The following is a 72,089-nucleotide window of genomic DNA, read 5'->3' on the forward strand; positions in this document are numbered from 1 at the left end:
CAAAAATCAATTGAATATTCATTTATTTATTTTTTGCTTTATTATTCAAATATTTGCTTTATTCAGATATTGTTGTTTTGCTTTAGTGTTTTTCCTAAACTGGGTTGCCTTCCCCAAATCATGTACAAAGTGAATCTTGCAACATAAAATATACGTGGAAAGTGGGGAACGAGAGTAGCAGCCCATTAAACAAACATTCAGGATAGCCCTATAGACCCACAAAAGAAAATGTAAATTCCAAATACATTTTAGGATTGTGTTGAAATTATGTTAGTTCTTGTTGAACAATAAGGTGTATGCAGGATTCCAAGCTTTTAAAGATAATTCCTGCCAGAGTTCCATGGCTGTAGAAACTGAAAGACAGGCAGAAATTCAGACGGTGAACTGTTCCCCTCACTGCATCGCTGTGGTGGTAGAAGTTTTGCCTATTTAGTTTTCTTCTCCATGCATTTCAGCTGTTGAAGGGTGTGGGACCTATGACTCTCCAGCTGCTTTTAGACTCTGGAGGCCAATGCTCAGGGATTATGGGAGTTGCAGGTTCCTCGCCCCTGTGTCAAAAGCACATAACCTCTGGCAGGAGAAAAAAACACCATCCCTAGTAAGTGAAAATAGCACTTCAAAGGGTGTTACTTTTGGAAATTATACAGTTTATATGATTCAGACCTAGGAAGCTGCCTTATACCAATTTAGACCATTGGTCTACCTAAAGCATTGACTGCTGACAGATCTCCCTGATTTCAGACAGGGGCCTTCCCCAGCCCAATCTGTTTGCACATATTTTATACAAGTAGATATTCTGGTCGCATTCTGCAAGTGCTATACTTTTCAAGAGATAAATCTCAGAATAGGGAATCTGGTAAACTCTCCACTTGAGAATTCTTATCAAGAGAGTAAGGTTGTATTCATTGGGTTTATGGAAATGTTGGTGTAGGAATATTGCCACTTACCTGGCGGGTACATTGGCTTGATGCATTGATGCCGTTTTTACCACCCAGCACAATGTAGCAACATCAGGAGGGTGGCTGAGCCCCGATACGTTGGCTGCTATTGCAATCCATGTACCACCCTTTTGTAAAATGATCTGGTGGTTGCCCATTTTGTTTTGTCTTTTAAATAGAATTTACCTAAAAGTAAAGCTGAATTAGTGGGACGCGGGTGGTGCTGTGGGTTAAACCACAGAGCCTAGGACTTGCTGATCAGAAGGTCGGCGGTTCGAATCCCCGTGACGGGGTGAGCTCCTGTTACTCGGTCCCTGCTCCTGCCAACCTAGCAGTTCGAAAGCATGTCAAAGTGCAAGTAGATAAATAGGTACCGCTCCGGCGAGAAGGTAGACGGCGTTTTCATGTGCTGCTCTGGTTCGCCAGAAGCGGCTTAGTGATGCTGGCTACATGACCCGGAAGCTGTATGCCGGCTCCCTCGGCCAGTGAAGCGAGATGAGTGCCACAACCCCAGAGTCTGTCACGACTGGACCTAATGGTCAGGGGTCCCTTTACCTTTACCTAAAGCTGAATTAAGGGACAAATCCCATACACTAGAAACTGGCATAGAGCAAGCCTGGCATAAATTAAGCTGGCATAAAGTTCACCAGATCCAAACTTCATTCAGGAGCAGGGCAACTGCTGGCTGAGTTGGTCTAAGCCTGGCAAGGGGGAAACAAGCCTTTGAAAAAGCTTTTGCCAGGTTTCCAGGTCATGTGGTCAAGCTGAATGGACTTGGGATCTGGCCTAAATCTCTCCCCCACCCCCGCTCTGGTCTTGCTCTCCACCATACTCCTAGAACACGCTTTTTTCAGGGCTTACATGGGTTTAAGATCCAGGATGGGGAAGATACATTGGCATATCTGGCTGAACTGCAGATAAAGCAGTTAAGCCATCTTAGCCTGACGGTGCCAGGAACCTCCCATCTCAGCCAGAGTTCCTCTGAATCCTAACCCCCCTAAATCCTGGAAGATCTTGCAGAAAGGATTGATCCCTAAATAAGGAGCGAAACTCAAGCAGTATAATGCCATGTTTTGCCTTTATGTTTTCTGCTCTCTGCATAAATGTAAATGATATATATATTTGCGAGTGTTCCAGAAGTGAGGCTTTGAAATGTCTTTCCATTCTTCCAACAGATAAATCTGCACCTGTCCCACCAGCTCCTGGGTACCCTGGTTCTGCTCCTGGGTACCCTGGAGCACAACCACCTTATGGATACCCTCAGTACCCCCCTGGGCCTGGTCAGTATGCCCCAGGGCCTGGCCAATATCCCCCTGGTTTTCCAGGTAAGCGGTTATTATGCACGTAAACTTGTATTTTACATTGTTGTGACACTTCCCAACATCACTTGCGCTGATGCGCTGTATGTAAATTCTATACATTAAAAAAGCATCTATATATTTATTCTAATGAATAAATTTCTATACCACCCTTCATATGAGGACCACAGGGCAGTTCACAGTCAAAAGTACATGACCTAACGGGCAAAACTATACCCTCCAGTTTAAAAGGCCATAGATTTGTTTAATAAGCCAAAGGCCTGGGAGAAGAGGGATGTTTTTGCTGTGCTCCTAAAGATATATCACAAAGGTGCGAGGCAAGCCTCCCAGGCAAGCACTCCACAAATGGAAAGACACCGCACAAAAGGCCTGTTCCTGTGTTTCTACCCTCCAGACCTCTCATGGAGGGGGGCACCTCAGATGTTGATCATAGGGTCCAGGTCAGGACGCAAGGGAGAAATGTTCTAAGAGGAAGGCACGCTTGGCAAATCCACACCGTGATCAACTCCCGCCCGGAAACCAATGTCCCCACTGTGGAAGGACGTGTGGATCCAGAATTGGCCTCCACAGTCACTTACGGACTCATTGTTAAAACCGTGTTTATGGAAGACAATCTTACTCGGCTACGAGTGATCGCCAAAGAAGAAGAAGATATGGGAAGAGGCGATCTTTGAAATATTGCAGTCCTGAGCTGGTTTTATAGGTCAAACCTAGCACCTTGAATTGGTCCCAGAAACTGTTTGGCAGTCAGGCCAGGGTTAGTGTTATGCGCTCAAACCGTCTTGCCCCAGAGAGCAATTGGCTATTGAATGCTGCACCAGCTGAAGTTTCTGAACCATCTTCAGAGGCAGCCCCTTGTATAATGTATTGCAGAAATCGAACCTAGAGGTGACCACAATATAGACAGCAGGTGTTAGGCTATCCCTGTCCAGATAAGGGCCAAAGCTGATGGGAAGCACTCTGCAACATCAAGGTCATCTGAGTGTCAGGCGACAGCAATGGACCCAGAAGTACATGCAAGCTATGGACCTGCTCTTTCAGAGGGAGTATAACCCTATCAAGAGCAGGCCACCTTCCATCCATTGATCAAGGGAACCACCCACGTAACAGTGCCTCATGAGCCTCGCCAATCAGAAGGTTGGCGGTTCAAATCCCCATGATGGGGTGAGCTCCCGTTGCTCTGTCCCAGCTCCTGCCAACCTAGCAGTTCAAAAGCACATCAAAGGGCAAGTAGATAAATAGGTACCACTGTGTCGGGAAGGTAAACGGTGTTTCCATGCATTCTGGCTTCCGTCCCATTGTCCCGTTGCTCCAGAAGCAGTTTAGTCATGCTAGCCTGATGTGGAAAGCTGTCTGTGAACAAACGCTGGATCTCTCGGCCTGACAGCGAGATGAGCGCCACAACCCCATAGTTGCCTTTGACTGGACTTAACCACCCAGGGCTCCTTTACCTTTTTACCTTTACCTCTTGGCAAGTCATTACTGAGGCAGAACAACGATCCAGCACATCCACTGCCTCATCTGCAGATGTAACGGAGAAGCAAAGCTTGACCATAGAAATGTAGACCATTTGAGGAAAGGTCCATATTCTGTTCAGCTTCATGTTTTGGTCTCAGTTCAGGATTCCTGTTCTGGGTCTCCATACAGTGTTACTACTTATGCATAAAATGAAACAGAAAGCATTTCTCCACCAGCAGAAAATATATCCTGCCCAAAGTCCTGTATTTGTAAGAAGCCTCCCCTCAGAAGCAAAATGTTCCTGTATTGAAATGAATCTAAATTATGCGCTCATTACGCTTTTGAATGGAAACTGGTGAGGGGTATGTTGGTTTATGTTTGCCATGCATACAAAGCAACAGCAGGTGCTTTTTTAAAAAAAGGAAAGAGATTGTTCATCTATTTTCCCAGTCTGCATGTGCCCTGCAAATGCTCTGTGCAGGCTCTAGTAGTAGATCATTAGCTTCCTTGTGTTCAAGCTAATCCTAAAATCTGTGGACACACTTGATAACTATTCCCATTGAATTTACCTCTCTGGGGTAACCGCAAGACATTTTGGTGGTTGAAGCTGAAAATACAAATTGCACTTATTAATATAGGACACCATCTGTATGGTTCTGTAGTTCTTTAACATCAGTCTCATCAAAGCAAGTGGGGTGGGCTGTTGCTGATTGTTCTAGATGTTCTGTATTGTCAGAAAAGAGAATTTTCTTTTTAATTTTGAAATTATGGTTGAATTAAAGGACATCTCTTTCAGTGCTGTAGCCTGTGTCCATTTCTTGCTTATGCAAATGAATGGTAGAACCTCATGGCTTCTCAGGTATTCTGCCAATACTTTACAGAGGGAGTGGAAAATCAGAAGCATATAAGAAAATCAGTTCTTGGGCATATAGAGTTGTAATGTTATCACCTGAAGTCTTTCAGTCTGTCCATACACCGTGGCTGGCTATTTTTTAATTTATCTTCAGACTAATTTCGTCGTCGTCGTCGTCTTCTTCTTCTTCTTCTTCTTCTTCTTCTTCTTCTTCTTCTTCCCCTCAACTACGTGGACTTTATGTTTGCTAACCTAATTTAATAAATCTAAAGCTGCTTTAATCCATTCAATGCTGTCTGAACATATTTCTTATTTGTTTGTTTGTGTGATTTGATTTACATACTACCCTCCATCAGAATATTTCAGGTGGGTTCACATGGCTAAGTTGCAAAGTTCAGGCCCTGTGCAGCAGTGCTATTTAAGTAAGAACAGCAATAATAGCAGTGGGAGATGTACTCTTTTGCCTCTAACATAGCTCTTCCGAATCCCATTAATTCCGCTGACACAGTGCGTAATGCAAGACGACGTTAATGTGAATGATGGTCCCTTCTGATGCAGGCCTTTAAATTAAAACAATGAAAGGGATGTGTTTATCCCTTGGAACATGCGTGCATCCAGCTTACGCACCCGTTAGATCATTTGAACTTGAGAAGCCATGCTGGGAAGGCAGGACACAATTGCTTCCCTGATTGCAGTTGCAGAAAGGTCACCTTGTGCAAACCGAAGGATGATGCTGGTGGGGCGCGGTGTGTTGGGCGTGGGGTGGGGCAAAGACTGCTGATCAGGCAGGGATGTAAGGGCCATAGTTCAGCCATCAATTGCATGTTTTGCTTGCACAAAGTCCATAGTCAAGTCACTTTTTGTTTTTAGATTGTTTTTCATTTAAAACTTTAAGAAAGGTTTTGTGCCAGGGTGGATTTGATTTAAATCAAATCGATTTAAATCTCTAGTCAGTAAGACTTGATTTAAATCTTTTCTTTTCTTTTCTTTTTTACAGAAAGACTCATTCTTGCTGGTATAATCTTAATATTTACAACCAGATGAAGGTTTCATTTTTGGAATAATAAATTTTCAAAGCAGTTTTTACAGTTATATCAAAAATTACTGATTTGGTTATACTATTAGAAATACATAGACAGATAATTATTAAATTATTGTGGGGTTTAATAAGTTAACTGTTTATATTAGGTCAACCTTTCTGCTGTACTTTATTGGAAGGAGAAAAATAGTCATTTCCTTAATAACAATGTAAACAATTTATTTAACTAAAGCAATAACATTATAGCATATCTATCCATGTTTGTTAACTGATGTGGTTAAATCTTTAAAAAAACAACAGACTTGAGTTTTAGCACACATGAAAAACTTAAAACAAATCCTTATTTCCTGATGAATAGCCTTTGGACTATAATGTAACCTAAATAGAAAACTATCTTTTCCTACAAAAGCATGTTATTTTTTTAAAAAATCCAATTTAAATCAAAACAATCTGATTTAAATAAAAGAAATCCAATTTAAATAAAAGAAATCCAATTTAAATAAAAGAAATCCACTTTTCAAAAAATCATTTATTTTTACCCACCCTGTTTTGTGCTTTTGTTATATGGTTCTTATCTTTTAAATGTTGTAAACCACGTTGATGTACTTTTAGTATTTAGTGGTACATTAATATTGTAATAATAAATATGCCTTGGTGTTTCCCATCCACACTAGTAGGAGGCCCTTTGTGGGATGTATTTGCTGCCTGTGTTGCTGCCCCTTCCCTTCTGTTAACACCTTCCTGCCCAGCATATGTTCCCGAAACCTGAGATCCATTGGGGGCATGCAGGAAGGCATCTGTTTACCCTCCCTCCCTCCCTCTGTGTGTGCATGAAATACAAGTTTCTTTTTATAGACCAGATTTGCAGAAAAGTGCAGGGCTTGGTTGTTTCTTAAAAAGCTGTATCACTCCAAGCCCAGCAAGGATTTGGAGCATGGGCAGGCAAACTAAGGCCTGGGGGCCAGATCCGGCCCAATAGCCTTCTCAATCCGGCCCGTGGACAGTCTGGGAATCAGCGTGTTTTTACATGTGTAGAATGTGTCCTTTTATTTAAAATGCATCTCTGGGTTATTTGTGGGGCATAGGAATTCGTTCCCCCCCCCAATATATATATATATATAGTCTGGCCCCCACAAGGTCTGAGGGACAGTGGACCAGCCCCCTGCTGAAAAAGTTTGCTGACCCCTGATTTGGAGTAACTTTAAAGAAAGACTGCTGCTTCCTTTCCTCTCTTTTGTTTTCCGTCCCACCTCCAGTACCAGCAAGGGCCAATTGTATTTAAATTTTTAAATAATAAAGCACAGCTGGCTTGTGTGAATGCGGTTCTGCGCAAAAGAGCTGTTGTAAAAATATAAGATACCACAAATGTGCCTTCAACAACAAATGGCGGGACCAGAGCATTGCACTCCCAAACTGCTTATGAGTCTTGCTTCTGAGTAGACACCTACTCACAGAACTGAGAGTCCAGTATGCCCCAATATGTGGCTCTTGCCAGGAAAAAACAGTGCATTGCATTCCCAATGGTGCAATCACATGCACACATTTTCTAATTTCTGTGTAGTGCTGCAGAGGGAAAGTATTTTCTTTCACTTGTTTGTTATATTCACACCCTACGTTTTCGTTGAAAAAATGTCATAGTTGGAATTCAATGTAAATTAATATACATTACAAATTAATGTACATTACAAATTAATGTACGTTACATTATTGGGACGCGGGTGGCGCTGTGGGTTAAACCACAGAGCCTAGGACTTGCCGATCAGAAGGTCGGCAGTTCGAATCCCCGCAACGGGGTGAGCTTCCTTTTCTCGGTCCCTGCTCCTGCCAACCTAGCAGTTCGAAAGGATGTCAAAGTGCAAGTAGATATATAGGGAAGGTAAACGCGTTTCCATGCGCTGCTCTGGTTCACCAGAAGTGGCTTAGTCATGCTGGCCACATGACCCTGAAGCTGTATGCCGGCTCCCTAGGCCAATAAAGCAAGATGAGCGCCGCAGCCCCAGAGTCGGCCACGACTGGACCCAATGGTCAGGGGTCCCTTCACCTTTACCTTTACCTTTACCTATTTAAATTATTGCACCAAATCTGTTAGTGTAGGGGTTTGTTTTTTTAAAAGATTTTTATAATACAAAAGGTAAAAATTTGTCATTTTGCATTCCCCTTCCAAGGTGCTCCTGGACAGCCACCCTATGGATTCCAGCCTGTTCAGCAAGCTTATGGAGTTCCCCCAGTTGCAGGCCAGCCCAATGGACCTCCTGGTGCTATGTGGATGCCAGCACCACCTTCAATTCCCAATTGCCCTCCTGGATTGGAATATTTAAGCCAGGTACTTCTCTTTATGTTCAGCTTCTTCAGGAAAGCATACGAGTAATACTTCAGGGACGCTACACAGTTTTTTCTCCCCCATAGATCCAATCGCATATAGGGAGATGCGAAAGCATTTGGGATCCATTTAATAACCATTGAAATTGCTCCTAAATGTTGAAATATATATTCGAAGAGGTACAAAGGGGCATTTTTTCCTAACTGGGGGTGGTATTTGCCACTGCCATCGCTCGTCACCCAAAGAATCAGCAGTTTGCAAAAATGAAACTTGAGACTCAAAAGGCACACGTACTTCACATGTGTGCAGCCATGTGTACATCTCTCCCCCTCACGTACACACCACATTTCTCTCTCACACAGACCACACACACACGTGCAAAACTCCCCACACTCTCGCTTGCACATGTACCCGGTTCTTCTCTTCCCAAGTGTATCTCTCCCTCTGTCCCTCCCTCCTTGCCCATATGCATTTTTCTCCATTGCACACGCATGGAGCGTGCTCGAGCAACTCCCACAGATTCAGAAAAAGCCCCTTGGAAAGGCTGAAGGAAGCCCTTTCCAAACAAACAACAACAAAACCCCACAAAAATCAGTTGTTAAGAAATTAAGTCCCCCAAAATACAAGGGGAGACTTTTCACCATATGGAGGGTTACCTGACCACATGAAGGGGCTTATGAATTCCATTTGCTGATTTGTGAAATTTCTTAGCAACATTATATTTGCTCTATAACTATAAGCAACTATAGTTACTTTCCAGATCTAAATTTTGACACATTTACCAGGAGGAAGCAAATTATATTGATTGGTTTTTGCTTTTCTTCATTAAAGAGGCTTCTAAATTTATGTGTTTCAAAATGCAAGGAATATCTAAAAGAGCAGTCCCTCGGGTTTTGTGAGTAATGTAAACAGGTTACAAGATAATTACTTGTGTAATTTTATTATTATTTGCCAGTTTTAACATGTTGGGTTTTTTTAATCCCTGTCATAGATTGATCAGATATTAATTCATCAGCAGATTGAGCTCCTGGAAGGTACGTATCTTATGCTACTTAATATTGTTCGTGCATTGAAAGATATTTCAGATAATTATGCCTCAACTGAAGTTGATGTTCAGTGTGTTTACTACAGGGTGAGGATTGGATGGTTGGACTTTATTTTACGGTGTTGCTGGAGAAACACCTGTTTTTAAAAATATGTGACTTATGAAATTCAATTTGTAATTAACCAAACATACATGTATATAAAAGAGAATGCAATTTATAGCCAATTAGGAGTCATAGAATTGTAGAGTTAAAAGGGATCCCAAGGGTCATCTAATCTAATGCAGGAATCACAGCTAAAGAATCCCTGATTGCTTTGGTGGTTATATGTATCAAGGTATAGTTCTGACAGGGAACAGTTTACTGCAGGGTTGGCTAACCTGTGCCCTTCCTGCAAGATATTGTTGGATTCCACTTCCCACCAAACCCAGCATGACCAGTAATAATAATAATTTATTTATACCCCGCCCATCTGGCTCAGTTTCCCCAGCCACTCTGGGTGGCTTCCAACCGAATATTAAAAACAATACAGTGTCAGGCATCAAAAACTTCCCTTAACAGGACTGCCTTCAGTTGTGATTTAAAAGTAAAATAGTTGTTTATTGCCTGGGCGTTCCACAGGGCAGGCACCACTACCAAGAAGGCCCTCTGCCTGGTTCCCTGTAACCTCACTTCTCACAGCGAGGGAACCACCAGAAGGCCCTCAGTGCTGGACCTCAGTGTCCGGGCTGGATGATAGGGGTGGAGACGCTCCTTCAGGTATACAGGACCGAGACAGTTTAGGGCTTTAAAGGCACTTTGAATTGTGCTCAGAAACGTCAGTAAGTTATGGGACTTGCAGTCCAGCAACATCTGCAGAGCCCTAAGTTCCCCATCCCTGGCTTATGCTACACAGAAATAGCCAACAGTGTGGTTTTTGAGGGGTGGGGGTGGGAATAACTATTGCTTTCATGTCAGTCCCTTTCTGTTAAAGACTTAAGTCGACACCAATACACGTTTCACACTTGATTTGTTCAAATGGACAAAAAATTCATTGTTTTAAGATCTCCTCAGGCATTACAAGAATGAGGAAGTTACCACATAGGAGATTGAGCAGTGGGGAGTGCCCAGGAAACCTCTGTGGCTCTGGGTGGCATCCTGCTGCACTTAGAGAAGCTGTTTACACAGGCCTGGCTGACCATACTGTTCAGCCAGGGCCAGTGGGTGCACCTCTGCTCCCTCTTCCCAGTACCGCATTCACTGAATCTGAATTAGTCTTGTAAACTGAGTTTTTGTGTCTTCAGGGGTGGGAAAATCACAGGATCTTCTTGAGGGCCAAAGTGGTGACATGCAGCTGTCATCACACAGGACTGCTTTGCATCCAGTAGAACTGGTATCTTTGTAATCCTGGTAGAACTTGCCTAATGTTGTGACATTATGAAGTTCTTCAGGTTTTTCCTGCCCCACAACATGGGGCTGGAATTGGGAAGGGGGCCGTAGCTCAGTGGGGAATGCATTCGGATCAAAAGAACTGGACTTCTCTTCCTTCTCTTTCAGTACTCACAGGCTTTGAAACAGCCAACAAATATGAAATAAAAAATGCAATGGGGCAAAGGGTGTACTTTGCAGCCGAGGAAAATGACTGCTGTACGCTGAACTGCTGTGGACCATCCCGGCCATTTACAATGAAAATCCTTGACAACGTGGGTCAGGAAGTCATTGAGCTCAGGCGACCTCTCAGGTGCTCCAGTTGTTGCTGTCCTTGCTGTTTGCAAGAGGTAAATGGCTTCTTGCTCCTTGAGTCCTTTGGCTTGTCTCATTTTAAAACCACCAAGATGTGGATATTTACTTGGGGTGCTTTCTCATTTCTCTGACCGTGTGAGATGCCCCCCCTTAAATTCTTACACTGGCTTCCTGTCCAGCTCTAGCTTCCTCAGGTGAGAAGAAGATCCCTGCTGGTTCAGGCCAGTAGCCCATCCTGCTCTCACAGTGGCCAGCCAGGTGACCATGGAAAGCCCCAAATCCAAGACCCGAGTGCAACATTTGAAATCCCCAGCAACTGGAATTCAGAGGCAGACGGCGTCTGACAGCCACTGCCACTAGTAGCCACTGATTGCCCTTCTCCTCCATGAATTTGTCCAATCCTCTTTTAATGTCTTCAAAGTTGGTAGTTAGTGATACACTGTGAGAAGGAAGTGCTTTCTTAAGTTCTCACCCTTATTATTAGTTGCATTTGTTAGTTGCTTTGTACAAAAAAACAACAACGTGTGGAAGTAACTCAACAAATATAAAATGAACAGATGAAATAAAACCCAGAAAATTTAGAAGTCATGTACCTTTGAGGCTAACTTAACCACTAAAAATTGGGGTTAATAAAAAATGTCTTTGCCTGGCACCAGGAAACTATGGGGCCAGACATATTGTCCTGGGGAGAGGATTCCACATATGGCAGGGTTTGGGGGTGGGAGGGAGGAGACACTACTGAAAAAGGCCATGCTCTTATAGTCACCCTTGGAAGAAGAAGAAGAGTTTGGATTTGATATCCTGCCTTTCATTCCCCTTCAGGAGTCTCAAAGCGGCTAACATTCTCCTTTCCCTTCCTCCCCCACAACAGCCCCAGCAGCTGCATGTGGAGGAGCAGAGACGCGAACCTGGTTCCCCAGATTACGAGACTACTGCTCTTAACCACTGCACCACACTGGCTCTCACCAGAGAGAAGGGCCTCTAATGAAGGCTGCAGGGTTTGGGGTGGTTTTTATGGGGAGAGGGGTTCCTTGAGGTACTGGGTTCCTGAGCAACATAAGCCTTTGTACGTTAAAACCGGCTCTTTGAACGGAGCCCAGACATTAATTGGTAGCCAGTGCAGTTGTTTTGCTTTAACATGTCTTTTTCACAGATTTTGCGACTTGGCTTAAAAAAACTGAAGCACCTCCTTCTGACTCAGCTCTGTTTGTCCTTTGTTTTTTTTAGCTGGAAGTTCATGCCCCACCAGGCACACCGGTTGGTTATATTAAACAGCTCTGGGATCCCTGTCTACCTAAATTTGCTATCCAGAATGAAGCCCAAGAAGAAATACTGAGAGTCGTTGGGCCCTGCATAGTATGCAGCTGCTGTGAAGATATTAACTTTGAGGCAAGTTAAGAATAGGACCGTGTCCTGTGAAATTTTATCACATTGGCCAGGGGCCTGCATCATGGCACAAGCCATCGTGTCTACTTGTTGTTTAGCATTGGGAGAAATCTAGTAATCTGTAATCTGGTGTTGCCAGTTCAGGGAGAAGCAAGTTAACCTGTAGTGTTAACTTGTTTTCTGTATTTTTTACCCTGAGGCTGTAGAGAAGTGGCTGCACACTCTGTCTCCCTTCAACAAGTTATATAAAATGTTGACATTAGCCTCGTGCCTTTTAAATACTTTGCAAATGTGAAGATTTAAAATGTCTTAAATTTCCAATTATAATGATCTCTTTTTTAAAAACAACAACTAGGTCAAGTCAAAAGATGAGAAAAACAGCGTTGGAAGAATTTCCAAGCAGTGGACCGGCTTTGTGAGGGAGGCCTTTACAGATGCAGACAACTTTGGAATCCAGTTCCCTCAAGACCTCGATGTTAAAATGAAAGCCGTCATGATTGGGGCTTGCTTCCTCATAGTGAGTCTGATAGTCTCAAATGTTGTGCCATTGGGAATTTTGGAGTCTAATGTAATGGACTTTATATACATATGTATGCTCCTTACATACAGCGTATGTATGCTCCTTACATACATACATACAGCGGGTGGCGCTGTGGGTTAAACCACAGTGCCTAGGACTTGCTGATCGAAAGGTCGGCGGTTCGAATCCCCGCGCGACGGGGTGAGCTCCCGTCGTTCGGTCCCAGCTCCTGCCTACCTAGCAGTTCGAAAGCACCCCAAAGTGCAAGTAGATAAATAGGGACCGCTCTCTAGCGGGAAGGTAAACGGCGTTTCCATGTGCTGCGCTGGTGCTGGCTCGCCGGCTGCAGCTTCGTCACGCTGGCCACGTGACCCAGAAGTGTCTTCGGATGGTGCCAGCTCCCGGCCTCTTGAGCGAGATGAGCACGCAACCCCAGAGTCGGTCACGACTGGACCTGTTGGTCAGGGGTAGCTTTACCTTTACCTTTTTATGCTCCTTACAGGGCACTTTGAGTCCTGTAGGACTTTCTGGTTCCTTTTGGCTGATAAGGACAGTCATGTAAACTTCCCAAGTGCCTTATGTTAATTAAAGAGCTGCAGAGATTTGCTGGCACTTCTTGGAATGATAATTGGCAATTTTAGCTTTGGCGCAAGTCATTGCTTTCATTGCTGCAGCACTGAGTGGCATGCATCCAGGAGGTAGATGGAGGAAGTAAAGCCATGCTGAATCAAATTAAATATTTAAGGTGATGGAATCTACCGGATTGTTCAATTTACTTAGGTCCCTTCCAGGTTGTTGTGTTTTTCAGGTGGGATTCAGTCACATACTGGCAGATTTGGGTTGTGCAATTAAAGTGGATTTGGAGTTATTACACAACAAACCTGCTCCCCCCCCCGCCCCCCCCAATTTTTATTTTTTTTTGTCTCCCTGTGAACAAATCAGGATGAATGCCAAACAGACAGGTTGTCTGGAAGCAACTTAAATTTCAGCTTAATGACACAGTGCCAGTTTTTACAAACATGGAAGCAGGAACATGATGAACATAAAAGAGCCCAACTGGATCAGACCAAAGGTCTAACTTGTCCAGATTTATGTTCTCACCTATGTGAAGCCCATAAGCAGCACAGGAGTGCAACAGCATTGTCTCTCACTTATATTCCCCAGTGGCTAGTATTTGGGATCTCTTTGATCTTGGAGCTAATAAAGGTCTATCTTGATTAGTAACCATTCCTTCTAATGACTTTCCTCATTAAAATGGCATTGGTTTTCAAAAACTTCTGTAAAATGGAATAAGTAGAAAAGTGTCTGAATATAGGTTTGCAGTTGCCTAACTTCTGTCTGTTTTGTTTGGTCTCTGTCCCCTCCCCCCTCTTCTTTGCAGGATTTCATGTTTTTCGAACACTCTGGACAAAATCGGCAGCAGCGAGCTGGGGTCTGGTAGCAGAGCAGATTTCTGGATTATAAATACTTCTGACAAAACCCTCATGTCACTTCTAGTCTTGCCTCGCTATCATTGTCAAGCCTGCTTTGAAAGATTCCCCCACCACACACACACAAACACATTAAAACTACTTATTTTTGTATTGTGATTGCAGCTTTCACAGCTATGTTGGAATAGTCCCATTTATTAGAGGCTGCTCAATTCTTGAAATATATACTGATTTTATTTTTTTAGGTTTTGATATATAAAAAATGTATACTTTTGGTGCAAGATCCTTCCTTGTGTATGTGCCAGTGCTCAGAGAGTAAACTGCATTTTGTGTGAGGAAAGGGGCAGTATCTGTAACTTGTGGCTATTAATTAAGGCAGGGATTCGTATCTGTTCTTTGTATGTAGGGCTAATATACTGCTAAACCTTTGTTTTGTTTTGAGCCAAGAATACTGGACTGCAACTCCCATCATCCCTGACCATTGGTCATGCTGACCGGTGCTGTTGGGAGTTGTGAATCCACAACATCTGGAGGGTTTCCATCCCCTCCCTAGTAACTAAGGAGCTGATGCCATACCTCCCAAGTGCCTGGGGTTTTCCCTGCTGTTGTTCGGTGTTTCCAGTGCAAATGCAAAAAATTTATGTATTGCTTCTACAATCTCCAGTCCAACGTTGGGACTCATGAACCTGTATCTGGAAATTTAGATGCAGCACCCACGAACCAGTGCCTGGAACTTAAACACATGCCTTGCTTCCACAACTTGTATATTTGCTGTAGAAAACACCAGAGCATTCACTCAGCAATCATAACATATAGTGCTGCTAACATGTGTTGCTGAGGGAAATGGGGACGTGAAGAAAAGATGCATTTACCAATCAGAGGGTGCTATTTAACCAAGTCACACTTGGAACAGACCCAGCAAAATCATTGACCTTACGTTATGACTGTTGTTGAATATCAATCAGAATGTGTGTAAGAAACTCTATTAAGTGGTCCAATGTTTTAGGGGTAGCAAATAGCTCCTTCCAAAAACTAAAACTTTTGATATGTTATGGTGCCTATATAGCCAAAGAGGGGCTACGAAAGGAGAAGAGAGGGAGATATTAAAGGTTTGCAGATATAGAAAAAATCATGAGGGGGGGGGGAAATACCCTAAGAGAACAACCCCCCCAATTTGATTTCTTTTTTAAAAAAGCACTATGCTCCTTAGTCAGAAAATGCCAAGGGCCTGTATTGGGGTAGGGAGGGGAGTGAAAGAATTATCCTGACAGAAGGCAAAGCTATATGGCTGGAGCACTCAATACTGCAACAATTGGTTGCAGATTGTACCTCACACAGAAGTAGATGATGCTGTTGTATTTTTGCCTGAATTTTGAAAAGAAAAGGGAGAAAAAATGTGTATGCCTTTATATGTATGTGTGAAAAATTAAATTATAAAGACACATAAAAAGGAATCTGGCTCTTTGTACTTCTTTTTTAAGTAATCACTGTACACATCAAGCATTTCAGCAGGTGTTTTCTAGGCTTGAGCAGATGGACCAGAACTTTACTGCTGATCACTTTGGGCAGCTTTACACATTAAGTGCAGACCTTTAAGGAAGCACCAATTGGCATCATCAAACCAACATTCCATCAAGTCTGGTACCCTGTTTCTGAGGAGTCGTGTCCTGTTTGTGGGCTTCCCATAGACATTTGGCTGGCCACTGCGAGAACAAGATGCTGGACTAGATGAGCCTTTGGCCGGATGCAGCAGGTCTTTCTTAAATTCTCAGGGGTTAACCATTGAGATCCTTCCAAGAAACCACCGAAAAAAATGTGCAAGAACTTCCCATAACTGTCATGGTCTGTGGTTGAAGTGTAAGCAAATAGTTGGGTGTGTGTGCATAAGGGATTAATTTCTGCAGATGCTCAGGCAAGCGCCTCTTGGCCATCAGCCCTGACAACATCGACGTGCCCTTGAGCAAGCAAGAGAGGTCGCTTCCCTCATCACTGAGCAACTGCCCACAGCCCACCCTGGGAAGAAGGGGCCTTAAAGCGGGCCCCAAATCCCCGGTGTCCTAATTTTAGACGCCTGACGACCGCTTTGAAAGATGCGTCTGGAAATGGATTAAACTGGACGAGAGGCAAGGGGAGAAATCGAGCCAGCAGAGGGCGCAGGGGCGGCCCTTCCTGGCTTCGTCCGTGCTGCCCCGGGCTTGGCCGTGTTTTATCTCTGGCTGTTGTTTTCCATCCGGCTATTGTCCTTCTGGCTGTCGTCCTTCACGATCCGCTCCTTTCCTCCCCTTCCCATGCCGTGCAGAGCAAGGGCGGCTCTCCACACAACTTCCCCCGATTGTCTTTCCAGCCTGCGAAACTCCAGCGGATTCCGCCCCCAAGAAGGGGAAACACAGAGAAGCGGGCAAGACGGTGAGAAGGAGCTCTTCGTGTCTTTTAACTCGCTGGCGGGCATCTTTTCTGACTGCCAGCTGCAAGTTCGCTCCTCCCAGAAAGTCGGGGAGAAGACGCTGCGTGCAAAGCAGAAACCTCTTAGTACTGTATTACCCCCTTCCCACCCCCTTGCATGACTGGCAAGCAAAACCAGGAGAGCCGACTGACGAAGTTCTCCTGTTTCCTTGCATGGTGGGGTGCTGTTTTATATATAGAGAGATAGATCTATCTATCTATCAGATGAAAGAAAGAAAAAAAGAAAGAAAGAAAGAAAGAAAGATGATAGATGATAGATAGATAGATAGATAGATAGATAGATAGATAGATGATAGATAGATATAAAATTAAATTTTCATTTTTATCCTTTGTCGCATTCATATCGAATCATATCCCCACATAATAATACTAATAATAATAATTTTTATACCCCACCCTCCCCAGCCAAGACTGGGCTCAGGGCAGCTGACACCAGGTAAAAACAATCGATTAAAATACAACTTAAAAACAAGATTAAGTAAAACATTAAAATGCAGCCTCATTTCAGTAGAAGCTCAAATCAAAAACTTTTTGGGGATGAAAACATCAAATCTTCACCAAGGCCAACTATCCAAACTGGTCCTACATGGGCCAGAAAAAAGCCAGGGAAGTCCCCAACTTTGCTCCTACCAAGCATCGACTCCCCGCCCTCCCTGGCTTTCTTAAGTAATCACAACCATCTTAGCATTTCTATATCACCCTGTTTACCGTCTTTCTATATTTTGTAAAATTTACTTTAGTATTTGTAAACCAGTTTCCAAAATGAACATTGCAAAATATTTAAGTCAAACCTACAAACATTTTCAAATGTTTACAATGTTCTTTCATGTATTGTATAAATTTACTCCAGTCCTTCTCAAAACAGTTCTTCACACTGGTTTCTGATTCTGCCTGTCAGCTTTGCCAGTTCTGCATATTCAATCATTTGTCTGCCATTCTTCCAAAGTTGGAAGTTCCTGCTGCTTCCATTTCTGGGCTAAAAGTGTCCTTGCAGCTGTAGTGGCATACATAAATATGTTTATATTTGCCTTTGGAATTTCCTCTCCTATAATACCCAATAAGAAAGCCTCCGTTTTTTTAAATAAATGTATTTTTGAAAATCCTTTTCAATTCATTGTATATCATATCCCAGTAGGCTTTGTTTTTACATTTCCAACATACCTTATCTTGAGTTCTATACATTTTAGCAAGTTTAGTCGGCGTCAAATACCACATATACATCATCTTCATTAAATTTTCCTTAAGTGCCATATATGCAGTAAATTTAATTATTTTTGTCCATAATCTTTCCACATATCAGATTCAATAGTATGACCAAGATCTTGAGCCCATTTAATCATATCCGACTTAACTTCTTCATCCTTTGTATGCCTTTCTAATAATAACTTATACACTTTTGACAAAACTTTACTGGATGCTATCGAGATGATTGCTGTAAAGCACGGCTCTCCCATCTCTAGGATGGGGTGGAAACGGCAGCTCAGAAGGACCACCATAGTTCTGGTTTCTTTCATAGTACAGGTAAAGGGACCCCTGACCATTAGGTCCAGTCATGGCCAACTCTGGGGTTGCAGCACTCATCTCACTTTGTTGGCCAAGGGAGCCGGCATACAGCTTCCGGGTCATGTAGCCAGCATCACTAAGCTGCTTCTGGCGAGCCAGAGCAGCACATGGAAACGCCGTCTACCTTCTCGCCGGAGCAGTACCTATTTATCTACTTGCACTTTGACATGCTTTCGAACTGCTAGGTTGGCAGGAGCAGGGACTGAGCAATGGGAGCTCACCCCGTCGCGGGGATTTGAACTGCCAACCTTCTGATCGGCAAGTCCTAGGCTCTGTGGTTTAACCCACAGCACCGCCCGCGTCCCGGTTTATTTCATAGGCAGATAATAATGGTTAAAAAAGGACAACATTGGCTTGGCTCCTGAGGTAAATTCACCTCAGGAAGCTCATGGAAGGAAAGTTCTCCTTTCCTCCTGCTGCCCTTCCTGGTTTTCATATTTAGTTTCACATGCTTTTTGGAAGGTCTTCCCCGCCCCCTTCTCATTACGCTTTGAGGCACTTTGATATAAAGCGTGACAAATAAATAGATATTAATAGTAATGAAATAACAATGACCCCCGCCCTGGTGTCCTATCCCAGTTGCTTAGGAGGTCCCTCAACCCACCCCAGAGACTTCTGGGAGGCCCGAAAGAGGCACTTCGGAGACCTGAGGGGAAGCTTCCCCTCCATGAACTTCCTTGAGGTGAGTTATATCAGGATCCAAGCCAGTTGCTTTTCTTCGAGAGAGAGATACTGTATAGCAGGGATGTCCAACAGGTAGATCATGATCTACTGGTAGATTGTGGGGGGTATGTGGTAGATCATGGTAGATCGTGGAACACCACCCCCCACCCCCCAAAATTTTGGAAAAAAAGAAAAGAAAAGCTCAACAACTTTGGCTTCCTAAAAAAAAAACCAACTTTGGTAGATCACTGCCAGTTATTTTATAGTGGGAGTAGATCTCAGTCTCTTGAAAGTTGGACATGCCTGCTGTATAGCAAAACAAAACAAGGCAGCCTGCTTTGTTTCCTCCGAGGGCATTGGCTTTGAACAGAAAAGCGAAGAAGGAAAGGATTAAACACACACAAATCCCTGAAATCTATGGCAGCTGTTGAGTCACAATAAAGCCTTTCCATGGGATGTGTGCAGACTGATCCTTCTTTCAGAGGAAGGGTAGGTAGAATGGAAATTATATGTGTATGTGTGTGGAGAGAGTGAGAGAGAGTGCTGGAAGCAGCTCAGATGGACGGGGTGTAAGTAATAAAAATATTAAAATTATATTTTTTAATGTTAACTCAGCTGTAGGGCTCATTTGGGTGGCTCAAACTGTGTGTATGTGTGTGTGTGTGTGTGTGTGTGTGTGTGTAAGATCCAACTTCTCTATATGCTGCTGGACTACAATTCCTAGGATTTTTCCTGGTACAAAATGGAAAAATGTATAGCTGGTTGTAGAGAAATACAGGAACAATATAGTACAGTTGTACCTTGGTTCACGAACAGAATGTGTTCCGGAAACAACTCCCAGAACTGTTCAAAAACCAAGGCGCGGATTCTGATTGGCTGCAGGAGCTTCCTGCAGCCAATCAGAAGCTGTGTAAGCCTCGCCAGATGTTTGGCTTCCGAAAATCGTTCGGAAACTGGAACGCTCACTTCCGGTTTTTGATTGTTCGGGAGCCAAAACATTTGGCAACTAAGCCGTTCGTCAACCAAGGTATGACTGTACTTAATATTGTTTTCTCAGAGGGCTGATAGCATTGTTGCGGGTAGGGGACCATTTTGGAATGGGAACATTTCTCTCCATGAGAGTTGGGATTGAACTGAACACAAAAGCTGCCTTGGTCCTTCCAGCTCAATAAGATCTGCATCGGGGATCCACATCCACCAAATGTTTCTGCACTACAGGACCCATCGTCCCTGCCCATTGGTCACGCTGGCTGGGGCTGACCAGAGCTGGAAGCAACAACACATGGAGAACCACAGGTTTTTCCACCTTTACTCAGGCCTTTGTCACCAGATACCCCCCCCCCCCAGACCTACCCTATTCCTGTGGCTTTAACAATATTGAGTTTTAAATTGCTGTAACCCACTCTGGGACACTAAGGTGACAGGTGAGTATGTAAAGAATTGAATTGATGATGATACGGTAAATCCTTGGTATATGGTTGCAGACTTTTTGATGAGGACTGGGTCCCTTATGTTTTTCCCGTGGCTCTGGATGAGGACTTCAGTACTGATGTCTCAGAGTAGACCTATTAGCTAGCAAAGATATTTAAACCATTGGTCAATGAAACCTCTTAACATGGAGCAAGGTGGTACAAGTGTTGCTGCCTTTATATTAAACAGTGTATTTTAGACAGAACAGTTTTCCATGCACTAATAAGAACTGCTGCACTGTCTGAATCTTACAAATGCATGGGTGCATTAGTGCTGTGGAGTGGGTTCACTTTTGGCATCCTTGAGCAGCTGCCATGGTAGGCAATGACTCACCTTATCCATCCTTTAGAAAAGCTTCCAGCCAAGGCACTACAAGCACCACCTGGAAGCTGGGTTTACCTGTCAATTAAGTTCCCCACCATGTCATATAGGAGACACTATTCCCTTTACAGAGCTACAATTCCTATAGTGATATAATAGTTTCCTGCTTGGCAGGGGATTGGACTCGATGGCCCTTGTGGTCTCTTCCAACTCTATGATTCTATAATGATCACTCCCTCTCTTTGGGAACCGTAGCTCTGTGCGGGGAATAGGGATTTCCCAACAACTCCCAGCACTCTAAAAACAAAACAAAAAACTACAGTTCCCAGGATTCTGAATGAAAAGCCACGACAGTTAGAAGTGGTACTATACTGCTTTAAACGTATAGTGCAGATGGAACCATAGTCCTGGTTTCCTTCCAGATTTTCTGCCTAGCTGCATAGAATGCAAGATAATTTGTCAGAAAAGCAAGGGTTGGTGAGAATCCCAAAGTAAGAAGAAAATGGACACTTGAAGCCTGAATGTAATCCATTGGTTTCTCCAAGAAGATCGTTTGCACTCACTTGCAGGTATGGAAATGGACTGCATGGAGCCACCGAGAGTAGTTTCATATGAAAGCAATTTGACCTGATTTTTGCTATTCTGTCTAAAATCCTTTTTCACTGAGAATATGACTTCATGCAGCAGCAGTGGCTGGCTTAGTATTGTAATGGATTTGTGGGTGCCCAGGTTTCAGGGTTCCCTGCCTCCTCTTCGATTCCTAGGTGTCGAGGTTCAAGCGGTGTTTAGACGACTAAGGTGAGCTTACTGACATTAAAATTAGCAGTGTAAAAATGCAATCTATGCTGGTTTATTATTATTATTCCTGTTCAGGAAAGTGGCTGATAGAGGTGCCATTGATTAAGAAACAAAGGGAGCAGTAGAGGACCAGGCCATTAAGAACAATTGGCAATGCAAATACTGTCGTCCCCCCACCCCGCCTTGCCCCGCTCTGAGCAATGGACAGAGACAGAATAATTGAGAAGGGGAGGTTGCCAGGGTTACAGCATGCATGCATGCATGCATGCATGATGATAATAAAATAATAATAAATAATAAATAACAATAATAGTTTGCCCCAGTCACTACAGGAAAAAGTGTCCTTTTCCAGGAGGTCCTCTGCTTATTTATTGAAGAACCAGCTAACACCTTTGTTTTCAGGATGTTTGCCCTTAAAGGCCTCTGCATAAACTATACACAGGTAAATGGGAAATGGTTCCATTTAGCAAACATTTGTTCATGGAGGTAACCTTTCTTCCATTTACTAAACAAACAGAACTTTGTCTCTTCAAAAAGGAAATGTACTCTGTATTTTCCTATACTGAGTGAAACAGCATAATTTTACTCCAAATAATGAACCTAATAACCACATTCCTCTGGAAACACATATTTTGGAAACAGAACCGTTTCTATTGGGTATCATGCAGTTCAGGGAAAGAGCCACTTTGGATGTAGGACATTTTGATCAAAGAAATCAGCGTGAATCCTCAAAATGCAAATCTCTTTAATGGCAGCCTATATATATAATTGCAAAAAGAAGTCATACAGAATCCATTTTATTTTGATACAAGTTTTCTGCAAATCCAGGTAAGGAGGAGTGAGGGAAGATCTACACCAGGAGCAGGGGAGGGCAGAAAGGTCAACATTGGGATCTGTTGTCCCATTGGATTCTGCCACTTGAGGTGGTGGTCTCACTTTGCCTCATGTGTGGGCCGACCCTGTCTCTGAACATGCTTAGTTTCTCATTAGTATGTGTCTCAGTGGGTCATTTCATGATTTGATGAGGTTCCTTTTGAACGCAAACAAGTATTTGCTGACTACATTCTTTTTACAAAAGCACTGTTCCAAGGTAACACTTTGGTTTTTGCCAGTGATTCCAGAGTGCCTCAATGCTCTTTCTTTGGCTGTTACTGCCAGTGTAAAATAGGAAGGCACTAAACTTTACCCTTTTCAAGAAAGAAGGAAACAACCCTCCAACAACATGCAGTGGGCTCAGCTAGCCTGAAGGACCAAGCCCAAGATGGGAGAACTGTGTTTCTCTGAAATGTGGATGACAACATGATGTAGATGGGAAATCTGGGCTTTGGTGCTTGGATATGCATCTGAGCACATCCAATATGAAATTAATCACAAATGCTCAACCATGCAAACAACCTTGTTTATTGTAGAAATATCTATTCCACAGTTCTAGCAAGCTCACAGCCTCCGGAACAAAAGAATATATAAATACAGCTGAAATGTAAAAACAACATACAGTCAAACCTTGGTTCCCAAACGCCTCTGTTTTGGAACGTTTCGGCTCCCGAACATCAAAAACTGGGAAGTAAATCCTCCGGTTTTCGATCATTTTTCAGAAACTGAATGTCTGACACAGCTTCCACCTGAGTGCAGGAAGATCCTGCAACCAATTGGAAACTGCGCCTCGGTATTGTTACCAGTAATTTATGAACCATCTTCAGAAGAAGTCCAACATATAACATATTAGCATAGCTAATAAGGACAACTCAGGCTACATCTCTGTCCAGGCAGGGTGGCAGCTACCACACTAACATAAACTGGTAGGAAACAAAGATGGATTAAGGAGCACCCTGAAGTGGTATGTCTGTTCCATCAAGGGGACTGTAACCCAGTCCAATATAGAGTAAACACCACTAATCCAGACAGATGAGCCACCCACCAACATTTCTGTCTTTTTCTGGATGTAGCTTCAGTTGATGGGCCCTCATCCAGTTCAGTAATTGCCATCAATTAATTGAGCTTTAATTGAGATTTAAGTACATACACTCTCATTGTGGTTTGGTAGTGGTAGAACAGGCATAGGCAAACTCGGCCCTCCAGATGTTTTGAGACTACAATTCCCATCATCCCTGACCACTGGTCCTGTTAGCTAGGGATGATGGGAGTTTTAGTCCCAAAACATCTGGAGGGCCGAGTTTGCCTATGCCTGTGGTAGAAGGTAGCATGGCTGTACTTAGATGCATCATAGCAAGCAAGCAAATTAGCTGCCTAATAACTCTTATGTCCTGGAGCTGTAAGTAGCTCTTTCCTAGAAGGAAATATGTAGTGTCTAGAGTTTGCGGGTCACTGTGCTTTGACCTCAGTTGCTAGCTGTATACTCAAGTTTGCCTAAAGGAGTTCTGGTCTACCTTGCAGTAGCTATTTCTAAACTGCCCTTATTCTGCTCTCTGTTGCTTCTTGCTTCCTTCCATAAAGCAGATTATTGAAATTCTTTATTTCTTTAACCATCTTTTCATCTGTTGCTAAATGGAACGATAAACCTTTTATTAGAGGCTTTTTAGATTGGCTTATTATTTCTCTTATGGAGCTTTTGAAAATCTGTGCACCATCTATTATTTAGGATATTGTGAAATTGAACCAATTTGCTTTCTTCCTAGCAAGCTGCAAGTATTTATGTGTTCTGTACCAATTTCATGTCATGTAAAATCACCATCTTCTTGATAAACTAGGCTGTCTATCCATGATCCTGGGCAGCTCACTCTAAACAAAACCTGTAACAGTATTACAATTAAAATGGTAAACAATGAATCCAACAAACAAACAAACAAACAAACATATTTGATACAAGTTCTTAAAGCTGTAATTTAAAAGATGCTGCCTCTTAAAATTCCATGATAAAGGAATTTATCTACATCAAAAAACTCTTACTGCTTTGATTGTTTCAAAATCAAAGTGGTAGTTTGTTCCACTGGACACTTTGTAAACATATAAAGACAAACCTAATTTAACTGTAATACAAAAAAGTTAACAATTAATTTCAGAATTCAGATGTAAAATTTCTCAGTACTGGATAACAATAAAGTTTTAATCCTAGTAAAATAATCTGTAAATTTTGCTGTTATGTTTGCAGTTTAATGTGGAAATCTCTGGCAATCCATGTGGAAATCCTTCAATCACTGTCACTGACAGTAAAAGGTAAAGGGACCCCTGACCATTAGGTCCAGTCGTGACCGACTCTGGGGTTGCAGCGCTCATCTGCAGTGCTCATCTCGCTTTATTGGCCGAGGGAGCCAGCGTACAGTTTCCGGGTCATGTGGCCAGCATGACTAAGCCGCTTCTGGCGAACCAGAGCAGTGCACGGAAATGCCGTTTACCTTCCCGCCGGAGCGGTACCTATTTATCTACTTGCACTTTGACGTGCTTTCGAACTGCTAGGTTGGCAGGAGCAGGGACCGAGCAACGGGAGCTCACCCCGTCGCGGGGATTTGAACCGCCGACCTTCTGATCGGCAAGCCCTAGGCTCTGTGGTTTAACCCAAAGCGCCACCCGCGTCCCTCATCACTGACAGTACCAGGCATTAATTTGTACATGCCTCTCATGGGAGCTTGGGAAAAGGATATGGGTAATACAAGAGTATCATATCTAAATATCTCTCCATCGTTCCGGCGAACCAGTCTGTGCCTGTACCACATCCTTCAGTGTATCATAGGCCAGGGTATCCAGTTTGTAAGATTTATTAATGTCTGTAATTCTTTACCTGCCCCAAACATACCTCCTTCCTTGGAGGTTTTTAAGCAGAGGTTTGATGACTGTCATGCCTGCTTCAACTGAGATTCCTGCATTGCAGAAGGTTGAACTAGATGACCCTTAGGGGTTTTTCCAATTCTACAATTCTGTGGTTCTATTAAAACTGAGGGTATTTGGGTAATGTAGCCTATGGTTACGTTGAGATGGCTATAGCCGGGAACCTATACTCTCCATACAGCATGCCAAAAACACTGTAGCCTTAGGCAGTGCTTTTTTCTGGGGGGATGCATACCCCTAAACATTGTGCGAATCTAAGTTTGGCTTCATTGAGGGGCAGTATTTCAATATGAGTAGGAAAACGAGAGCACCCCATAGCATCTTTTTTAGGAAAAAAGCACTGGCCTTAGGAGAGGAAAGAACTGCACTCTTTGAGTGAATGATGCTCATTATAAAAGTACAGCGGTACCTCGGGTTACAGGCGCTTCAGGTTACAGATGCTTCAGGTTACAGACTCCGCTAACCCATAAATACTACCTCGGGTTAAGAACTTTGTTTCAGAATGAGAACAGAAATTGGGCAGTGTCGGCGTGGCAGCAGCAAGAGGCCCCATTAGCTAAAGTGGTACCTCAAGTTAAGTACAGTTTCAGGTTAAGAACAGACCTCCAGAACGAATTAAGTTCTTAACCCGAGGTACCACTGTACATAAAAGGAAAAGGGTGCTAGTTGTGCATGGGAACAGCTGCTTCCCCGTCAATCTTTATTGCTGTTGTAGGCTTCAGCAGGGAGCATCTAGACGTCTTAGAAAGATAGCACAGAGAACAGGAAAACATTTGAGAATGATGGACAGCGGTCACAACTGCAACAGATAATAGAATCATAGATGTGCAGAGTTGGAAGTGACCCAGAGGGTCAACTAGTCCACCTCTTTCAATGCTGGGGCTCTTTTGCCCACTGTGGAACATGAGATTAAGAGACTCCTCCTCTACTGACTGAGCAGTCCCAGACGCCATATTGTAAAGACTCCTGTGAGTGGCAGAACAAGGAGTTCAGGAGAAAAATAAAATAAAGAGCAAGCAAGTAGGCTAGTGATCACTTTGGACATTATCACGCACTGTTTATACCATTATGTTGCAACATTAAGAAGAGTTTTTCAGGACCAGGCCATCTAATCCAACATCCAGTTTCTCCCCCCCCCCCTTTTTTAATTGACTTAAGAAAATTATACAGACAGCAAAACGAAGAAGCCAAAATTAGCATTGACTTCTACCAATAAGAAATAATAACTACTATTACAATAATGAAAATACTAAAAATACATTTACTTCCCCTTTTGAACTTCTACAATATATTACTATTCTAGAAGAATCTATTATATCCTTTGCTGTCCCATATATTATTTTATTTCCCAAATTCAACCTAACCCTCCCCCCCCACTGCTTCCCTTCACTTGTGTGAGATCTTCCCATCATCATATTTTTTTCTAGTTGCTTTAATAAAATAGAATAACATGAAAACTGCTAAATTATAATTACTTCTTTTGTCCTGTTTCTTTAGGCAAGCCTACGGGCATGAACCCAATATGCCTCTTCCACTTGGCTTTCTAGCAAATAATATTAATGCGCCGCTAGAGCTGGAGGTTCTGTCTAGCTGCCAGGATTTCAAACTCCGCATTCCAGCACCAGAATACACTGCGAAACCCAGTAAACTCAAGCGCCAAAATGCACTGGAGGTGACAACTGTTTTTTTTTTTTATATATATATAATATTTTTATTTTCCATATAAACACAATACAACGAACATAAACATACAAAAAACAGAAAACAAAACAAAAAAAAACATGTATCGTTTCATATCCTAATTTCATATCCCATCTTCCCCGACTTCCTCATGCCTCCCCTTTCTGTATTCCAAATTCTTATTAATTGTTCAGCAAATCTTCCCTTATTTTAATTTAAATTTAGACTATTCTTCCTTATTCTCCTTGTCTTAACCATTACTAATAGTAACCATTTACTTTCCAGTCCAACATCATTCTAACTTTCATTAACTTTGTAATATTTCTTTAAATAGTCCTTGAATTTTTTCCATTCTTCTTGCGCTGCTTCTCTTCCCTGGTTTCGGATTCTGCTCGTCATTTCTGCCAAGCCCATATAGTCTATCACCTTCATCTGCCATTCTTCCAGTGTGGGTAGTTCCTGCGTCTTCCAGTACTTCGCAATGAGTATTCTAGCTGCTGTTGTAGCATACATAAAGAAAGTTATATCCGTCTTTAACACCCCTTGGCCGACAATACCCAAGAGAAAGGCCTCTGGTTTCTTGGGGAAAGTATATTTAAATACCTTTTTAAGTTCATTATAGATCATTTCCCAGAATGCCTTAATCTTCGGGCAAGTCCACCAAAGATGAAAAAATGTACCTTCAGTTTCTTTACATTTCCAACATTTGTTATCAGGCACATGGTAAATCTTTGCAAGCTTGACTGGGGTTATGTACCACCTATATATCATTTTCATAATGTTTTCTCTTAAGGCATTACATGCCGTAAATTTTATCCCGGTGGTCCACAACTTTTCCCAATCAGCAAACAAGATATTATGACCAATGTCCTGAGCCCATTTAATCATGACCGATTTAACCGTTTCATCTTGTGTATTCCATTTCAGCAGCAAATTGTACATTTTGGACAAATTCTTAGTACTGGGTTCTAACAGTTCTGTCTCCAATTTTGATTTTTCCACCTGGAAGCCAATTTTACTGTCCAGTTTAAACGCTTCGTTTATTTGATGGTAGTGAAACCAGTCTCTCACCTTCCCTTTTAATTTCTCAAAACTCTGCAATCTCAATTTGTCCCCTGGAGGTGACAACTGTTGACGCCCGCACAAAAAGTAGCAGTAGTACTGAATTTCAAAGTTCTGCATTCTGGGTTGTAGGAAAAGGTATTTGCTTCGCTTATTAGTATAAACACATTCGCTGTTCTGGAAGAAGCACACCCGTTTTCCTCTGCCGCTTGGCAGCGTGGCTCTCTTCGCTTAGGAGCAAAGTTTGCAGGCGTACAGCTGCGAAACACTCTCTTCCGATGCCAAGGATCAGCCCTTGAACATGGTGAGGAGTAATAAAAATGGGCAGACTCCTGTGCACGCGCAAAGTTCCTTTCCCCCGACAGCCGCGACAGCCAGCTTTTGGACGTCCTGGCAACGCTTATTTCCTGATCCTCTAATATGGAGACGGACTGGACAGCTCCTACAACTGCATGTAAATGCGCTTTGTCGGGGGAGCGTTATCAAGAGGGCAGCCTCGGCCAGCGAGCGTCAGCCTTGGCTTCCGCTGGCTGCGTCCAGCTCCGCCTTCCGTTCACTCTTGTTTTGACTCTCCCTCTCCCCTCCCTCTGCGGCTCCATTTTCTCTCCTTCCCAGCCCCTCCTTCGTCGCCCTGCGCTGCATTGCAAGGGCGGGTCTCGTCTGTGGCTATTCTGAGCCTGCGGCGCGTGGAGAAGCAACGAATAGAGACCCACCGGCAAGGTATTGGCTTTCACCTCGGGGCAGAAAGCAAATATGGGCATCGGAGGAGAGCGCGAGTGAAGACTGTTGCAAAGCAACCCCTAAGGGTGTTTACTTCGAATTAGTAGCTGCCTAGTGAGTTTGTTTCGAGTTTGCAACCTTCCAGACTAGGCGCGTTAAAAAGAGGTCTCCCGCTCGGGGCCCCGGTTAGGCAGCGCAGGGAGCGGGGCTCTTTCCTTCGACGCCCCGTTAAGTAAGTTACAGGTAGGTAGCCTTGTTGGTCTGCCGTAGTCAAAACAAAATAAAAAAATTCCTTCCAGTAGCATCTTAGAGACCAACTAAGTTTGCTATTGATATGAGCTTTCGTGTGCATCTGAAGAAGTGTGCATGCACACGAAAGCTCATACCAATAACAAACTTAGTTGGTCTCTAAGTTGGTGCTACTGGAAGGAATTTTTTTATTTTGCCGTTAAGTAAGGGCAGGCTGAGGGGAATTAAACAGGAAACGCGAAATCAGGTTTCCATAGATGGCATTGCCCAACACCATCGGTGAAACTTGCCCTTTAGTACAGTGGTACCTCGCGTTAAGAACTTAATTCATTCTGGAGGTCAGTTCTTAACCTGAAACTGTTCTTAACCTGAGGTACCACTTTAGCTAACGTGGCCTCCCGCTGCCGCCGTGCGATTTCTGTTCTCATCTTGAAGCAAAGTTCTTCACCCGAGGTACTGTTTCTGGGTTAGCGGAGTCTGTAACCTGAAGCATCTGTAACCCGAAGCATCTGTAACCCGAGGTACCACTGTATTGTATATCCATGCCAAGAAAAGCGAAACTGTTGAATTTTAGATGTTGATTCCTGCATTGCAAGGGGTTGGACTAGATGACCCGCTGGGTCCCAACTCCACGATTCTGTGCTTATCCAGCCTTCCTAGATATCAATATTGGCTGTCTACAACAAGATGCCAAGTGGCGAATTCTGAATTATAACGCTGTGGTGGTGGTAGTGATGTTTTTGTTTTTTAAAAAATCATACATTTAATTAGAATGTTAAACCGTTACTAACTAATGTGAATTGGTGGATTACATAATCACAAACCGCAGTCATTTAACCCTTGACCCTCCTGATGTTGGACTACAACTCCCATCAGCCTCACCTACTTGGCTAATCATGATAGGAGTTGGATGTCAACAACCCCTTTCAGAGTCAAAGTTTCCAGACCCTGGAGTCCAGTTCCTGTTTTTCCATGGCATGCTGACAAGAGCAGCTCCTAAGTGGGAATCCAAGAATGCATCCAGATAATTGTTATTTCTGAATGGGATTCGATCCAGTTAGGGATTCCATTTGGGAGGGGCTGTTGCTCAGTTGCAGAACATCTGCACTGCATGCAGAAGGTCTCAGGTTCAATCTCCAGCATATCCAGGTATGGCTGGGAGAGAACCCTGCCTGAAACCTTGGAGAGCCATCAGCAGTCAGTGTAGACTAAGGTAAAGGTAAAGGGACCCCTGACCATTAGGTCTAGTCGTGACCGACTCTGGGGTTGCAGCGCTCATCTCGCTTTATTGGCCAAGGGAGCCGGCATACAGCTTCCGGGTCATGTGGCCAGCATGACTAAGTCGCTTCTGGCGAACCAGAGCAGTGCATGGAAACGCCGTTTACCTTCCCGCCAGAGCAGTACCTATTTATCTACTTGCACTTTGACATGCTTTCAAACTGCTAGGTTGGCAGGAGCAGGGACTGAGCAATGGGAGCTCACCCCGTCGCGGGGATTTGAACTGCCAACCTTCTGATCGGCAAGTCCTAGGCTCTGTGGTTTAACCCACAGCGCCACTAGTGGTGGTCAGACTCGGCCCTCCAGCTGTGTTGGGACTACAACTCCCATCACCCCTAGCTAACAGGACCAGTGGTCAGGGATGATGGGAAATGTAGTCCCAAAACAGCTGGAGGACCGACTTTGGCCACCACTGGTGTAGACAGTACTGTGCTATATAGACTGACTCATTTCAAAGCAGCTTCTATGTTCTTGTAGCCATGCTAGCAAATTAAGCTATGTAACCATTGCTGATTTGGAGCTCTTTTGTAAAAAAGCACAAACTCTCTTAAAAGAATGTTTCATTTTGTTTGTGGTAAGTGATAGGGAAACACTCTGAAAGTGGTGGGGTAACATTTGCTCAATCAAACGTCATCTCCCATCCCATCTCCCCCATATTAAAATACAGTATAATTAACTGGTGTCTCTATGAAAACAAGTCAAGAAGAAAGCTCCATGAACAAGTTGCCTGGAAGCAACGCATCAACCTGGGGGAAGGCAGAGATTTCCTGAAACCATGCCTATTGAAATTATACCCTGAAACTATACCCCTTTGATTCTCCCTGTGCTGCGATCGGATAAAGGCACTGGAAGCTATAGGGAGGAGAGGCTGTTTAACGTTTTCATTCCCAGCTCTTTGCTCCAAAAGCCCCAGCTATTGCTTTTCTCCCAGGCGGTGTACACATGGCAATTTGAAGTGGATTTGATACATCCCATGTCTACATGGGTTTTTTTTTTTTTTTTTTTTTTTTAAATAATATTTATTAAAATTTTTCAAAAATACAAAAAATATCACTTTACGGGACTCCCCCCTTCCCCAACCCCTACCATATTCCCCTTTCATATTGTTGGCCAAACAAGTTCCCCATTCAAATTGAAACTTAATTTGTTTTACCCTTAATAATAATAAAAAAAAAAGAAAAAAAACCCAGTGTTCTTTCCCCAAGACCCACCCCATGTCATTCCACAATTTCCATTTTTTAATAAAAGAAGCACCCCAGATAGTAGAAACAGAAAAGGTAGAAAATAAAAAAAAATATAATGAATAATAGACCAATTCAGCAAAAAATAACAAAGTTGGCAAGCCTTTGGAGTTTTAGTTCTCCCCCCCCTGTCTCCGGTTTAATTTCCCCCTGACCATCAACCCCTAGTGTCTGCCTGGAATTCTTAAGGCCATAAATCACAACTTTTCCCCAACTCCTTGCTGGCTATTTCTTTTTAAAATTAAAAATAAATTTTTTTGAAAATCAAAATTATTATTATTATCATTATTTTTCAAAACTTTAACTTCAGTCTTTAATAAAACTGTAATAGAACTCCCTCCATTGTTCTTTCCAGGTTGTAGTCTAATTTCCCTTTGTTCCGCTGCTAAAACGTTGTAATTCGAAAGTTTGGTAAGTCTGCAGGGATGGTTGTTATTCAGGGGCAAAACCTTACGTTCAGTCCCTTCCTTTCTTCAATAGAAAAATCTATTGTCTCCTTTAAAAAAACAAAAAAGAAAACACCCTGAAGACGAGATGTTATTTCCGTTTTGCAGCTTTCCCCCATGTCTACATGGGGTTTTGGCGTGTGTGCCAGCAATGTGACATTGTCCTCATCCAAATGTCAGCCTGCACCTTCCCCCACATTGAATCAAGATTTGCCCAATGCATGGTTAATGCATTAAGGGAGGAAAAAATGTATGTTACCCAGCTGTGGACATACTGGAGCGCATTGTGTGCCACTACCCCAACCCCCCTGTGTGGGCGATGACATTTCTCAGGGTGCCATCTGTTACCACACCCTCTGCTCTGCTTCCATTGGTGAGGTGCTCCTTAGTGGATGGCTGGTGGGCCTAGGTGCAGCACACACACATGGTTTTTGTTTTGTTTTGTATGCAGTTTTGTGGAAGCTGGTATATTGGAAAACTTGTATATCAACCTTTTAAAAAAAACTTGCAAAAAATCAAATGTTCCCAACCATTTTGATAATTTTTTAAGGCATGTGTGCCCATGCTCAGAATGAAACAAGCGGGGTGGATGGGACAGGAGGAAATATATACTGCCTGAAAAGCACTGCTGACTGGGGGGTGAATGGCAGGTGGTCTATATATATTCCATCTTACAAAGTTGCAAAACCAGGTTGCCTGGTGTACTTCTGCACCACACCCATGCCATAGACTTTACCATCCTTGGCTGTGTGGGATTTCCAGCTGCGTCTTGTTTAAGCAGCATTTTTGTGTTTTTTTTTGTCTGGCTGCAAATTGTCCAAGCTGGGTGGGATTTTTTTGCCCACTCCATACTGTATTCAGGGGATGTTGTGATTTAGGGGTGGAAATCACAGGTTGATTTGGTTGCATGCTTTATTTGGGTCACATTATCGGCGGGAAGGTGTGGGAAAGGTTATGGTTAGATAAGGGAACGGACAGTGTTAGAAACTCAAATATTTAAGCTAGGCATCAAATGGCTCCATAAACCAAGGTTGCAGGTTGAACAGTGGGAACACCCTTAGGCTCCTTTGAAGGTGACAGGTGTTTCTGGAGGCCAGCCAGTATAGGTTGTGGGGCCCTTAGCTTGGATCTGGAACATTCTTGAGCCTCACCTGCACACCTGCCTGGAATTGTGGGGCCCTGGGAGGGTGTGGGGCCCAAGGCCTCCCTACTTACTATAAGGCCTAGGCTTTGTCATGCCACTTGAAATGGGGAAGGTTGAGCTTGCTCAAAGTTTTGGTTAATAATAAAATGTGGCCCTATTTCAACCCATCACTTGTGCCTCACCTCTTTATTTCTGCGTCTGGTCACAATAGCAGATAAATATGGTTGGAAAACAAGGTGTGTAGATATTTGCATGCCCATTGCTCACAGCCAGGCATAGGCAAACCCAGCCCTCCAGATGTTTGGGGACTACAAATCCCATCATCCCTGACCACTGGTCCTGTTAGCTAGGGATGATGGGAGTTGTAGTCCCAAAAGATCTGGAGGGCCGAGTTTGCCTATGCCTGGCTCACACAGAAATATTGGATCTCAATGACTTGTTTGTGAGAGAATGCTCCTGCCTGGAGGCACCCTCAGTGCCAGGTGAATTCCAAAATCATGGCACCACCACTGAAGAGGGCCTCGCTTCAGTCCTCACCCACGTAACTTTTGAAGGCAAAGGGATGTGAAGAAGGTTTTCCAGTACATAGCTCCATAACTGCACAGGCCCATGTGGAAGATGGTGGCCCTTACGTTAATCTGGCTCATTGTTCTGCTAGCAAACCGCATCTTATTAAACAGAAGCTGCAGTGTCTATTGATGAGGAGAACATTTGCCCAGAGACTAGGTCCCAATCTGTAATTATAATTGTCACCACCCTGTCCAGGTCAAGAACAGCGGTGATGGCATTGTTAGGTAGCTCTGCCCCACCACACATGCCACTGCTGATATAGGACAAATGCTATCAGTTGTGTGATGGGATTCACCCGATGAACCCCATCAGAGGAAGACCTTCATAAGGGCTTCCACTTGTGCCATGCAGCTTCTCCCATCTCCTTCCCCCATGCACCCCCACCCCAAATTGGCTCAGGGGAACCCACAGAATAGCACCCAGGGAGAGGGGAAGGAGGTCATTCCACCTGGCAAGCTGATGGAACATTTGCTAATAACATGCCACAGAATTCAAACCATTGGAATCTACCCTCAATATACCCTGCCAACCCACCCCATCTTTCCACACCACCAAGTCTAGCAAATGATCCTTCAACACAAACAAGTAAGGAAATTCATGTCTCAAGGATCGTTTTTTTCTCATTTTAGCTCTTTTACCCCCTGAGGAATTGAATTTTGTTTCCATTGGCTGTTGGACTGAATAACTCATTTCAGACTATACAGAGTGGTGGTAAGTGAACTAGTTTATTATCAGAACCCTACATGCTGCACTAGCTGGGTTCTGTAGCACAGGCTTCCTGCAGGATTTCCCTAGGGCAGGCATAGGGAACTTGTAGTTCCAAACCCCATCCGCTGCAGCCAACATTGCCAATAGACAATTAGAGTTGGAGTCCAACAATATCCAGAGGCCACAGATTCTTCATTCCTGCTCCAGACATCTTGAGTATGTGTTAGAATAACCCTTCCGAGTGGCCTATTGCATAAAAGAACTTTAACATGGCAAACAGTGGTTGCACAGAAGAAATTTCTGTTGTGCTGTAGGATTTCCAAAACATTTTTTAACTCCCCCTCATTTTGAGAAATACTGTGTGTGCATTGGTAAGATTAGAAAGCCCCTGATGTATTGTGACTTCAACTGAAAGATTATGTTCATGCTCTTGAAGGAATTGCATAGTTGATAATATTGCAGAGGGGTATGGGGAATGGCAGTGCAAATACTACTGAACAAACCTTGGAACAGGCAGGGGGTTTTTCGGTGGAAATCTATGATTTCGAACCAAGAAACCTAGAACCAAAATGGAATTCTGTCTGCAGTTTTGTACAGTTCAGTCCTGTACATATATATTTAGAGAAGCAAGTTCAATGGGACTTACTTCATAGTGAGTGTGTTTAGGATTGTAGCATCCATAGCTGTATATTTCATGTTTCCACAAGGGTGCCTTGAAAACAAACATGGACTATGTTATCTTTTCATAACAGCTGGTCAGATGTAACATTTGTTTTTGTCAATCACCCCAAAGAGCAAACTGAAGTGGGGAGAACTTATCATATTGTAAAATAAATATATTATTTTTTTCAGACAGGATTGTATGCAAAATCATGGAAATGCCACGTGAGTAAAACAACAAAAAGCAGTTCGTGTGTGTGACTTATTTGCTTTTGAGCTTGGAATATGCACATTCCTTGGTTTTGCTTGCATGAATGCTTGCTTCTGCTTCTGCTCTTATTTCCAGTCTGATGTAGGAAGGTGCTCAAGTTTCCAATTTAAGAGCAAGACTTAAAATAATGCTACACAAGCAGGAATCTCTTCTGTTAGGTAGAGTTGGGAGAGAAATTTGATTCAGGTTACATTTGAAGGCAAAGTTACATAATTCTCACTTCCTGAAATAACATACAAAACCAAAATACAGCAGACATTTGAAATTCACACTTATCTGAATTTTGCAATGCAATTCTCCGGCCGAGTAATGTGTAAAATATGTATATTAACTAGAGTGAAGTGTGGGTTTAAATATGTATATTTAAGAGCAAAAACCATACAAAAATGCATTATATTAGGAAAATAGGAGGCTACAGCTGATTGAAAAAGCTGCAGATAGGCTGTTGGTGGGACAGTCTATGTACTGGCAGCATATAAATCTGGTGCTGAAAAGTCTGCACTGACTGATGAACCCGGTGGTGGTAATAATAATAATAATAATAATATTTAATAATCCGCCCATCTGCCTGCGTTTCCCCAGCCACTGGGCGGCTTCCAACAAAAGATTAAAAATACATTAAAACATCAGTCATTAAAAACTTCCCTGCCTTCGGATGTCTTCTAAAAGTCAGATAGTTGTTTATTTCTTTGACATCTGATGGGAGGGTGTTCCACAGGATGGGCGCCACTACCAAGAAGGCCCTCGGCCTGGTTCCCTGTAACTTCACTTCTCACAGTGGGGGAACTGCCAGAAGGCTCTCAGAGCTGGCCCTCAGTGTCCAGGCTGAACAATGGGTGTGGAGATGTTCTTTTCGGCATACTGGGCCAAGCCTGTTTAGGGCTTTAAAGGTCAGCACCAACACTTTGAATTGTGCTCAGAAACGTACTGGAAGCCAGTGTAGATCTTTATTTGTGGTCTTGTTGGCTGCTCCCATTCACCAGTCTAGCTGCCGCATTCTGGATTAGTTGTAGTTTCTGGGTCACCTTCAAAGGTAGCCCCACATAGAGGGCATTGCAGTAGTCCAAGCGGGAGATAACTAGAGCATGCACCACTCTGGCGAGACAGTCTGTGGGCAGGTAGGGTCTCAGTCTTTGTACCAGATGGAGCTGATAAACAGCTGCCCTGGACACAGAATTGACCTCCGCCTCCATGGACAGCTGTGAGTCCAGAATGACTCCCAGGCTGCGCACCTGGTCCTTCAGAGGCACAGTTACCCCATTCAGGATCAGGGAGTCCTCCACACCTGCCTGCCCCCTGTCCCCCAAGAACAGTACTTCTGTCTTGTCAGGATTCAACCTCAATCCGTTAGCTGCCATCCATCCTCCAACTGCCTCCAGGCACCCAATGGCATTGAGGTCAAAGGAAATGAAACTCAGAAGTTGCAGATTGACAACTTTTGGTGTTTTGCATCCCTCTTGACCTCACAGCCTACTTTTTTTCTCTCTACAACCAGCTGACTTCCAAATTAAAATGGCAATGTGTTTATTAATATTTTAAAGAAATAATTTTATAAAATGTTTATAAACATTTATAAATGTTTTTAGAAATGGTAAACCTAACACATTTTTATATAAATATTGCAACAAACTAGCATTTCTGAAAATGCTAAAATAGGCGTGTAAGGATCCTCAGCGATTGGCAATTGAATTTTGATCCATAATCTTTTGTCCTCACCTCTCTCATGTATTTATTTATTTTATTTTTATTTATGAAATTTGTATTCCTCCACAGATCTCAGGGCACTTCGCATAAAAAAAATACACAATACAAAACACAAAATGCATAATTAAAACAAAAACAAACCAATAACCCACCCCCAAAAGCATTAACAGGCTTCAAGATGTTTCACATGCACAGTGTGTAGGTATGGATAATGGAGATGCAAGGAACAAGTGTAACGCATCATACACCTGACTGTCTTTCTCTTCTTCCAGCAAAGGAATCTGAGCCTACCCCACCACCTCCACAATATCCAGGCCCAGGATATCCACCTGGCCAAGCCCAATATGGATATCCTCCAAATGCACCTGGACCTGCAGTCCCAGGTAAGCAGTTGGGTCTATGCAGGATTTCTTAGTTTGCTTACAAAATGATGTTTAGATAGGTGAAATATTCAGAATGTGGCTGTATGACTGTTCATTTAAATCTTCATTTATTACATTTATATCCTGCCTTTCCTCCAAGATCCACCTCCTGCCCATATTCCCGCCCCCCCAAATAAAACCAACAAGTTAGGCTAAGCTTACTGGCTTCCTGGGGATTTGAAAGTCTGTTTGCTATACGTAGTCACGACTCAGTTGCTGTTATCTGTTCAGAATTTTGTAGTACGATGTTAAGGCACACAGCATAAAACTTGAGTTGTTGCATCATCATATCGCACAGTAAGCAAAAAACCATGGTTTACTGTGTGAGAGTGAAATCACACCCACTGTGGATGATGGAAATGTCACTGCTGGGAGAAACAGACCATGAACCTTGGTTTAGTGCCGTGTCCAAGGCGGGGATTGTGGTTTGTTTTCCAACTAACAAAGCACAACTCGTAGCCAAAGTTTGTTCTTGACTTGCACATGATAGCTTGCTTCCTCCCAACGTGAGCAGGAAGAAGTGGGCGGCAAAGAAACAGGTGAGATTTTGCTTGAAGTTAAATTATGTTTTGAACTGGAATTCAGGTGAATTGAAACTGGAGAGCGCATTGTCCCCATATCCCTTACAGGCCTCCAACACATCTATCAACAATGAGGTGGTGGAAATCGTTTGTATAAAGTAGTGTACAGTGTTTTGATTTTTCATTTTACACCCCTGTGTGTATGGTGAATACTCTGTGCGCCCTCTAGTGGATTTTTCAGCCATTGATGACAAGTTTGTGAAACCTTGCATTTGTGAAAAACTTGCATTTGAAATGCATTTTCTTTCCTGTAACACAGCTGACTTAAAAAAGAAAAAGAAAAAAGAAAGTCTTGCAATGTTGACTGAGATTATTGCAGAATTTAATTGGAACATGATGAAGAATTAACACTGAATTTATTTTCAGTAGATATAAATCACATTTGTGAAATTATCCAAAATGATTTGCCACAGTGGAAGGAATCCATGATCAAATATAATACAGCAAGGCTGTAGTTCGGAGGTATAGAGTGTATGGAAACTGAAAGTGACCCTTCCACCTTATTGAATGCCCTTATGGGCTCTTCCTGATGGGTGAAAGTGAAGGTTTGTTGTTGAAACATACAGTACAACCACGAACCCTTCTGAAGCTGCTCAGTATGCTTTTAGTTGTTTCTGATTTGCAGTGCAACCCTAGCCATGTCGACTTGGAACCAAGTCCTATTGAATTCAGTGGATCTTCCTCCCAGGTAAATGGGAGTTAGGATTGCAGCTTTAGGGTCTTCAAGAATTCTAGAGGTTAAAATAATGTTTTAATTAAGTTTTGATCTTTCAAAACACTCCTGGATAACTTTCTTCAAATTTCCTAGGTCTGCCAGCAACTTACAGTGCTGTCCCGGTTCAGTATCAGCCTAATGCGCCTGTGATTTGGATGCCGCCACCTCCTGCAATTCCAAAATGCCCTCCAGGATTGGAATATTTAAGCCAGGTATCTCCCTCCATTTATCCCTATGTCTCATCATTTACCAAGCACAGCAGTCTCCACAAATATGGTCACCACAGTTGCCATGGTGAACCCTGCCTTGATCCTGGCAATCATAATTGGGAAGCCGTGCACAAGAACCAGCTGTGGTTTTTCCTTCTTTTCTTTTCTTTTCTTTTCTTTTCTTTTCTTTTCTTTTCACCACCCAAACTTTCAAAATCACATTCTCTTGATTTGAGTAGATGGATAGTTGCCTACCATCTCCCTCCCCCACTCCCCGCAGACACCCACCATGGCAATAAAAATAAAATAAATGATAAAAAGAATAATTAGCCGTTTTCTGCCCTTTCATACCGTTCAAAAGGAGCTGCATTGCTTTGCCTTCCTCATTGAGGAGGAGCTGGCTAATGCAGAAGTTTGGCTTCACCCCTGGAGGCACACTCCATTGTCTCTCGAGACAGATGAATATCAACAGTGGATATAAACACCTCTAAGCAAATGTGCAGAAAACGAAAATGGCGGCAGTGTAAATGACCATAAATATTACCAAAAATGTACAACGTTGCATTAAAATAATTGCACCTATATAATCGTTTTGTAATGCATTTCTGTTTTAACATGTATGCTCTTGTCTTTTGCCTTTTATCTTTGCAACAGCTTGATCACCTATCAATTCAACAGCAGATTGAGCTCATGGAAAGTATGATCTTGCTATCTTACTTAAACTCTAATTGAGCATTGAGAGTGACTTTCAAATTGATGGCTGTGCTTTTTTAAAATCCAGAATGTTCTCATGGGTGGCAAATTAATATATATCTATGACTAAAGCTATGCATTAGCCACCTTTCCCTATACTAGAGGTGGTGTGTGATAAACAACAACTCAGAATAAAACAAATTGGGAAAAACAGCAAAAATGGGATGGGGTGAAACAGCACGCTTGTAAAAGCAAATTAGCCAGCTGACCCATAGATCAAAAATAATAATAAATAGTAGTAGTAAAAAAAATGTGTTGTGCAAAAAAGACTAAGAATCTAAGTGAGAGCATTCTTTTCCTTTTCTTCCCTTATTTGTACAAACTGATTTTCACATCCTGAAACATGACTGCATGTAATGTTAATGACATGATGAGCAATCACAGTGTACCTTAAAAAATATTAAGGACCAGGTTGTTACCTAGACATGAGTGGAGCGGAGGCTTCATCCTTTCTCTAGGCCCATTTCATTTGAAATCATGCCCCACCCTGCAGCAGCCTAACATTAGGGGGGAAAGTTCTCATTGACACCAAGAAGAACTTTCCTCCAGTGCTAATTACTGTCCATGAAGGTGGTAGATTGGGTGGAAACAGCAGCTGGAGAAGCAGGTTTAAACTAATCATGTCCTTAACGTCACCGGTAGTGAGGTCCAGCAGTCTCACTGTGCTGCTTGCTCAACTGGTTCAGCGTTTGGACAGAGAATAAGGCAGCGTAACGCCTACATGTTGTCTTATTTTACTAGACAGGCAAGAAGCTGAATATTCTTCTAAGGCATGGGTAGGCAAACTAAGGCCCGGGGGCCAGATCCGGCCTAATCGCCTTCTAAATCTGGCCCGCCGACGGTCCGGGATCCAGCATGTTTTTACATGAGTAGAATGTGTCCTTTTATTTAAAATGCGTCTCTGAGTTATTTGTGGGGCATAGGAATTCGTTCATTCCCCCCCCAAAAAAATACCTGTATAGTCCGGCCCCCCACAAGGTCTGAGGGACAGTGGACTGGCCCCCTGCTGAAAAAGTTTGCTGACCCCTGTTCTAAGGCTTTAGTACTGCAGATTTGAGGCTAAAGTTGATGGCTCCAAGTTTTGTTCATAATGTTCGTTACAAGCATTTGGATCAACTACGTAAGCACTCAAACTGATGTTGCTTCCTTTTCAGTGATAAGTGGCCTTGAAACTTGCAACAGATATGAAGTCAAAAACTCTGTGGGGCAGATGGTGTATTTTGCAGCTGAGGAAAATGACGACTACACCCTGAATTGTTATGGGCCAATACGCCCCTTCACCATTAAGTTCTATGACAGTGCAAGCCAGCCAATCATGCAACTGACAAGAGATTTCCAGTGTTCCATTTGCTGCTGCCCTTGTATTTGCTGCTTGCAAGAGGTAAACTTGCACCTTTCCTAGGAGATATCTTCTGATTTTCTTCCTCAAATTAGTCTTTCCAACTTTCAAGATGATACTCTTTAGGGATAAAGGTAAAGGGACCCCTGACCATTAGGTCCAGTCGTGACCGACTCTGGGGTTGCGGCGCTCATCTCACTTTATTGGCCGAGGGAGCCGGCGTACAGCTTCCAGGTCATGTGGCCAGCATGACTAAGCCGCTTCTGGCGAACCAGAGCAGCACACGGAAACTCCGTTTACCTTCCCGCCAGAGCGGTACCTATTTATCTACTTGCACTTTGATGTGCTTTTGAACTGCTAGGTTGGCAGGAGCAGGGACCGAGCAATGGGAGCTCACCCTGTCACGGGGATTCGAACCGCTGACCTTCTGATCAGCAAGTCCTAGGCTCTGTGGTTTAACCCACAGTGCCACCCGCGTCTTTAGGGATAGCTACTTATTAATTCTCAAGATTTCTTTGTGGCTCTTTTCAGGTGGCTCCCATCATTTCAGTTCCTATTTTTAATTGCAGAGATTCAATTCATTAGAATTATGAAACTTTCAATTATAGTAGGGACAGGGACCTTTCTTTTTCTGAAGCCACAGTGACAATTTTAAGTGAATCTCTCTCTACCATTAGCAAGTGTGTGTGTGTTTATTTTAGACCTCTTCAGTCTTAGGTCTCTGCAAATACCCATTTATGCCAGCATGTACCTTCACATCTCTTTCCTCAAGAAAATACATACCATGTATGTGAGGACACACTATACCTTTGGTTAACCTATTTCCCCCATGTATTTTCATCCTGGGCATTCTTATTTGTGTATTTCTGCACTAGACAAAAGTGCAAGGTCCTGTTCTTACTGTGCTGTTTTTCCTTTGAAACTTGAAGTTCAGGCCCCACTAGGCACAGTCATTGGTTATGTTAAACAGAAGTGGCATCCCTTTCTCCCGAAATTTGTTCTCCAAAACGAGGCCAGAGAAAGCGTACTTAAAATGACTGGGCCATGTGTGCCATGCCGCTGTTGGCAGGATATTCATTTCGAGGTAAGTCAATCCTTAAAAAGCTAAATTCCTAGGTTCCCCTGCCAGATCATTGTTATTGAGGTATATTGTATCAGAACACTAATTGCATTCATTATTGGGGCATTGAATTTACTCATAGGAGCAGGTGTTAGCGTCTCAGGGCTAGGGGTGTTGGATAATTCTGTCCAAAGCGTTTTATTCAAGGTCAGGAATGGAAATCATAAAAGCAAATATGATGGGCATTTGCTGTCTGCAAACGTTGTGCACACAGCAGATATTTCCTATTTGTTTTTGATATTTCCCTTCCATTGAAATGCATTGACGCTGATCACATAATTAATTAATTATGTTAATTTTGCTCACCGTGGGATAGCAAGACAAACTGTGTAGGTTTTAGTGGAAGCCAAACTGTATTGGAATGGGGAAAGCGCTGATAGTGACATACACAGTACGGTGCAGAATTGGCTCCTTCCTTGCATCCCCATACTCTGCTTTGTTCCAGTCTGGCAAGTGTGTTGTGTTGGGGGGACCTTGCATCAGGTCCTGCACCAGGCCTGGGTTGTGGCAGAGCTGTGGATGGAAGGAACATGTGATTTTGGGGGCAATCATAAAGCAAGAACAATAAATGCTATAGCCACTTAGAAGCATCAGACTGCTGAACCCCTGCAAGCACAACATAAGGTTGAGCAAAAACCTCTACACAGGAACATAGGAAGCTGTCTTATATTGAGTGGGAACATGGGTCCATTTAGCTTAAGTAATGTCTGGACTGACTCCCCAGGGTTTCAGGCAGACTCTTCCAGCAGCAGCAACAGCAACAATTTTTTTGTACCCCGCCCATCTGACTGGGTTGCCCCAGCCACACTGGGCGGCTTCCAACAGAATATAAAAATACAATGAAACACCAGATATTACAAGCTTTCTGAGTGCCACTACCAAGAAGGTCCTCTGCCTGGTTCCCTGTAGCTTCAGTTCTCGCAATAAGGGAACTGCCAAAAGGCTCTCGGAGCTGGATCTCTGTCCTGGCTGAATGATGGGAGTAGAGATGCTCCTTCAGGTATACAAGGCCAAGTACATTAGGGCTTTAAATCTCAGCACCAACACTTTGAATAGTGCTCAGAAACATACTGGGAACCAGTGAAGATCCTTTAGGACCGGTGTTAAATGGTCCCGGCAGCTGCTCCCAGTCACCAGTCTAGCTGCCGCATTCTGGATTAGTTGTAGTTTCTGAGTCCCCTTCAAAGGTAGCCCCATGTAGAGTGCATTGCAGTAGTCCAAAAAAAGAGTTAACCAGAGTATGTACCACCTCAGTGAGACAGTGCTCAGGCAGGCAGGGTCTCAGCTTACATGCCAGTGGAGCTGGTAGACAGACGGCTTGGACACAGAATTGACGTGTGATCCCAAGGCTGCACACCTGGTTCTTTAGTGGGACAGTTACCCCATTCAGGACCAGGGAGTCTCCACACCTGCTCACCCCCTGTCACCCAGAAACAATACTTCTGCCTTGTTGAGATTCAGCCTCAATCCGCTGACCTACCTGGAAATGCTGGGGAGTGAATCTGCAAAGCAAAAGCTCTTCCACTAAACTACAGGCTTATGCCTGTGATTTGCTGGCAGAGAAACTGAAAGGGGACAGATGGGGGTGGGATTAATCCTAAGAATGGGAAGCTAATGTGAAGTATGCCAACTTAAATTAAGCCAGCGTAAGGTACACCGGTTCCAAACTCCATTTGGGAGCAGGGTTACTGCTGGCTAAACCAGCCTAATCCTGGCAGAGGGAAAACAATCCTTTAACAAAGGTTTGGAGTTATACCATTTTTTGCTGGCTTAACTTATGCCGAATTTACCAGGTCATGTGACTTGAGCTGAATAGGCTTAGGATCCAGCCCGAGGTTCCCCCCGCCCCGGTCTCACCCCTGGAATTCCCTGCTTTCAAGGCTTACACCACCTTAAGATCTGCCATGCTCAGCTCAAGCTGGCTAGGGGTGTTCCAGCTGAGGGAGTTTCACCAGTGTAGATCAGCTTGAACCAGGAACCTCATGGCTCAGGCAGAGATCCGCTGGACCCTTTTAAATGACTATAGCATTTATTGTTATTAAGATGTGTAATTTTTAATTGATGTTGAAGTTGATGTATATTTATTGATAGGTTATGTCTGATGATGAACTCTCTATACTTAGGGCCATTTCATAATTTTAATTATTAGTACTGTGCCTTATTTTTGTGCTTTATGTTATACTGTGTGCTTACCCATATTTTTCGCTCTATAAGACCACAAGACGCACCTAGTTTTTGGAGGAGGAAAACAAGAAAAAAAATATTCTGAATCTCAGAAGCCAGAACAGCAAGAGGGATCTCTGCGCAGTGAAAGCAGCAGTCCCTCTTGCTGTTCTGGCTTCTGGGATAGTTGCGCAGCCTGCATTCGCTCCATAAGATGCACACACATTTCCCCTTACTTTTTAGGAGGGGAAAAGTGAGTCTTATAGAGCAAAAAATATGGTATTTTATTGAATGCACTGTATAAATGTAGTTAAATGAAAACAAAAAACACCTTGCAAATAAAATATTTTTTTCTGTTCATATTAAAAACCAGGTGAAGACACTGGATGGGAACTCTACAGTCGGGACAATCAATAGGAAGTGGACAGGCATGGCAAGAGAGGCTGCCACAGATGCAAGCAACTTTGATGTCCAATTCCCCATGGACCTTGATATCAAAATGAAAGCAATCACCATGGGGGCCTGCATGCTCCTGGTAAGCCTTATACTGTACCTCAGACTCTACAGTATGATATTAAGGTCCATTGCACTGGAGCAGTGGTTCAAGGGAACTGGCACAAGGACCTTTATTTTAATGTTACATCGCTCTTCCTCACAATTGGATGCCCAGGGCCCATGTGCAACAGAATTAAACTGTCATCATAATGGAAATAGTTTACTAAATTCCTGATACCAAACAAGAATCCAATTTGTTTGGTGTTAGGAGTATAGTAAATTATTTCCTTTACACTGATGGTTTAATTCATTTAAAATGAAGAAGCTACCATCTAAGACTGCAGCCCCACTCAACCTTATAAGCAAACTTATAATGGAGAAGAGGGCTATTGATGGTTATTAGCCATGGTGGCTATTCTGCCGTTGGAGGCAGCAATGATTCTGAATACCAGTTGCTGAAAACCATGGGAGGGAAGAGTGCTTTTGTGCTTGAATCTTGATTGTGGGTTTCTCACAGGCATCTGGCTGGCCGCTGTGAGAACAGGATGCTGGACTAGATGGGTCATTGGCCTGATCCAGCAGTCTCTTCTTACAAACAGTACTGTACTTCACAGCAGAGAAGATAAGGAGATAATATTGGATGGATGGAGAATGCATCATAAGTGGGCAAAGTAGACAGTGTGCTGAAGAAGAAATATGTGCTGGTCCCGTGGGCTAAACGTGAGGCGAGATCCGAGTCCAGTCCGAGGTTGAGGTTGCAGTATGGAAGCAGTCCGTCAAAGCTGAAGCTGGGTCCAAGGCAGGGAGTCGGGTGAGGTCAGGAGATCCAGCAGGACAGGTGCAGGCAGGAACTGGCTACCAACAATGTTGCTCCCGCAACTTGGGACTGGGGCTGGCTGGCTTTTATCTGCCCCGAGGCATAGGGCGGCCCCAGTCCACAGGTGACTCGCCTCTCCTGGCCTGGAGGTGAGCACTCCTCCTGCGGGAACTTAGTTCCCTCCGCCTCTCTGCTCTGAGCCTCTGCAGCTCAGGAAAGGCTGGAGGGTTACCAGACCCAGAGGCCACCTCAGCTTCCCCTGACAGGGCTGAGAGTGAAGCACCTGCAGGCAATGGGTCCTCAGGGGCCAGAGCAGACTCAGCTGGTGCCTGCACCTGAGGATCCAGCACAGGTGAGGACCCTTCAGGCTCAAGATCCAGCCCCGGCTCAGCTGGTTCTGGAGGCGGGGTCTCCTGTGCAGGCTGGGATCCCTCAGGTTCAGCCTCCGAGTCCGAATCCCAGGCCATCACAAAGTAGTTGAGAAAATGGATAATATAGACATTCCATTTCCGCTTGGATGTTGCTGAGACAGTGGGCCTATTCAGCTACAACCTCTTCATTTTCATCAGATGATTTCGACAAGATCAAGTTTTTCATTCTTCTTACATTTGAGTCCAGGCCATATTTTCTTTAGCCAGCAACAATTCTTCAAGTGTACAGTGGTACCTCGGGTTACAGACGCTTCAGGTTACAGACTCCACTAACCCAGAAATAGTACCTCGGGTTAAGAACTTTGCTTCAGGATGTGAACAGAAATTGTGCAGCGGCGGCAGCGGGAGGCCCTATTAGCTAAAGTGGTACCTCAGGTTAAGAACAGTTTCAGGTTAAGAACCAACCTCCGGAACGAATTAAGTTCTTAACCCGAGGTACTACTGTATACTAAAAATTGAAATCTTAAGGAGAAAGTGACAAGGGCATTTATGAAGGGCCGGCAGGCAGACTATTATTGCAAAGTTTTGTGATTCTCAAGGGTAGAGAACCACCCACCATTATTTCTCCCAGCTACAGTGGTTTCAACTCCTAAAATTTCTGTCCAGAACATTTTCTTCTCCAACAATACAAATGGCAGAAAGGATTCTTTCAGTCATCAAAATTCAGTTGCTTTGGATGATTTGCTCTGACAAGTAAAAGAAAGCTTCTTTGCTCTAGAATTCGTTGCAATCCATACTTATTCATAAATGTGTTTCTTGGATCTCCATACCTGCCAGTTCCTTGGCTATTATACCAAGGGCATGAACTAAATGGTAATCTATTTCTGACAGAAGACAGAGAGGCTGGTACTAATAGGATAATGATGTGAGGAAGAAGGTGGCTTCTTGCAAGCATGCTTCATGTGGAAGGAATTGCAGCTCAGTCGTAGCAGCAAAATTCATTGCTTATTCTGAGGTAGCTTAAGCTGTACACGAGGTCACATTGCCAGCTGCTATTACTGGAAGATAACTGGTCAAAACATGCATTGAATCCAGAGCTGTAGATATATGTGGAAAGAAAGCAGAGTAGCATTACTATGATTGTTTTATTTATTTGTCCCTTAATACAGTTCCAGGCAATGCAAAAATATAGAGTTAAAAGCATACCAATTACCAAGACACTTCACAAAGCAGCAACAGCAACTTTGAAAACTCCAGCTGTATATTTTAGTTTAGTTTTTTACTTACTCCTAAAGAATTTATAAACTGCTTATTATTATACAAACCTCTATGGGTTATGGTAACCCATCAGAATTCACCAATTGCCTAAGTTAAGTATTAACCTGGTGTTGAAAATATGTTGAGGCCACCCTCGCCTTCCATAGCTGGAAAAGAGGCCTTGGGGGGATGAATGTAGGGTCCAGGTAGCTTCGTGCTGGGAGAGATGCTGTTTTCATGTATTTGGGCCTCAAGCCATATAGGGCTTTCTAGGTCAATATTTTAAACTGGGCTCAGCCACTACAGCTGTGGCAGAACCATAGTTATGTTGCTAGATTACTTTATTCTTTTTGCGTGATTAATGGATTTTATAACTGTGTTGAGAGCTTAAGAACAGCCCACCAATGACCCATCAGGTCCCATGCTGTCCCGACTGAGCTACTCCTCAGTAGCTGAGAGCCAGTGCAGTGTAGTGGTTAAGAGCGATAGACTCATAATCTGGTGAACCGGGTTTGATTCCCCGCTCCTCCACATACAGTTGCTGGGTGACCTTGGGCAAGTCACACTTCTCTGAAGTCTCTCAGCCCCACTCACCTCACAGAGTGTTTGTTGTGGGGGAAGGAAGGGAAAGGAGAATGTTAGCCGCTTTGAGACTCCCTAGGGTAGTTATAAAGTGGGATATCAAATCCAAACTCTTCTTCTTCTTCTTCCTGACTTAGCAGTGAAAAAGCACCCACCCACAAAGTACGAACTTCCAAGCATGGAAACATTACCTCAACCCTCAAATAATAAATTGCTTACAGCCTCATGGAGTTGCATTCAAGATACAAAGGAACCAGACCTAGGGACATGTGCTGCTACTGGATGCAAGTCCTTGAATTTAAAGCAAAATGAAAACAAGCTGGACATTTTGTTGCCTGTGCCCAAGTCTTGCACACACCTTCCACCGCAGTGGGTTCAGTGAGCCATACTTTAGTGGAGAGATCGAAAAGGTGTGACTTTCCAGATGTTGTTGAACTAGAACGCCCACCATCCTTGAGCATGAGATCTTCTGGCTGGGGCTCCTGGGAGTTGTAGCTCAGCCAAATCTAGAGGCTTACATGTTCCTTATTCTTGCTTGACATATTTTCTCCAGTAGTTCCATTTAAATAATTTTGGGATAGCTGTTGTAAAATATAAAATAAATTATGGATTTGATTCCAGAGTTCATGTAATTGATAGTTCTTTTTTCTACTACTTAGGATTTCATGTTTTTTGAACGTACGGGAAAGAGAAACCGTCATGACTGATACATCATCGTGCTGGGGTGCATCATGGGATACATCGACGTTAGTTCAGGCCAATTTTGCAATGAGAATATGAGTGTGAATATCCAAAATTGTGTTCTCCCATAACATTACTAAAACAAGTTACCAATCCAGCTTGTAAAAGGGATTTTAGTTTTTAATTTTGTTTTCCAGTTAAAGTAGTAGTAGTAATAATATTTTTAAAAATTATTTATACTCCGCCCATCTGGCTGGGTTTCCCCAGCCACTCTGGGCAGCTCCCAACAGAATATTAAAAACACGATAAAACATCAAACATTGAAAACTTCCCTAAACAGAGCTGCCTTCAGATGTCTTCTAAAACTCAGATAGTTGCATATTTCCTTGACATCTGATGGGAGGATGTTCTACAGGACGGGTGCCACTACCCAGAAGGCCCTCTGCCTGGTTCCGTGGCAACCTCATTTCTTGCAGCGAGGGAACCGCCAGAAGGCCCTCAAAGTTGAATGATGGAGGTGGAGATTTTATGACTGTGTTGAGAGCGTAAGAACAGCCTACTAATGACCCATCAAGTCCACAGTCCTGTTCTCACACTGGCCAACCCGGATGCCTGTGGGAAACCAGCAAGCAGGATTCAAGCCCTCTGCCACCCTGTGGTTTCCAGCAGCCATTGCAGCCGCATGATGTCACTCTGAGGCATTATGTCTGATGAGTACTGAATGGTCAATACTGTAACTGGAGTGCCAGAAAAAATGGGCAGTCATGCCTAGTGATGTGTGTTAAAAAAATAATCCAGAATTTTAAAAAGAAAAGGACCCAATGCAAATTTGCACATTATAATGTGCATTGTACAATTTTCAGTTTGCATTTGAATTTTTTTTTGATGCTCAGCCTAGTATCAAATCAAAATGTTTATTCGGCTTTACGCCCATCATGAAACACAACACAACAAAACAAATCAAAACAAATCAAATCAAATAAAACAGCGGACTCGTACAAGCCACAAGTAGTATAACACAGTTCACAACTCACAAGGACAGATATTAGCCATTCATAAGAAAAGTTTAAGATTAAGATTAAAAATTTTAGGCACTACACTAAAATCGGTATCTGATGTCATTATAGAAAATTCTTATAACTATCAATAATCAACTAACATTCCATTCCGTCTCTTGTACGAGAGGACGGCTGTTAGGAATTTAGCAACCTGTAGGGTAATATAAGGATCCACATCTTGAAGAACCCAGGCAAGCTGTAGGTCTACTGATTTGTCAGCCATAGGCTGGATTATGGAGTTTAGTATACTAGCACGGGCTGAACTGTACAAAGGGCAGATAAACATAACATGATGTAGAGATTCAGATGTTTTCATTTCACACACACACATTGAAGGGACTTGGCCCTTAGTGAATCTATGTCTCAGCACGTTTGTTGGAAAGACATTAAACCTAGCTCTAATGAAGGCATATCAGTGAGACGCGGCCATAAGCGATGTTAAGTAGGACGGAGCGCGGTAGATAGGGGTTATGCCGATATTTAACGGCGAGCAGACTCCACCACCAGCTACGAAATTTTGGTATAGCTCCGCATCATCCAGCCTTTGATTTATACACCTTTTTGCCACATTTAGATCTAGTTTGAGCAATTCAGTGGGCGAGATCTCATAGGACAGCAATTTGGCATGGATTTTTCCTGACCACAAATTTGTGAAGTCATCTCGCCACATGCATTGAATGAGATAGTGGTTCGGGAGTTTATGCCATAGGGATATCCAATAAATCAAAACTCTCCTCCATATAACTAACTCCACTGAGGGGATCTTCATTTCTAAGCGGATAGCCGCATTACTTACGAATGTTGGTAATTTTAGAAGTCGGCGTAAGAATTGGCTTTGAAGTGACTCTAAAGATGAGATATTTGCAAAGGCGACCCATAAAGGTGCAGCATAGGCCATTGTGGCCATCACTTTGATGCTATACACTTTCAAGGCTGCAGGGATGAATAAGGCCCCCTCAGAGTAGAAAACGGAGGAGGGAGTGTGATAGGGCTTTTGTCTTGTTTTGAAGATATTCAACGTGCGCTTTCCACCCTAAATTATATTGAAAATAAATTCCTAAATATTTAAATTTATGTACTTGTTCGATTTTCGTGCCCTCCACTTTCCATGAATAAAGTTTTCGACTCCTTGAAAATATCAGTACTTTGGACTTGGTGTGGTTGATAGACAGATGATTAGAATGGCAATATGTCACAAAAATCTTTAGTGCCCTCCTTAAACCCACTCTGGAGTAAGAGAGTAGTACCGCATCATCTGCGTAGAGAAGTAAAGGACAGCGGTAATCTGCTATACGAGCGGAGTGGATAAATTTTTGTGAGACGGCTAATGGGTTCCTCATATCACTGATAAATAAGTTAAAAAGAAGAGGCGCTAAAATACAACCCTGGCGTACACCCTTATTTACTGGCACTGGGTTAGTCAGGTCTCCAGCAGGGGATAATCTCACCCTGGCCACGGACCCGGCATGAAGTTGGGAGATAAGCCACAATAGCCTTCTATCTATTCCCCAACAGGCAAGTTTATCCCATAGTAATTTCCTCAGAATACTATCAAACACAGCTTTCAGATCTATGAAAGGTGTGCAAAGTTGGCTCCATCGAGGTGTCGAGTATTTCCGGGCTAAGTGATAAAGAATAATTGCCTGGTCTGTTGTGGATCGGTTTAATCTAAATCCAGCTTGCTCATGTCCAATCAGGTCAGCCTCAACTGACCACTTCATCAGCCTTGCCAGCAAAAAACGGGCATATATTTTCCCAATGGACGATAGCAGACTGATATTCTGATAATTCCCTGGGTCACCAGGAGGGCCTTTTTTGTAGATAGGAATTATAATGGCCTCCTTCCACATTCCTGGTATTAAGCCCGTGGCATTTATTGCGTCGAACGTTTTAGCTAAAATCCCTGCCCACCATGCAGAATGAAGCTTTATAGCCTCAACAGGGGCCTTACCAGTTTTCAACTCAGCTATCAATTCTAGGATTTCAGCAGGGTCGGTATTAGGCCAGACGGGAAGGGGATTAGTAGGTCTCCAATGAGTGGCCGGAGCTTCTGCCGCTGAGAAATATTTTCTCAGGAACTGCTCCCATGTAGGGGCCGGGATCATCGTTAAGGGATATTTCGTGTTTCTTCCCTTTATTAAGGACCAGAATTTCCGGGAGTTATGAGATTTTGAGGCAGAAATTATAGTCTGCCAACGATTTAAGTGCCACTCCCGTTTGGCCGATTTCTGGGCCTGTTTGTATGCTTTTTTAGCCAGGGAATAAGATGGAGGTAAGGCCGGAGCGCCGGAAAGTTTATAGTTATTATATATTGTATGTAGATTGAGTCTGGCTAGTTTGCAAGCAGAGTTGAACCAAGGGGCGCCAAATTTAAAATAATCGTTTTTAGCTCCATAGGTTGTAGAAGTAAAAAAGCGAGTTAAAACTTCTATCAGGCAAGAAAAACAAGTCATACAGGTAATAGGGTCACGCGGGACTATTCCTATGTCCATCTGATCACCAGAAAACTTTTCTCGGATAAAATCCGTATATCTATGAGCGAGGGCAGGGGACCATCTAGTCCCCTTTATTTTAGTGGACGACTCCACATTCACCGGGATTGGGTGGGAGCGGTCGAGCAACTGCCAGTCAACACATAACTTGGTTGTCAGGGGAAGATGGTCACTAAATTGGGCATTATCAATTTTAAAAGAGGTGTCATTCAAAAATAGATCCCGGGAAACCAATACATAGTCAAGAACACTGTTTGATTTTAACCCCAGGTGGGTGAACTCTCCTGGTATGTCTGGAGGACACCTGCCATTTAATATAATTAAGTTAAAGCGTAGAGTCATCTGATAAAGCATCACTCCCGCCTTATTGACTTTTACATCCTTTGATATTCTAGTGGGGGTGTATACTAGATCGTAAGTTTGAACGCCGGGGTCAACCCACCACTTAGACTTTTTAAGAGCCTCCCGATTTGATGCTATCCGAGCGTTAAAATCACCTCCAGTAATGGAGGGGACATTGGGATATTTAAGATAACAAGAAAGTAAAAAATCCTCTAGGGATTCCCATCTAGAAGTAAGATCAGCTGCTAACCCTCCTGGAGGGAAATAGACATTTGTAACCAATAAAGAGAAGTTTTCACCAGAGATCAGTCCGGTAATAGCATAAGGCGGAAATGCATGTACTAGTGAAAGTTTAGCCCGAAGTTTGAGGGAGATACCAATTGTAAGGCCACCTTTAGGGCGGCCACCATTCGTTGACGGGCTAGCAGGCAGACATATAAACTCAAAGCCATTTAACTCAATTTCCTCCACCACCCAAGTTTCTTGTAATAGTATGATAAGAAAGGAATTAATATATTTTTGGAATTCTGGATCTAATTTTTTACTTTTCCATCCAGCAATGTTCCAACTTAATATTGAAGGCTGGGGTTTCCCCGTTCCTCCAACTGACTGTCATTCAGAAAATTGGCTCAACTTTAATACGGGAAGAGGGGAGCCAATAAAGAAATCAGTTATCTTCCTCTGATGAAAAACCTCTCGTAAAGGCTGAGTGGGATTTACAAGGTCATCTGACTGTTGAGCTTGGCCCCTCAATCTACTAGGAGTAGGACTTTGAACAGGGGCGGACCCCTTTTCCAAAAGAGTTTGGTGGGCCACCCGGGATGGACCAGCTATCTCGTCAGAAGTTTGGTCTCTCTGTAGCCTGCTACTGGTCTTTTGGGCTACTTGATTTATGTGGCCTGTTGGGTCTTCAATCAGTTCCGTCACTGGTCTTGCTGTTGAAACCGTAATACTCCGCAAAGAGGGATAAGGCTGGGCGAGAGGGCTATTTGGGAGGGTTTGCAAAGGCACCTCTTCTCTTGATTGGTCAGTGCTATAAGAAGGTTCCAGGTCTGGCATCGATGAATGTGTAGAAGGGGATTTTTCCTGTTGTGTGCTGCTTTCTTCAGGTATGTTTTTCAATGGACGGTCATGTAAATCTATTAAGAGCACAGAGGATTGTTCTGCTTGGAGGGAAGGACTGGTAGTTGTTTCTTGGGGTTGTATCTTATCCTCCATTGCCGACATACATTTAGCATTAGATATTGAGAGGTCCATATGATCTGGTTCTTCTAGGGAGTCATGTTCGCTGTACGTGAGTATTCTGGTGCTGAGCTTCCTAATAAGTTGGGTTTTAAGCGATTCCAGTCTATTAATAATTTCTTTTTGTTCCACCACTGGTAAATCAGCAAAGGAGGCAATGAGTTCGATCTCTTCTGGTGGTGTCATGCCACTTTTCCGTTGGTCATTGTTCTTTGCTAGGGGAGTGGAGGCCACATAACTCTTCTCCTGGGGTAGAACACCCACTCCGGTGTCCACTGGTGGATCGGGTTTAGCAGATTTTGAGCCCTCTTTGGTTATTGCCTCCAACAGTAGGGGTTTAGGCGTAGGGTCTATAAAGGCTCTCGTTGGTGCTATCCCACAGCAAAACAAAAATGCTTTCTTTCGTAATATGATAGTGGGAATTTTTGTGGATTGAAACGCAAGCAGGACTCTCTGGGATTTATGATGATGGACAAGGGGGAGGACTGCACAGAGGTCAATTTGTGTTGCCTCCATATTTAAAAGCACCTTTAGGAGTTCCTTGGCACCACCCAGAGTTCTCCATCTTGGGTCCCCATTTTGTATAGTTAGGCTCACTTTCCTTGGAGTTAAGATCAAGGATTGATGACCTAATTGAAAGTTAAAGTTGTATTTAAATTTGTCAGTACGTTTGTTATTTAAGGGCAAACTCCTTGTCCCCTTCCTCTCTTCAAGGGACTTAACACTGGCTGACGCTGGGGAAGTAGTAACTAGCTTTTGTTGGAGGCTGTGCAGCTGGGACGAAAGATCATCAAGTCTTTTGAATATACAGTGCAAGGTTTTGATTATTAAATGGGACTGTTCAAATGTCATTTGATTGGCCGTGCCAAGGACCAGTTCCTCCTTCTGAGGAGAGACTACACTCTTACTGTTGGCCACATTGCTTGTTATTTGTGGAATTATTCGCTCTTCATCTTTAAGTGCTGACGCGCAATCAGTCAGTGGGTTGAAACGGTTCTGAGTTTCTACCATGTAGGAACAATCCAGTAGATTACTCCCTTCTTTAAAGTGACCTGTTTCAACCCTTGTTTGTTTTGATCTCGGAAAGGGAACGGGGACTATCTCCTCGGAATCTCTAAGACGTTTCCCATATCCCATAATTCAGATATCAGGAAGAGGGGGGATAGTATTTCAAAGTCGGCGTCTTCACCTTCACCCTCACCAGCCGGCAATTTAGGTCTATAAGGAGACTACCGGTAAGCAACACAGACCGTTCCTTTGAAGTCCTACTCCCACCAGGACTAAGACTAATATAAGTTTCTTCTTCGAAGCTTATCACAGGGCCCACCGCGGGTCAGTCTCAGATGAAAGAGAAACTCCCAAAGGCCTCACCTTAAACAGGGGAGTTTCTCTTCGTGCCGGAGGTGCAGGTCCGAAGCACACAAGTTTGGCACCACCCAGATCAATCCAAAGCAATCCTCCTTCGTCAAACTTAATTAAAATCTGGCATCACACCAGTGGAGAGTCCAGCAATTACTTGTCTAGCAAAATGCAAAACTAAAGTAAATAACTTACTCCAGCGGTTGTAAAATCCAAATCAGGAGAAGAGGTCGGAGAGAACTGGAAGGAGGAACCTTACACGGTGGCCATCTTGGAAAAAAACCCCTAAGTCAGGGGTAGGTCAGTGAGTACAGCATCAGACTCTTCATCTCAAGATTGTGGGTTCAAGCACCACTTTGGGCAAAAGGTTCCTGCATTGTAGCATGTTAGATAATCCTCTTGATCCCTTCCAACTCTGCAGTTCTATGATTCTATGATACTAGGCCGAGCATCAAAAAAAAATTCAAATGCAAACTGAAAATTGTACAATGCACATTATAATGTGCAAATTATGCTCGGCCTAGTATCATAGAATCACAGAACTGCAGAGTTGGAAGGGACCAAGAGGATTATCTAACATGCTACAATGCAGGAACCTTTTGCCCAAAGTGGTGCTTGAACCCACAATCTTGAGATGAAGAGTCTGATGCTGTACTCACTGACCTACCCCTGACTTAGCATTTTTGATATAAAAGGAACAGTGAAGAAGCATCCACCCCCAAAGTACGAACTTCCAAGCATGGAAACATTTCCTCAACCCTCAAATAATAAATTGCTTACAGCCTCATGGAGTTGCATTCAAGATACAAAGGAACCAGACCTAGGGACATATGCTGCTACTGGATGCAAGTCCTTGAATTTAAAGCAAAATAAAAACAAGCTGGACATATTGTTGCCTGTGCCCAAGTCTTGCACACACCTTCCACCGCAGTGGGTTCAGTGAGCCATACTTTAGTGCAGAGATGGAAAAGGTGTGACTTTCCAGATGTTGTTGAACTAGAACGCCCATCGTCCTCAAGCATGAGATCTTCTGGCTGGGGGTCCTGGGAGTTGTAGCTCAGCACATCTAGAGGCTTACATGTTCCTTATTCTTGCTTGATATATTTTCTCCAGTAGTTCCATTTAAATAATTTTGGGATAGCTATTGTAAAATATAAAGTAAATTATGGATTTGATTCCAGAGTTCATGTAATTGATAGTTCTTTTTTCTACTACTTAGGATTTCATGTTTTTCGAACGTGCAGGAAACAGAAACCGTCAACGTCATTCTGGGGTGCATCATGGAACACACCATGGTGCTGGGGTGCATCATGGGATACATCATCATGCAGGGATGCATCATGGGATGCATCATCATGGCGGGATGCATCATGGGCTACATCATCATTAGTTCAGGCCAATTTTGCAATGTGAAAATGGAAATTTGAGTGTGAATATCCAAAATTGTGTTCTCCCATAACTGTTTACTAAAACAAGTTACCAATCCAACTTGTAAAAGGGATTCTACTTTTTATTTTTGTTTTGCATTTAAAGTAGTAGTAGTAGTAGTAGTAATACTTTTAAAAATCATTTATACCCTGCCAATCTGACTGGGTTGCCATAGTAGCTTATTTTGGTAATTTGCAACTACCGCTGTATTCTTCATACCCTAGAAGCTATAATATTCCCTCTAGGTAACTCAAAATATTGCCAAAAAAATTGCACTGCTTTAAAATACTATTTTGATTCAGCTAATAAATCACTGTATAAATAGAAGTATTAATTATAAATAATAGTTAAAGTACTGCACATCCTTTCCAGATCACCAACAGGCTTAGTAGCAAAGTGGCAGAAATCCAACCCTTTATTCACTGCTGCAGTCGAAAAGCCTAGAAAGTGACCAAATTACTGCTCTCCAAGTGCCTTTTAAGGATTGTATTCTATATGATGGTCCTAATGTCTGCCTTTTTTATATTTTATACTGCAAGTGTAACAAAAAGAAAGATGTTTGCTATGATTTTGTACTGCATTATTTCATGCTGTATTGTTGTGCAACTGTTTTGTTCAGTTGTGTATTTTTGGGAAGCCACATTGAGAATGTCAATGGTAACACAGCTATCTAACCTACCAAATCACTAAATAACATAATTGACAATGAAGCTGAGTAGTGCTATGACTGTGCACTCAGTGTAGGACTGTGTGTGCAAAACTGGCTTAAAACACAACCAGCTTGTTCTTTTTCTCAATATGGATTAAACTGGCTCAAGGGGAAATGAATCAAGACACAGTATTTCCTAAGAAACGACAGGGCAAATACATATGGATTGTATACACTACCAAAACACAGTGTGGGACTGTTTGAGAGTCCCCTTGAAACAACTCTTTGGAATTCTCTTTTTATGTTGGCTGTTTGATAATTGTAATTTTTTAAAATCTGAAAAACTAAATAAATTTTTGTTTTAAAAAATAAACAGCTCCATGGTGCTCTTTGTCAAGGCTGCCTGCCTTTCTGCCTTCCCACCTCACACACCCCTCCCTGACAGCTCTGGATCACTCCAGGCAGCCCAACCTGGGGTGACCTGGGGCTGTTGTGACCCAACCTGGTAGAAGCCTGAATCTGCTTCAGTTTGTGATTCAAGCTTTGGCCAAATCTTGGGCATGGCCCTACTAGTTTCCTGTCAAATTTGGACCAATCATTTCAGTTTTGAAAGGTTTAGCGGCCCATCCTCTTGATTCAGTATAGTGTCTGATGGTATCCAAAACCATCACCTCAGGGATCATCCTGCCAAATTGAGTGACCATAATATTGAAAGCTGTCCAATTCAGGGCAGTGACAGTTCACCAACTTGATTCGAAATGGCATTTGATGATTTCCAAACAGAGAGCAAAAGCCACTTCTCTTGAGCAGTCATACCAACCATAGTGATGGTATCTATAGAAGTGTCCTAACTGGTGCAGTTTGGAATGTTTTGGTCCACCGTCTTGATTCAAAATGATGTCCAGTGGTATCCAAACCAGCTCCTCCATCTCAGGAACTGTCATGCCAAGTTTTGTGCCAATAGGCATTCAAATGCATAGAAAACAGATGGACAAATGCCACTTTCCAACATATATAGCAGAAGATTATGAAGAAAGCATACCTCATGAGTAACTTTGTGTTTCCCGTATTTTGAAGGACATATTGCTTCTTTTTTGTGGAGGTGGGGAGGACTTAAGCACACTGAGGTTTAAAAAATGTCAGAAACACAGGAGATTTTTCTCTTATCTGCCAGGCAACAACAACACAGCTCAGTCTATTTCCCTGTTCATAAATCCAGGCTTTTGAAAATATTACAAGATTTTCAGCTTAGAATGTGTTATTTAATTCCTTCTGATTTAGATAAAACTATTACATAAAACATTCATAGTACGAGATTCCCAGATGGTTCTCTCTCTCTCTCTCTCTCTCTCTCTCTCTGTCAGCTGTGCCATTGCTATAAATTCTTGCTGCATATAGGCCAACATTATATACTTATTTAAACCTTAATATCTCTCTATAGTACCTGAAAATAAACTTGACTGATTCCTGAAGTGTTTGCCAAAACCAAACAACCTAATACAACTACTGTAAATAAAGGTCCATTTGTTCAGACAGCTTAGAATGGGCTGACAGTAGCTGCTGTTTGTGAATTTGTTAATCATCTCCAATATGACAGAAGATAGTTTTAAACCCAATTAAAACATCCATACAGGTAGGATGTACACCAGACCTGCCTGCCTTGTGACCTATTAAAATATAGTCCTTCGATCATACATTGTGGCCTTAGTTACAGGTACCATAAAAGGTTTATGGTCTAAGAGGCAAATGCTTTGTATGTTTCAAGCAAACCTATTATTATTATTATTATTATTATTATTATTATTATTATTTTCATTCAATGTGCAGAGAAACTATCCATAGTATGCCTCTGCAGTGAGCCTTGCTCCCCGGCTAAACACAGTCTATGCCCATCTGTTAGATCAGGCATAGGCAAACTCGGCCCTCCAGATGTTTCGAGACTGCAATTCCCATCATCCCTGACCACTGGTCCTGTTACCTAGGGATGATGGGAGTTGTAGTCCCAAAACATCTGGAGGGCTGAGTTTGCCTATGCCTGATCTAGGGCCCATTAGTCATCCTCTTCATTAGGAGTGGCTATCTGCCTCAACCCACATTTACTGATAGCACAAAGGCTACATTCACATGACAGTTCATTCTACTTTCCCAATGTTTCCCTAACTGTGAATTTCCACATATTGAGCTTTCACATGATGTAAAAGCCGCTTCCAGAAATATAGAGGAATACAGCACAAGTTTAGCATTTATTTCTGCATGATGTTCAAACCGAATTATTTTCTGGAAGCAAATAACACAGATATAAGTGCTAAAGTTGTGTTATATTCCACTATATTTCTGGAGGTAGTTTTCATGTCATGTAAAAAATCAAGTGGAATGTAGAAAATTAACAGTTAGGGGAACATCAGGGACTGGAATAAACTGCTGTGTAGCCTTAATCTTTCCATATCAATCCTTATGTAGCCCAAATGCCACCATCCACACAAGACAGAAGTGATGACAAGCTTGGAATAGCCCCCAAATTTGTAGAAGTATAAAAAGGTGAATTTTTTTTTTACTATGTATTTTGTGGTTTTATATTGTAATTTTAGATTGTGTAGTGCCCTGAGGTCTGTGGGTGAGGCAGTGGCGTAGCGTGGGTTGTCAGCACCCGGGGCAAGTCAAGTAATTTGCGCCCCCTAACCCGTGGATTTGCGCCCCCTAACCCTAACCCCCAGATGTTGCGGCCGGTGCGGCCGGCCCCCCCTGCACCCCCCACGCTACGCCACTGGGGTGAGGAGCAGTATACAAACTTAATATAACAACAACAATTGTTATTATTTTCTTATTTATTAAATTTGTATTCTGCCCTATACCCACAAGTCCCAGGGCAGTTCACAGCACAAAATCACAATATAAAAACACAAAATACACAATCAAAATAGAAACAAGAGCAACCCAATAACGCCCCCCCCCCACTCCTGTAACATTTTAAAAGGGCATCATAAATAAAATCAGCCAAAGGATTGTGGTTAAACAGGAACGTTTCTGCCTGGTGCCTGTTAGCAAAATTAAATTTACAAATTAAATATACAGTACTGGTAAGGAAGCATAATGAAGTGACAACAACACCCCCCCCCCAAAAAAAACCCTTCAATACTACTGTAGAAAACTTAATTCAGACATGAATTAAATAAACTTAAAACTCAAATACTGTACTGCTTTACTATTCACCAAAGTGAACAACAGAGGGCAGTAACACCCTAGTTTATTTCCATATGCATATACCTTTCCAGCTTCTTTGAACCACTGGCCTGTCCTTCCCCTCTCCTCACTGAGAGAGTTACAGCATCCGTGTTCTTTAACAAACAGGCTGTATTTCTCGAGTGGCATGATACGAAGAAGCGTTCTTCCCACTGGAGCAACAAAGTTAACATCTCTAGGTGCTGGAGCTCTTCGGAAACATTTAGAAACCTGTGCCCCAAACACTCAACTAAACAAATAAAATAGAAACGGAGGCACAGTAGAGGCATTTTACAAATCAGACTGGCATAGTGGCAACAGTTGCCTCTGTTTACCTTTAAGGTACCTAAGAAAGCAGCGTGATAATTTTTTTTTGCTTTAACAAATAGCAAACACTATGACAAAATCAATGACAAACCTAGACAGTATCTTAAAAAGCACAGACATCACCTTGCCGACAAAGGTCCGTATTGTTAAAGCTATGGTTTTCCCAGTAGTGATGTATGGAAGTGAGAGCTGAACCATAAAGAAGGCTGATCGCTGAAGAATGGATGCTTTTGAATTATGGTGTTGGAGGAGACTCTTGAGAGTTCCATGGACTGCAAGAAGATCAAGCCTATCCATTCTGAAGGAAATCAGCCCTGAGTGCTCACTGGAAGGACAGATCCTGAAGCTGAGGCTCCAATACTTTGGCCACCTCATGAGAAGAGAAGACTCCCTGGAAAAGACCCTGATGTTGGGAAAGATGGAGGGCACAAGAAGGGGACGACAGAGGACAAGATGGTTGGACAGTGTTCTCAAAGCTACGAACATGAGTTTGACCAAACTGCGGGAGGCAGTGGAAGACAGGAGTGCCTGGCATGCTCTGGTCCATGGGGTCACAAAGAGTCGGACACGACTAAATGACTAAACAACAACAATGACAAAATAGTGCCAGCTTGCATCACAGCCACTGCGTATCACAACGATGTGATGAAACTGAAGCTTAGTAAACAGTGTTGTTCACCAGTCAAAAGAGAAAAAAATTAAAGGATTTCAACACTTCTTTTACATAATGCAGCAGCTTACAGAAATAGGTAGAACTTGCAAAAACCACAAACCCTTAGGCCAGGTTGTAGGTGAGGTTTCTATTAACCAGGACCATCTCTCCACTCAACAACCCTGGCTGAGCTAAACTGCTGCTGGTTGCCACCAAAATACTTATTCCAGCATCCCTTGAATGGTGCTGACCAGAGCCAGATCTACACATTTTGCCACAGGGGGCAAAAGTCTGCACTGCTGCTCCCCCATTTGTTTGTTTATTTCTGTGTGTGTATTTCTGTGCCTTGCAGAATCCCCAAGGATTTGCGTTACAGGGAGCTGGCTTCAGGCACCAGGCCTGTTGGCAAACCAACTCGCATCATAAAGATGTCTGCAAATGTGATGTGAAGGCCGGCAGCATTAAACCCACCGTGTGGGAATCCCTATCAGCCCAAATGGGGCGTTCCAAGGGTGGGCAGGGCTGAGGCAGCCTGGGGGCCACTGAATCCTGAGCCTGCCCCACAGTTATGGTCAGCCAGCATTGTGTCTAATCTTATATTTTTATTCACAAATGGGAAGAGTGCTTTTGAATTTCACTTAGGTTTCTTTCTGGCCACAGTGAGAACTAGACTAGATGGTTCATAAGTCTGATCCAGCAGGATACTTCATATGTTCTTATTTTTTGCTAAACTTCCAAAACATGGATAAAAGGGGGGGGGGGAGAACAGCATCAAAGTCTCAGAAGAAGGAATATAGCCCACAAGTCATGGGGGAAGAGAATCCTTCCATTTCCAGCTCAGTTTTCCTAAAAATTCTCTTCTGTTTACTCTATTAGTTTTAGTCTCAGCGGCTTTAATCAATTGACATATTCACTTTCTTCATATTTGCTGTCTTAAGGATTAATTGATGTAGTTTGTGGCACTCAGAGTGAGTTTTCCCTCCTTGTGGTGCTTGATAATGTGTGGTCCAAAACCAAATTTTGAAATAAATAAATAAACCAGCCAAACACAGAACTTACCAGCTATAGGCTCATGTGTGGTCTAAATTTTCATAAGAGGGTATCAGGGCATGGGAAAATGTTTACTGTTATTCCAGAAGCTGTCAGAGCTCTGTTAAGCTTTGTGAGTTTTAGGTATATGGTTGCTGAAGCTGCAATCCTATATTCAGCTGATCTAAATCCCATTGGAGTAGGTCTCCACAAATGACAAGGACCCATCAATCTGATGCCCGCAATCCATGTTTCATGGCCCACAGGTACTTGATCCTTGGTGGCTGTTGTTTCTTTTAAAAAAGCAAAACAAGAAAACACAGGAGATCAATTTCTAATGGGCTCTCATACAGAAATGGCTAGTAGGCTTTATGGGGTGGGGGTAAGATGGGTGTAATAACAATAACAATAACAATAACAATAACAATAACAATAACAATAACAATAACAATAGCAATAGCAATAGCAATAACAATAACAACAATAACAATAACAATAATTTATTTATACCCCACTCATCTGGCTGGGTTTCCCCAGCCACTCTGGGCAGCTTCCAACAAAAGATTAAAAATACATTAAAACATCAGTTATTAAAAACTTCCCTAAACAGGGCTGCCTTCAGATGTCTTCTAAATGTCAGATATTTATTTCTTTGACATCTGAAGGGAGGGCATTCCACAGGGTGGGTGCCACTACCGAGAAGGCCCCTCTACCTGGTTCCCTGTTGCTTCACTTCTCGCAGTGAGGGATCCACCAGAAGGGCCTTGGAGCTGGACTTCAGTGGGGCTGAACGATGGGGGTGGAGACTCTCCTTCAGGTATACTGTTTAGGGCTTTAAAGGTCAGCACCAACTCTTTGAATTGTGTTCGGAAATGTACTGGGAGCCAATGTAGGTCTTTTTAAGCTGTACAGGCTTGAGTCAGAGACTGTACTAACTCCTGATTAGTCGTGTGGGTGGTTGTCTTCTCAGTGGTGACTCCTACCCAATGGGATTCTCTTTCAAAAGTTCTGTCTGTTCCAGTTTTAAAGAAGGCTTTAACTTATCTGTTTTATTTGTCCTTTAATCGGAATGTTTATTGTAAAGGCTGCTGCTGCACATTTTTTAAAATGGTATTTAAAAATAGATTATGCTCAGCATTGTTAAATCTTATTGATTGTTTCATATTTAACTTACTGTTCTGCATTGTGGTTTCATACATGTCGCACACCACTGTGATATCTTTTGGATGAAGGGCTTTAAAATATTTTAAACAAATAAACAAAATGAGATTGGATTGGCTCCATCCTGCAACCTTCTTCCCACCATGCCCAAAATGATATGCCAACCAAAACAAAGTCATCCTTAAAAATAAAAATAAAAATCACACTTCTCTGAATTTTGCAATACAGTTCTTCAGCCAAGGAATGTGTACAAAAATACATATACTGTAGCAAAGTGTATATAAGAATGCATATACTAGTGAAAATAACATACACAAACGCATTCTATTGGAGAAATGTGCTTTGCAAAAATGTGTATGTTAGGCAAAAAATATACAAAAATGAGTTTATTAGGAGAAATCTGCACTAAACTACTGATGAGATTTTATGAGGCCTTTTAAAAAAAGCAAGGTGATGTGGAAATGTGGAGAGAACTGAATTTAAGACTGGAAAAATCAGAAATAGAGAGAAACTGAAATTGACAGATTTGTCCTTTTCTAGTCAACAGCACCTTGAATTGGACTCAGTAGCTGACTGGCAGTCAACACAGGTCTCTGAGGGCTTGTGCTATATGGTTCCTCAGCATCAGATTCAACAAGACTAATGCATCCAGAATGATAGTTATGGGCCAACTTGGAAATGGAAAGAAAGAATAAGTGAACATTCTGTGCAGTTCAAAACTCTGTATCAGATGTGTTAGACTAAATCAGGATGAGCTAAACTGAATCAGTTGAAATCAATCTGCTTTCTCACATAAGGAAAAGCAAACGTTGGAATGGAATATGCATTTCTTCACGTTTTATCAAATCTCCAAAATAAGACTGTTCCATCGTTTTTCTCCATGGGCAACGTTTCTCTATATACCATACTGTTTGAACATAATGCAGGGTGGAGCTTTGGGAAGTAGAGTAAGGGGAGGTTGAAATTCAGAGTCTTCAAAGCTCAGGCTACCAAAATCTACCTAAGTTTGCAGTATGCACTGGATACCACATTTCTCAAGGGCCTCAATAAATACGTTTCCAAGCCTAAAGCATACAAAATGCATGGCTTCATGAAACTGTTACACTAGGGCAACAACTTCAAGCCCTGCGTTAATATTATGCCTAGTCTACCTGTTGCCAACTTGGAAAAATAAATACAAGCTGGGCTGCTGAATGCAGACAAGAGCTCAGTGTGCCTTGTGTCTGCCTTTTCCACTGAACAAACTGTAGGGAGACAAGGGCAGCAGTGAGCAAATGTTCAAAAAACACGCAAAACAAAACACAAAACTCTAAAACAAACAAACCAGTAGTACACTGGAGGACTCCAACTGGAATAAACACATGTTCACCTTAAGATTCCTAAGTCAGAGTTCTATTAAGTTTAATGGGACTTACTCCAGGAATAGGATTGCAGGTTTAAAGATGTAAACCAGGGATGGAGAATCTGTGCTTCTACTGATGTTGTTGGACTCCAACTCCCATCAGCCTTTTCCAGCATGGTCAGTGGTCAGGGATGATGGGAGTGTATATAAGGGCCACAGTCTGGCCACCCCTGATTTAAAGAGAGCCAGAAAATTACTGAGGAATCTGAAGCTTAACCCCTGAAATCTAAATGTTAGAGAAATTCAGGGAACTCAGATAGTGTGAACATAGAAACTGTACACTGAAAGCACTTTAAAAAACACAGGCACTTCTATTTGAAAGGTGGAACAGAGAACAACATACTTGTATCTTACGAGACCTGTGTTCTCTGCTTTTTAACAAAATCAGGCCACAGATCTATCAAGTCCAGCATTCTGTTCTTCTAGTGGCCAATCAGATGCCAATGGGTAGCCCCAAAGCAGGACCCAAGTGCAATTTCAGTGAATTACTTGAGCCATTTTCAATATATTACTCTTCACCCAATTCCATCTCAGAACTTGGAGACTATGAAAATCCGAACCCTCATTAAACCCAACAAGAAGTCCATCAGGGCCTCCCACCTCACTTAGCAAGTTATGCAGTTGTCAGCCTAACCTTTTCTCCTTTAGTCTATTGTCATCCTTAAATAGTATGGTTAGGTGAGATAGGGAAAGAAGATAACAACAACACAATAGCTTGCCCCCCCCCCCAATGCTGAACTGCAGTTTAGTGCTCTGTGCCCAATCTGCAATGAACCTTAAGTGCAGGCTTTTCCCTCCCCTCCTGTCTTCCCATAACTACAGAGTAAGACTTCACTGGAGGTCAGTTTTACCTTCAAATAATGTCAGCTTGTGAGGTATGAACCAGGAATCTTGGCTTACAACTAACTTTGCTTAGCCAAACAAGCCAGCTTCCATTAACCTATTGCTGGAAGTCAGTTTGTTTTGAAACCTACCAACCCGTGTTATGCTAGGGAGCACCAAGTGCTTCTCATCATTGAGAATGGAAGGGGAGAGAGAAAGAGAAGGTTATTTGTACAATATCTACCATTGTATGGGTGCATTTTGTACTTCAGACTATCAAAATATTGGCCTTTTGTGTTGTGCCCCTCAAGTTGTGGCGCTCTCTTCCCAGGAGCCTCAGTTGTTTCCTTCTCCTTTAAGCTTCAGCTGAGCTGCTAAGACCTTTTTATTTCACCAAGTTTTTCAATGGAGTTGATATTTCTATCCTGCACTGTTATACCTTCCTCTTGGTTTCCATGTATAAGATGTTTGAAATGCTTACTAAAGCTTGACCTATTTTTACTGTTGCTTGGATTGTTTCATTGTGCTTTGTAATGATGCAGGTGCTGGTTGTAAGATTGTTCATGTTTATTTGATAAAGAAAAATATAAAGACCAAGAAAAGCTGGGTTTAAATATGTAAACAAACAAATTTATGACAGTGGAGACAGACAAAAAGACAAGACAAACTGAATGACAGATAATTTATCTGTCCCACTTACCTACCCACCCCCAAAAGCAAAGCCCCACACCTTTTGGGCTGCAATACCATGCAAACTTACCCGAAAGTAAGACTCATTGAACTCCATGGAATGCACTTCTGAGCAGACAGCTCAGTTGGTTAGAGCTTGGTGCTGATAACACCAAGGTCACATGTTCAATCCCCCTAAGGGACAGCTGCATATTCCTGCATTGCAGGGAGTTGAACTAAATAGTCCTTAGGGTCCCTTCCAGCTCTGATCTATGATTCTATGATATAGAAGATAACAATGCTGTCCGGAGAAGATTTCTGATGAACAGTAGAATCCTGTACATTCCTACTCAGAAATAAATGTCAATAAATTCATCGAGATTTCTTACCAGGTAAATGGATTACAGCCTTAACCATCTGAAAGCATAGCTAGCTGCCGTACAAGTAACTGAACAGATGAATTTTGTTCCTGTGTGATTTGTCCCCAAATTCAGGTAGCAATTCTATGCATACTTACTTAGGAGTAGGTCCCACTGAACAGATGTGTAAACAGAATCAGGATTTAACTGCAAATGAATCACTTCTGTTTTTCTGGATCTCTTCGGGAAAGGGCGGGGGACTAACTGGTTCCAAGATCCCCTGATCCCTTGGTCACACAGTTGCAGGAGCTTTAAATTCAGCAGTATATTTATTCAGTAGTGTGAAGGAGACTAACTTAATACAGATGTGCCAGTGAGCATAAGTGATGGGTAAAAAAGAAAGAAAGAAAAAGATTGAACTCAACCTGAGGCCTCTGGAAGTCTGACTGGAAATCACAGGCTTCCAGACCAGCAGGTTTCCCTCATGAAAGTATGAAGTAAGCTCAAGCTGCGTCAACTCCAAATACACAACCCAAACTGGCTGAAGGGAAAGCAGCCAGCATGGAAAATATGTGTGGATGGTGTACGTGCAAGAGGTCAACTGCTCAACATTTGTCTCAGGAAGACTGCATTCAGCTCTCAAGACTAACATTCTGATTGGGGTTTTGCAGCACAATTTTCAGCACTGCCTGATTAAGAAATAACCATCTTTAACTCCATGCTGCATAAAAAATATGCTTCCTTGTGTAAGCAATAATGATTAATTTATGTCTGTTAAGGTTCACCTCAGATTCCAATGATGGGATATTTTCCCCACCTCCAGATGCATTCCAGATGGCCAGATGTTCTATCTAGGGACCTGCGTGGTTTGCAGATTTATTCAATTCTCCTGAGAGACCCTCTTTCTAGGCATCTACTCCTACACCACACACAAGAAAAACAGTAGCTCTCTCGAACTGTTCTGGCACTAGAGAAACAAAACCATGGACTGGGCAAGACCACTTCATTATCTTACAAAGCAGTGCCTACTGAAATCCAGAAAGGAAAGATGTTGATTATCATCATATTTGTGAGTTGCTTAAAAAAAAAGTCTCAGAGTGACTTGATTTGATAAAACGCAACAGATAAAAATAATTAAAATAAAACAGTGAAGACAATTAATAATAAAATGCTCATCCAGTCCTACCTACTCCACAATAAACAGAAATGTCTTCACCAGGCACCCAAAAAAGGCTTATGGCTTATGCACTGAAACATTTGTGACACCACCAGCAGCTGTCATTGCACTGTGGGTGGGGTTGCATGGCTGACCTGGAGAGGGGCAAGGCAGCAGGGAGCTTGATGTGGTGAGGGCACAGCAAGAGCATCAGTTTGGCTCTGCTGCTGTGACTACAGTGGTACCTCAGGTTAAGAACTTAATTCATTCCGGAGGTCCGTTCTTAACTTGAAACTGTTCTTAACCTGAGGTACCACTTTAGGTAATGGGGCCTCCCGCTGCCGCCATGCCGCGGTTGCATGATTTCTGTTCTCATCCTGAAGCAAAGTTCTTAACCCGAGGTACTATTTCGGAGTTAGCGGAGTCTGTAACCTGAAGTGTATGTAACCTGAAGTGTCTGTAACCCAAGGTACCACTGTATACTGTTTTCCTGCCACCTTGCCCTTCTCTCTCTCTCTCTCTCTCTCTCTCTCTCTCTCTCTCTCACCAGGAACAATGCCTGGAATCAGGAAAACAGGTCCACACTGCAGCCCGACCCATACCCCCTACCACTAATGCACATCGTAAACTCTTTTCAGAAGATAATGAAGCTGGAACATATGCAAAGGTGGGTGATGCCCTCATGGTAAAGGATCTGGAAACAAAGCCTTATGAGGAATGGTTGAGGGAGTTAGGCATGTTTCGCTTGGAGAGGAGAAGACTGAGAGGTGATATGATAGCCATCTTCAAATATCTCGTGGAGGATGGAGCAAGCTTGTTTCCTCCAGCTGTGGAGAGTAGGACCCAAACCAACAGATTCAAATTACAAGAAAGGAGATTCTGACTAAACATTGGAAACATAGAATTGTAGAGTTGGAAGGGACCATGAGGGTCATCTAATCCAACCCCCTGGAATGCAGGAATCTTTTGCCCAGTGTGGGGCTCAAACCCATGATCCTGAGATTAAGAGTCTCATGCTCTACTGACTGAGCTATCCCAGAGTGAGCTATCCCACGAGGAAGAACTTTCTGATGGTAAGAGCTGGTCCACAGTGGAACGAACTACCTTTGAAAGTGGTGGACTGTCCTTCATTAGTAGTTTTTAAACAGAGATTGGACAGCTATCTGTCAGGCGTTCTTTAGCTGTGTTTCCTGCATTGCAAAGGGCTGGACAAAATAAATTCTATGATTCTATGTTGATTGAAATATGTAGGCAGTCCCATATCAGATCTGGAGAGATTTTCTATAAGGCTTTTAGGGAGAAGAGGCTAAACTCTATAATGATGTATTTCAAACAAAGGATTAGCAAGGGGTGAGGGAAGTATGCTGCCTTTTCTCAGCCTCAGCATCGTGTTACACTGGCTCCAGAATAGAGTGGAGGAAAGTATATTCCCATCAGATTCCTGAAACCATTTTTATGCTGTTATCAAATTTCCGCTGACACTACCCTTAGCTGCTTGAGAACACATGCCATTAATCTAGCATTCCTTAAGCACCAATTATACCCGAGAGTCTATGAATTAAGTGGAGATAACAAATAGCCAGAGCGGCATTTAAGCTGTTTGGGTTTAACATTGTTGTTAATCAGGCTAAAAGTGGGCTGGACAAGCTATGTGCTTTCAAAATGCACCTTCAGAAATTAAACAGCAAGGAAAATATCACACCAGCTTCAATTTACAGCTACTTATGACTGGTCTGTTGCAAATGGGCAAGTATAATGGATTGTAGCCAGAGCCTCCTGTTACATAAGATCCTGAACACATACTTCAATATCTGTAGAAAAACAAGGAAGTGGCACCTTAAGGTTTTAGTTTTTTAAAATTAATATGATATAAGCTTTCATGGGACACAGTCCATTTCATCAGATGCAATCCTAAATTGGCATGTATAGATAAGGCTAGAGGGAAATAAAATGCAGACAGTTCAGACAATTATATTAAAGCTTAAGTGTGTGTAACTTTATTACAGTGACCATTCACACAGCAGTGACCATAACACAAACATCCTGGAACTGGTAAGCTAATTCACACCTGTAGAGGGATAAAAGTCCATTATCTTGATTCTGGCCACAGATGATAGAATCAAACTTAGTAGTTTCACACTGGTGTCTCTTTTCAAAGTTCCTTTGTTCAAGAATGGCCACTTAAGGCTGGGATTCATTTCCTCCGGTTTCTGCATACTGAGCTTTTTGATGTCAAATCTGTTCCCATTTATTCTTTTGTGTTGGGATTGGCTTGATTGTCCTATGTAGAATGTTGAAGGGTATTGTTGGCATAAGGAGTCGGTGCTAGCAGTCATCAGCAAAAGGTTTTGAATACCATACACAAAGATTTTTTTAAAAAAATAAAAATAAATAAATCCCGTAATAGCATTTCTAGCCATCAATTAAGAGGTAATGGTTGACTGAAGTTTAAGATTAAAGGAATGTAACAAGAAGAAATCTATTTTTAGATGGCAAGCTCACAATTACGGCAGCAGTTATAATCAGACTTAAAATGAGCAGTCTAGCACTTCATTGCTCAGGAGGCTGTAATCTCAGATACTTAAGACAAGTTTATTAGAGGTTGCACATTTGTGTAGTCACACAGTTTGCTAAATCATGGTGTGCCTCCTATTGCTTTTGTTCTTTCTGATATGCCTTTGACTTTTGAGTCTGAACACAAAAAACAGAAATCTCTTTAGCACTAGACACGTTAATAATGTGTTTCCAAGGCATGTTGAGGAGAAGGTTAAAAGCGCCATAATGAAATATTTTTGAATAATATTTGAAGGGTTTTTTTTCCATGAGACCGAGAGAAACAGAGAATGTTCTGAACTTTCCATTATTTCAGTCTGTTCACTTTTATTTGCCCGATTCTGAATGAGAGAGTTGTTGTTATAATTGATGCAATCCACATCCTTCTCAAACCCATGGCCAAACTCCAGCTTGATGTTTCTACTGACCAATGTCAACCTTTGCATGTGCAAAATCCATTTCTCATTCTAAAATTGGCAAATCTTATTTTCAGCTGCCCTGCTGAGGAAGTGTTTTAATAACTCAGATATCAGGCATGGCATGTTAACTGAAAGCAATAGCCAAATACATATCCTGTAATAAATGCCTCTTGGGTAATATTAAAACGAAAAGAAAAGAAAAGAATAAAGAGTCAAACTAGGTTACTGAAATAACTACATTTACACCCAGTCTTGACAAAATTCCACACTTTCAATGCAGCCAACCAATGATATCATGGGTTCATTGTACTAACTTTTTGAACATTAATAGAAAGTGGGGGGTAACTTTTCACTGAGTGGGGGGAACAGAAAATGTGGGCTGAATTGCAAGAGAAAAAGAATGAGCTGCGTCATTCCATAAAAGCCACTAAAGATCAGGCTAATGGAGATGAATGAAAAATGATTCACCGCCCAGACAACACGAGGCCTGTTGACTTCTACCAGACATGTCAGATTCCCCATCTGTTCAAAGAATCTTCATAGCACAGAGGTGATGTAGTTTGCCATCATGAGAGATGTTTTCCTATGGTTCTGACCTCCGCCCCACTTCATGTTCCTGCTAAGGAAGCATTTGTACCTTTTCAGATCTTTATACAGACGCTGTTCAATTGCCTTCAGAGTTTTATGTGACTTGGAGCCCCTTTCTATGTCCTCATAGTGGTGTGGGCTTACTCTCTGGTCAATAGGGTAGCGTGGCTAGAGTCTCAGACTAGGACTGGGGAAATCCAGGTTCAAATCTCCACTCAGCCATAAAGCTTACTGGGTGATCTTGGGCCACTCTCAGATCAGCCTACTTCTCGGGGTTGTTAAGATGATAAAATGTGAGGGAGAACCATGCTTGCTGTCCCTTAGAGGAAAGATGGGGTTACTGTGGTAATGCTTCAAGTCCCAGCACTACACAGACAGGGCCAATTGTATGACTCCTCTCTAGACATTTGTTGACTTCCCCCTCCTGGCTGTGGTCGAGTGGAAATTACCTGTGCTTTCCTGTCACTGCGGAGCTGGGCTTTCAAATATTATTACCACAGAGTGAGAAAAGTGATTCCTGTGCCACTGTAGTAATACATGAAAAGGTCCCCCGCTGACATCCAAAATGTAGGGCCAAAACGTTTCGTCAATTACTTAACACCTTTGCATTTATTAAAAAGTTGTCCTTGATGAATCTGACAGTTGACTGAAAAGTGGTAGCATTATAGAAATGCTTCTAAAACCTGCAGGTTCTACATGTTATCTAAGAAGAAGTGCTGTCCCCTTTCTTACAGACAGGACAGGCATGCGTCTTCTTAGATGCTGCCTGCGATGACATGGATATTGATCCTTTAAAAGCAAAGAAAACAAAACTTTCACCCCAGAAGTATTGCTCT

The 72,089-nt window shown here is 42.6% G+C and overlaps 2 protein-coding genes across 6 annotated transcripts in view; both read left to right on the plus strand.

Annotated features, from left to right (window-relative positions):
- Positions 1–15,482, plus strand: part of LOC310762427 (phospholipid scramblase 2-like) — a 23,297-nt gene extending 7,815 nt beyond the window's left edge. The window contains exons 3-9 of the mRNA XM_083613539.1: positions 2,114–2,263; positions 7,773–7,930; positions 8,919–8,961; positions 10,507–10,727; positions 11,920–12,081; positions 12,434–12,595; positions 13,980–15,482. Coding sequence (XP_083469665.1) covers positions 2,114–2,263; positions 7,773–7,930; positions 8,919–8,961; positions 10,507–10,727; positions 11,920–12,081; positions 12,434–12,595; positions 13,980–14,039 — 956 coding nt within the window. The 3' untranslated portion in view covers positions 14,040–15,482. The remainder of the gene's footprint in view (positions 1–2,113; positions 2,264–7,772; positions 7,931–8,918; positions 8,962–10,506; positions 10,728–11,919; positions 12,082–12,433; positions 12,596–13,979) is intronic.
- A 12,792-nt stretch (positions 15,483–28,274) lies between these two features.
- Positions 28,275–57,270, plus strand: LOC310762394 (phospholipid scramblase 2-like). 5 transcript variants are annotated; one of them, XM_083613451.1, is made up of 10 exons: positions 28,275–28,551; positions 35,040–35,072; positions 37,095–37,205; positions 38,634–38,752; positions 39,404–39,446; positions 40,657–40,883; positions 41,764–41,925; positions 44,498–44,659; positions 48,306–48,392; positions 56,040–57,270. In XM_083613451.1, the coding sequence occupies exons 1-9, from the start codon at positions 28,290–28,292 to the stop codon at positions 48,351–48,353; spliced, it is 1,167 nt and encodes a 388-aa protein (XP_083469577.1). In that variant the 5' UTR covers positions 28,275–28,289; the 3' UTR covers positions 48,354–48,392; positions 56,040–57,270. The 5 variants fall into 5 exon arrangements, with proteins under 5 accessions (XP_083469577.1, XP_083469575.1, XP_083469576.1 ...); XM_083613449.1 differs by lacking the exon at positions 48,306–48,392; XM_083613453.1 differs by lacking the exons at positions 28,275–28,551; positions 48,306–48,392 and adding an exon at positions 28,562–28,665.
- Positions 57,271–72,089: the final 14,819 nt, after the last annotated feature.

This window comes from Podarcis filfolensis (genome assembly GCF_964270895.1).
Source record: "Podarcis filfolensis genome assembly, chromosome: 5".
NCBI classification, from domain to species: domain Eukaryota; kingdom Metazoa; phylum Chordata; class Lepidosauria; order Squamata; family Lacertidae; genus Podarcis; species Podarcis filfolensis.

Bases quoted from the DNA above. Each gene is read 5' to 3' on its own strand.
- LOC310762394 (XM_083613449.1), top strand. From the start codon at position 28,290: ATGCGCTTTGTCGGGGGAGCGTTATCAAGAGGGCAGCCTCGGCCAGCG. The intron at 37,206-38,633 runs GTAAGCAGTTGG...CAAATTTCCTAG, and splicing joins ACCTGGACCTGCAGTCCCAG to GTCTGCCAGCAACTTACAGT. The intron at 39,447-40,656 runs GTATGATCTTGC...CTTCCTTTTCAG, and splicing joins GCAGATTGAGCTCATGGAAA to TGATAAGTGGCCTTGAAACT.